Raw genomic sequence first — 72,089 nt, forward strand, 5'->3', positions numbered from 1 at the left:
TGTTCTTGCGTGTTGGAAACAATCAGCTTCCATTGTTAACCAGTAGTAACCGGCTCTTAGTATCTTTCTTGCCATTGAATGTCCATTCGCATGAGTCCCAAAGGTTCCTTCATGGACCTCCTTGATGATTTCTTTAGCCTCATTCTTATCCACACACCTTAGTAACACCGAATCATAGTTTTGCTTGTATAGGACGTTACCGTTTAAGAAGAACTTAGATGCCAACCTTCTTAGTGTCTTTTTGTCAATTGTGGAGGCATTTTCTGGATACTCTTGTTTTTCCAGGTATTCCTTAATATCATGGTACCAGGGTTTGTCATCAGCTTGTTTCTCGATTGTGAGACAATAAGCAGGCTCATCAAAGTGTCTAACCGTTATTCGTGGCTCGTGGTTTGGCCATGTCACTTTGAACATAGAGGAAAGTGTTGCTAATGCGTCAGCCATTTGATTTTCTTCCCTTGGGATATGAGTAAAAGTGATTGTCTCAAACTCAGCCATTAACTCCAGTATAAGGTCACGATATGGGATTAGCTTTGAATCTCGAGTATCCCATTCTTTGTTGACTTGGTGGATTACCAGTGCTGAATCCTCGTACACCTCAAGCAGTTTAATCCTTAAATCGATTGCCGCTTCTAACCCCAGTATGCATGCTTCATATTCTGCGATATTGTTGGTGCAGTCAAAGCATAATCTTGCAGTGAAGGGTAAGTGTCGATTGTCAGGAGACGTCAGGACTGCCCCTATACCATGTCCATATGCATTTGAGGCCCCATCGAACATAAGGGTCCACACCAATCCTGGTTCGGGTCCTTCATCGGGCCCAGGTATTTCATAGTCTCTTACCAGCATAATGTCCTCATCAGGGAAGTCGAATTTCATAGACTGATACTCTTCAATGGGCTGATGAGCTAGATGTTCTGCCAGTACACTCCCTTTTATTGCTTTTTGGGTGACGTATTGAATGTCGTATTCTGACAGCAGCATTTGCCATCTAGCGATTCTTCCTGTAAGAGCCTGTTTTTCGAACACGTATTTCAGAGGATCCATCCTCGATATTAACCATGTGGAATGGTTCAGCATATATTGCCTTAGACGTTTGGAGGCCCATGCTAGGGCGCAACATGTCTTTTCCAAAGGTGAATATCGGGATTCGCAATCGGTGAATTTCTTGCTAAGATAATAAATAGCGTGTTCTTTCCTGCCAGTTTCGTCCTGTTGCCCCAGTACACATCCCATAGACCTTTCGAGGACGGTGAGATACATGATCAGAGGTCTTCCTGATACGGGAGGCACTAGTATTGGTGGCTTTTGTAAATAACACTTTATGGTTTCGAAAGCTACTTGGCAATCTTCGTTCCATTTGATTGGTTGATCTTTTCTTAGTAGTTTGAATATGGGCTCACACGTAGCGGTTAAGTGTGAGATGAACCTTGAGATATAGTTCAAACGCCCTAAGAAACCACGAACCTCTTTTTCTGTCCTCGGAACGGGCATTTCTTGTATGGATTTTACTTTGTCGGGATCCACCTCTATGCCTCGTTGGCTCACTATGAATCCCAACAACTTTCCCGATCTCACGCCAAACGTACACTTGTTCGGGTTCAACCTTAGCTTAAACTTTTTCAAGCGTTCGAACAACTTTTGCAAATGTGTGAGGTGTTCCTCTTCAGTACAGGACTTGGCGATCATGTCATCCACATATACTTCGACTTCCTTATCTATCATATTGTGGAACAGTGTGACCATAGCTCGTTGATACGTTGCCCCAGCGTTTCGCAATCCAAAGGGCATCACCTTGTAACAGAAGGTACCCCAGGATGTCATGAAGGTGGTTTTCTCCATGTCTTCGGGAGCCATTTTAATCTGATTATACCCCGAGAATTCGTCCATGAATGAAAACACTGAAGCTTGCGCGGTGTTGTCCACTAGTATGTCTATGTGTGGCAGTGGAAAGTCGTCCTTTGGACTTGCCTTATTCATATCTCTGTAATCAACACACATGCGCACCTTTTCGTCCTTCTTAGGCACTGGCACTATATTGGCGATCCATGGTGGGTATTCAACTACGGCGAGGAAACCTGCGTCAAACTGCTTGAGTACCTCTTCTCGGATTTTATTATCCATGTCGGGTCGAACTCTTCTGCGTTTTTGTCTGACCGGTGTACAACCCTCTTTGAGTGGTAGCCTATGCACGACGATGTCTGTATCCAGCCCAGGCATGTCACGGTATGACCAAGCGAATATTTCCACATAGTCATTGAGGAGTTTGACCAGTGTCGTTTTCACATTCTCGTTCAGTGTTGCCCCAATCTTGATGATCTTGGGTTCCTTGTCTGTACCCAAATTTATGATTTCAATGGCCTCTTGAGGAGGGAGCATGCTTTTGGATTCTTTGTCCATTAGCCTTGACAATTCTTCTGGAAGTTCATCGTCTTCCTCATCCTCTTCCTCAGACTGATTAGCGAGAGCCTCGAGTTTGTATAGAGTTTCAGCAGTATTATTATCGGTAGTGTTAGAAGGTGATCTGCACAAGTTTATGTTTTTTGTTTTTAGTATGCAATTATGATTGTGTTTTTGTTTTATGCAAGAATGTTATTTGTAATTTCGAGAAAGTGAATGCAAGAACGAGATAGAGTTTTTCAATACCAAATGCAAACGACAATTTTTATTAATAAACTCAATTTTGAAAGTAAATGGGGCCCTTACAAACCAACTCTATGCTTCGGGCGAGGCATGAGCGACATTGTTTTTCTTATCAATTGAAAGGGAAATAAAACACACGACAAAACAAATTACTTTGAAACATAAACTATCTCCGGTATCTCCAGGCTTGTCCAGTTTTGAAGTTGTTCTCCTGGTCTGATCATCCTGATGAAGTTGGACGTACCCTCCATGCTGGATATCATGGATACATGCTCATATCCACCTATGACAAAAGTTTGTGCAATCGGAGGGAATCGTTGTTCTTCCTTTGCAGCCTTCTTTGTTGGCTGGTATCCTAACCCCAGACGATCTCTTTTCTCTTGCACTTCTGGAACCTTGCCCCAGCCTTCCATCCTCGTGTCTTGCAGGTCTCTCCAGGATGTCACCGCCCTTCGCATTTTCTCAATTGGTAGCGTGACAGCAGTGGCAATCTCTAGCGCTTGGAATGAAGTTTCTGATGCTTTTTCTCCAGCCTCAATGTATCGGTATGAGTCTAGATTGCTGACAAATATGTCCTCCTCCCCATTGACGGTTACTATAGAGTTCCCATCTACAAATTTCATCTTTTGATGCAGAGTGGAGGTAACTGCCCCAGCAGCATGGATCCAAGGATGTCCCAATAAGCAGGTATACGCAGGTTCAATCTCCATTACTTGGAAATTGATGCAGAATGTATGGGGGCCTATTACCACAGGAAGGTCCACCTCTCCGAACACCGGGCTTTGCGATCCATCGAAGGCCTTGACCACCAGACGGCTTGGTCTTATTACCAGTCCTTCCAAATCTATCTTGTCTAAGGTGGCCTTTGGCATCACATTTAATGAAGACCCTGTGTCGATTAGTACTCTAGACATATGAGCTTTTCCACATTGCATGGAGATATGCAAGGCTTTGTTATGCTCCTTCCCTTGTGAGGGCAACTCGTGTTCACTGAAACTTAAGCATGCCCCAGTAGTAAGATTAGCCACCATTCCATCAAATTGATTTACAGTGATGTCTTTAGTCACATGGGCAGCGCTCAAGATCTTCATCAAGGTGTCTCGGTGTTTTTCTGAATGTATCAGCAGCGAGAGGAGTGATATCCTGGACGGAGTTTGGTGTAACTGGTCCACCACCTTATAATCACTTTTCTTGATCAATGCCAAGAACTCTTCAGCATCTTTGTTAGTGGCCTCTTTGTCTTTGGATGTGCTCTTTTCAGTAGGGACCATAGTAGTTTGATCACTTGCTTATGCCAGGTTCTCGTTTGGTTTTGCAGTATTGAATATGCGGCCACTACGAGTCATGCCCCCAGGCCCAACGATGTTTGTCACGTCGGTATTAGACTCATATTCCCAAGGGACTGCTTTCATTTTGTCTATAGGGTATGGGTCTCTGACCGGGATAATCCTAGTGTGCACCTGTGTAGGTATCAGCAATGGTGATTTGGCGCAGGGAATGATTAATGTCTTCCTTGCCCCTTGCCTAGGTATTATCAATGGTTCATTCCTCTCCAGCATGGCCACATATTCCTCTTCAGAATATTCCTTAAACCGAACTACTCCTTGATCGACCAGTCTTTGCAGGGTTGTCTTAAAGGCTTCGTTATGTTCGAGGATAAACCCCTTTGCAAGTAGATACCTCTTAAGGGCATCTATGGGGGAGTTCCGTTGTTGAACAAACTCTTACTCAGTGACCACCTCTATCGCATTGACTGTGCCATCATGGCGAGGCATAGGGTTTGTCTTTACGTTAGGTTTGTCAAAAGCAATAGCCCCTGATTCTATTAGGTCTTGAACCTTGTGCCTAAATGCCCAACACTTTTCCAATGTATGTCCGGGAGAGTTGTCGTGAAATTCACACCTTTCATTAGCCCTGAAATTAGGGGCAGCTTTTCCGGGAGGTGGAGGTGCCATAGGCCTGAGTTCTACCAGTTGCTCGTTCAACAAGTACTTTAGTATTTCGCTTTTGGAAGTGGGTAGGGGATCAAATTTCCTCGGAGGACCTTGGAATCTGCTTTGTTGAGGTGGGTAGGACATAGGAGGTCTAGGCTCTTGATGCACTACCGCGTTGGTCTCCCCTTCCTTCTTTTTAGCGAAGGTTGAGGTGGGCCTCTTTGAGTGATAAGAGTTAGATGATGCTCCTTGTATTTTCCCGCTCTTAATTCCGTCTTCTATCCTTTCACCAATGACCACTAAATCTGAAAACCCTGAGGACACACTCCCTACCATTTTATCGTAGTATGGCCCTTGTAATGTAGCCATAAACATTTTTACGAGTTCTTTCTCCAACAGGGGAGGTTGGACTCGGGAAGCCATTTCCCTCCACCTCTGTGCATACTCCTTGAACGATTCTTCTTTCTTTTGTGACAAATTTTGGAGTTGTATCCGATCGGGTGCCATGTCCAAATTGTATTTATATTGCTTTAGGAACGTATTAGCGAGGTCGGTCCAACTTCGGATATGAGACTTCTCTAATTGCATATACCAGTCAACCGATGCTCCACTCAAGCTATCTTGGAAAAAATGCATCATCAGCTTTTGATCATGAGCATAAGCAGCCATTTTTCGCACATACATGCGCAAGTGACTCCTCGGACAAGAGAGTCCCTTGTATTTTTCGAAGTCGGGGACTTTGAATTTGTGTGGAATTGTCAGGTCCGGGACTAAACTCATCTCAAAAGTGTCTACGTCGAAAGCATCATATCCTTCTACAACTTTCAGTCTCTCTTCTAATGCCCTGATTTGTCCACTCTCCTTAGAATTCTCCCCAGAATCAGCAGAGGTCAGCTTTGGTTGAGGGACTTGATCTGTGTCATTAGTGTCCCCATACTGTAGATCCAAGTAGTCCTCATCCCTAAGCGGATTGTTGATAGGAATGCGAACTGTGCGAGACGTCCCTTCTTTCTGAGCAGTAGGAATAAACCCTTCTTGAGAGGCCTCTCCCTCTTCATGAGTCGTAGTGACCCTTTTGGATGCGTGAGCATTCGTTTTGTGAGGGTCATGTCCTCGAACATATCCTAACAATGGGTTTTTATCATTGGGCATCTCTTCATACTGTTCCTGAACCTCCTTAGCTTTGTCTTGTCTATCCTTGAGGTCTTTCATAAAACTCAGCATTTGGGCCATTCCTCCCTTGAGGTCCTCAACGGTGCCTTTCAGTTGGGTCATTTCTTCGCGAAGGGCGGCTTGGTTCTGCTCTAGTTGTTCCATTGCTTTCTTCTTCTGAGCTCTGGTCTGGATGAGTGATCGGGTTGCAATGGCGTGACTGGAGATGAAGACAGTTTTCCTTTTAATGTTTTGAAAAGAAATGCAATGCTACGCGTGCTATGAATGATATGCAAATGCTATGCTCATGTCTTATCCACATTGTTATTATAATATATTTATATATTTATATATTAACATATATGTCTATATATATATATATATATATATATATATATTTTTGTTTTTTTTTTTAGTAGGAACCCCTTTTTTTTGAATAATCCTTTTTTGGTGAAAAATTGCAAAGAAATTGAATAATGCGGAAATAAACACACTTTATTAATTTAAAATTACTTTAAAGAAAGTACAAATTAAAATTGTTCAACTTTGCGGAAAGAAATAAACATCAATAGAAATAAGACTTTTAAATTTAAAGTAAAAACTAATAAATATCTAAGAACGCCTATGAATGTCCTCCTTGAATTTGTCCACCATGTCTCTACAAAGCTCCATGAATTCTTTGACTTCTTTAGGAAGGATAATAAGAGATGATTCCTCCTTTGCCAATCTCTTTGGAATGTCTAGGATTAAATCATTGCACAAATAGACCAACTTGTCATAATTGTCACGACATTTCTCATAGTCTTTAAGCATCTTAGGAACCATACTCACGTGCTCATAAGCTGTAGAAACAATTGTGTATTGTCTCTCCCAATAATCCCTTTCATCCCTTGCAGCATCGCACAACTCTTTTTGCCTTAGTAGTAATTGCCTAAGCAAAGCCAAGGCCTGAAGTGCTCTATGACGCTCATCGGTGCGCTGTAAAAGTGCTTCTTCCGCGGCCAATCTTCTTGTGCGTTCTTCTTGTCCAGAATTGCGGGCTTCTTGAAGATCAAATTTTAAATCCCTTATTTCCACCTCTTGATCTTTAGTTCTATCTGTTAATTCAAAGACCACAACTTCTAGATTTTTCTCGGATTCCGCTTTGTCATGGGAAGCCTTTTCATAACGCCTTCTCCACCTTGCAATTTCTATATCCGCTTGTGCCAACCTCTCATTATGTGCTTCTAGATTAAAATTAGCACTTAGAACTCCTTCGGTTGCTCGCTTTCTTTTATTCCTTTGTCTATCATTCTCTTCCTTAGCAGCTTGAAGCTCTTGGTTCTTTTCCTTAAGATCGAAGCGTAGTTGGCTTTTTTCGTTGGAAAGTCGATGTATGTCAAGCTCTAATTTTTCCTTTTCCTTACGGGATGCCTCTAGGGCAGCCTTGATTCCTTCTATCTCTTCGATGGATAGAGAAATAGGATTAGGAGAATCGGGCTTGTACGTGGGATCCACAACAAAAGGTAGCAAAATCTTTCCAACTCTCTCTTGAACCCATCTAGTGTAAGATTCTTTAGCAACAATATTCTTCGGTTCATAGTTCTTTGTTTGAACATGCTTCCAAGCTTGAATTACTTTCTTTAATGTTCTTGGTTCTCCTTTCCCATTATCATGCAAAATTAATCCTTCCACTTGTTGATCGGAAGGCTCACAATCCATAGAATGACCCAATTGGCGCAATGCAAGCACGGGATTATAATTAATACAACCCAAAGTTCCCATTAAAGGCACATTATTAAATTCTCCACATTTATAAATAATTCTTTCAGAATTTAATTTCCTTGCAAACCAGAAGATAGAATCTGCATTGAGAGCTCTTAGCTTTTGAGACCATTCATGCCTAGTCAAATCTTTGATTAAATAGCTAGCCTTGTAAAGGTGAGAAGTCAACCAAGAGTATAGTAAATGAAGACAACAGGATATCGCTCCCCTTTTCTTTTCATACCGATCATGGATAGTATAGTAAATATTAGCAAGAATAGTAGGAGTTGGATCCTCATTTGAATTTCTGAAGGAGGTGAAGACATGAATAGCAGCATCATCAACATATTCTGCCTTATTAGGTAGTAGAACAATACCAAAAATTAAAAGAGCCAAAAAATGTCCGCAAATGTCTCATTGTTTCTTTTGAGCATAAGACATAGCTTGAGCTTCCAAATAAGTTCTTTTAATTCCTTGTATTCCTCCATCGGTTTTGTGATTAGCTTCTAAATCCGCAACGGGCACTTCCAAAGCTTTGGCTAAATCAGACATTTCAGCCCTTTTTCCAGCACCTGTATAAAATACTTTTTTAATTCTTGAAAACCCAAGCACAACATCCATCTCCTCCAAAGTAGGAGTCAACTGAAAATCCTGAAAAGTGAAACATCTGAGCGGCGGATCATAAAACTGGATCAAAGCGGTGATTGCTTCTTCTTGAACCTTAACCTTGAGCAAGTCCAAAATATCTCCATAACGGCCTTCAAACCTGTTCAAAGCAGTTGATGACATCTTATCCCTTATATTTCTCAATTTCTTGATGTCAGGCACTGAGACGGTGAGGTGGACAATAGGCTTCTTAGCATTCATTTTTCCTGAATTTTCACCAAAAAGAATTATTATTATTTTTATTCTTCTTTTTTCCTCTTTTTTTTTCACATGTGGATAAGACATGATAAAAATATGCATATGATGTATGATGCATGCAAATAATTATACAAAAAAACACAATATTATAATTATAATAATAAGCATATATTCAACATAAAATCACATAGGCCCTAAGTTCATAGGTTCGACGTAACGGCTCGGGAGCCTACCCTTCCCATGGGAAAGTTCTAGAAGGTCTCATGGGATCATTCGTAGCCGCCGAGACTTTTTGTCTCTTTGGATTTTAGAACAACTCATTGGTCCATGAGGTTCGAATTTTAGGGGTTGGTTCCCAGAGAGATCAGCTAACTACCCAGTCCACCCCTCAACAAGGTCGAGCCTCGTATCAGAACTTTCCGAATATTTAACCCACCCTGAGTGGAATTATAATAAGACTCGTAGGCGATGTAATTCCCCTCTGGTTATTATTATAATCCCCACGCTTAGGCTTAACAGCAGTAAAATATACCCAATAATGCAAATTATATAACAATTAACATTTAATGCAGATATGGCAAATAAATATTTAATAAAAAACAATAAATAAATAATTAAAAAAAACATTATTAAAAAGATAAACCTTCCCCCAAACCCTAAACGTGGCAAGTTTGCCAAACCCTAAAATGCGCCACAAACCCTAAACCCCTAAACCACAAACCTAAACCCTCTCAAGCCTTAGGAGCATAATAATTCACCATATGTGTTTCCCCAGCAGAGTCGCCAGCTGTAGCAACCTGCCCTAAAAATTAAAGGTTTTAGAGTCGCCACCTATTCTGAAGGGCGAATAGGAAACCCTACGCAGTAATGTGAGATTCAGGGTAAGTTATTATAATCAGGTTGAGGGAAGGTGTTAGGCACCCTCAACCCTTTCCTAAAGGCTAACATTTAAGGATAAAGGTTTATGGCAAAAATAAGGTTTATAGCCAATGAAATGAAAAAAGGCAAAAATTAAGGTTTAAGACTGAATTGAGATTTTTAGGGGGGAGACTCGCCTTGTTACCAAATGCCTACGTACCTCCTTATGGAGGATCAGAGTCCACGTAGTTCGGGGACCGGGTTGTACGCCTTAGGATTGAATTTGTGATTTGAAATTGTTTTAAAGGGTTTTTGAATGGCCTATTCGCAGTTTTGAAATTGATTTGAATGGGAAAATGTTTTTTAGGTTTGGCGTACAACCCTGATATGGCACCGTTAGATGCGGTGACTAATAGGTTTGGTCAGTATAGCTAACGGATTGAGAGTATTGCTGATTGCTCAGATCGGTAGATTGATCATCACGGGCAGCAAATTAAATGTATTTTTTATTTGTGTATTTTTATCTCTCGTCTAAAGCGACTGATAGCTTCGGTCGGGTCGAGGAGAGAATTAATAAGAATTAATTAAATTTACGAATTAATTAGAACAGTTTTATTTCTCGTCTAATACGACTAATAGATTTAGTCGGTTTGAGGAGAAATTAAGCTAAGTTGTTTAAAAATAATTAAACAATTTTCAAAAGTTTATTTAATTAGTTAATTAATATTAACCAAAATCAGGAGAATTAATTAATGAATTATTAGAATAAAATTAACAAATTTTAATTAATCACTTACCAATAAACTATTAAACAAATCCAAAGTTTTTTTTAATTGAATTTTATTTTTTTGTTTATTACCAGGGGGGTGCGCTTTCTCTTTAGGATAGGAAATAGGGTGTGTTAATAGCAAAAGGGCTGAGCCCATTAGGTTTGGTCCGCTAGATCCGGTGCTACGAGGGTGCAGGGGGTATGGTATGGATTACTAGATCACGGTCGCTGGTGCAGATCCAACGATCTGCATGTCTTTTCTCAAAGCGAGGGTGTATGATAATGAATGCACCGGATCAAAGTCCTGGTGCCAACAAGTGGCTATCGAGAAGCCACGTGCAGTTCATCTAACGGTGGGAGGGAAGAGTTTGACTATCAAAGAGCCAATTTTCTTCCATTTTCCAGATTCTTCTCTCTCTCTTCCTCGCTCTCTCTCTCATTGTTCATCAACCTAAACCCAGAACACAAACATACATCCAAATACTAACCATAGACACATGAATCTTTACCTAAAATCGAACCCAGACACGATGAAGTTCATCTGGGTATGATGAACTTCATCCCCGACCCTAAGCCACACTTCAATTTTCCAGAAAAAATCAAACACGATCGAACATACATACACAGAATCAAAGGGAAAATCCTAAGCTAAGCCGAGTTTTGTTACCTTATTTTCTTGAGTTTCTGGATCGTGTAAGCTCCACTCCTCTAATCTCCTTCTCTCCGTGTGTGATTTGCAGGTACCAAGTTGAAGAACAAGCGGCGGCGCTCAAGGGTTTTCTGCAAAAAATTTCCGATCCCACTTCTAATTTCTTCTTCTCTCTTTTATAGTCTAGGTCTTAGATTTATTTTAGGGAAGATTAGATGTGATTCTTGTTCGCGTTTTGATTCTGAGATTAAATTGTAATAATAACTTATTCAATGAAATCTTTGATTTGATTTTGTATCATTGATTCAGATTTGTATTTGATTCCTTTTCTCTCTGCGTTATTTCGTGTTATGGTTATATTTAGATTACGTTTTTTATTCGCTTTGGGCTTGGGCGGAGATTGAATTAGGGTTAGTTTGCTTGGAGCGGCGGCGCGGAGGAGGCGGAGGCTAGGGTTACGTTTGGGAGAGAAGGTGAATAGGAACCGGGTCGGTTTGACCCGATTCACCATCCCTGGCCCATGTGCGAAAACGAGCCGGCCCAACTCTCTTTGTTCTCTTTTTCGGCCCAGCATTAACAGTCCAACAACCAAAACTTAATGATCTTGCTTAAATTATTTAATTATTCAACTAACCACTTAATAGCTAATAATCTTAATTAATCTATTAATTATTTTAATTAACCATTTAATGACTTATGACAATTGCAAATGATTATTAAGTTTAATATTATCAATTAATAATAACATCTAAAATAATACTAGTATTATCTTAAACACTAATAATAATTAATTTAATTAAACCGATAATAAAATACTAATAATCTCAAAACTAGTAAAAAAATGGTTAGATAAAAATGGTTAAATGAAGATAAGCAAATGGGCCTATTGGGCCCTTTTTCTTAAAACACACCCCTCTCTTTTCTTTTCCTAAGAAGCGAAAGGAAAGACCAAGTGACAATTGAATTTAAAAAGATTTTGCTATTTACACCCTTATTATTTTAAACCAATCTATACAGGAGTTTTATAGGAGAGCGAGTTTGATAATAGGTATATCAGACCCTATGGCTCCTAATTTTTAACATCCTTAATAAATCGAAATGGGAATCACATCGGGTAAATTTTGGGGTATGACAACTATTAATAATTACCAATATATAAAGGACTTTACAAATTTAAATTTCAAATTCTTCTATATAATTATTTATAAGAGAGCATGAACTTCTTCCTCAAACTTCTCTATTTTTTTATTTTATATTGTTCCTTAGTTCTTATCGCAACACAAGTTGCTGGTAAATCATTATTTTATTATTTTGTATTTATTATTTAATTTATAGTCTGTACATATTCTTTTAATATGTTTTTATATTATTATCTTATCATTACTTTTCATTACAGGAGTTAAAACTGCATGTAGAACTGATGCTGATTGTGACAGATTGGAATCTAATGGTGAAATTATTGTATGCATGTACGGCTATTGTTCAATTAAAGGGAGTAAAACGTGGATCGGTTATTAACCTTATAAATATGTAAGAATGAGTTACGGTGTCAGAACAAAATAATATATCTTATATATTTAATATCTAATAAACTTTTTATATTTTTTTATTTCCTAAACTTTGCATTTATGATTTTTAACTCTAAAATGATGGTAAGACAATAAAAAATAATATTTAAATTGTCTTATTATCTCATTTAGAATTATTATAAATGTAAATGTTTGTTATAGGATTCAATCCTTGAAGGTAACTTTAATTTTAATTTATATTTATGTATTGATGTAAATAAGTTTTTGATATTTATAAATCAAGAACATTAAATAAAAATTTATTTATTTTACAAATATATTTCCAACCATATTTTTATATTTACTGGGTTGAAAAATAATTTTAACATTGTTGCACTCAAAGTTGATATTATGGCTAGGTAGCATTCCATGAGTCAAGATATTAATTTCAAGTTGAATTATATCTCTCTTAGTTGGATTTATAGGAAGTACCACTAAACTTGTGTGGTAAACTTAAGTAACTTGAAGAAAATATGACAAAAATTTCAAAGTTTTTTCCTATGAGTTTTTAAATTGGTATCTTTCTATTCTTGCTAGATTATGTTTTTTTTATATAATTGAAATGAATTTTTAATTGTTTAACTATTTATTAATTTTATAAAAATATACATTATGTTTAATAAATCTATTTCAAATAGCAATTTTTTCTTAAACTCTCAAGTTGAACAATCTTAGCTACACATATCATTTTTAAACTCCTCAACTTATGTTCCTCTTACCTTTTAATATTCAGACACAAATTTAAGGCACAGTTTAACTATAGCTAAAACAGCACATATTTTTTCTCATATTTTGCCACGGTTCAGATTCTATCTTAGCTACACTCGTACTACTGTGAATCAAATTTTAAACTATTTAAAAAAAGTTTATTAACCACAACCTGACCGTGGCTAAATAGTTTTTATTTTTAAACCAACCAATAAATCCGATTTTATAGTAGTAAATTTTGATGATTTCAAAATAATAATCAAAATTTAAGAAATGTATTGCAATTAATTGATAACTTCAAATGCCAGACATAATAGTTAAATTATTTAGCAACTACGATAATTCTTATAATACCAAAAAGTGAATCATACATCAATGTCATAGCATAAAAACAAATATCATTTCTCCACTTCTTAACACTAAAAAACAAGTATTATACTTTCACTTATTACCACCAAAAAATAATCTAGTATTTGCGAAGGAGTACAACATTTAATAAATACTACAAAAACTAATCTGTAGATGCATTGCTATTGAAATAGATAGCTCATCGCTAGATTTACGCTTTATGAAATTTTGAAGAATTTCTAATTGATGCTGTATTTGTGTAAGTTGTTCAATGATTTGTGTAATTTGTTTTTTGATTTATGTAAGTTGTTCTTTCATCCATTCATCTCCAATTAAATATTCATATAATTTATTGTGAGATATTGGATCGAACTCTAGTATGGTCGAAGAGTAGCTTCTTGGTTCTACAGGATTAAGCATGAAATTGAAGGTTGTTCACATGCTTGTGTTGAAGATGCTAGGGTGGTTAGCATTTTAAATTAGGTTTACTGTTTAAACCCTAATTTGTTAAGTTAGCTTGTTTATTAAGTTGACTTGTGTAATGGGCCTTGTGGAAAAAGCCCATTAGTTAGTATGTGAGGTTTTATTATAAATAACATACTAGTCTCTCATCATTGCAACACAGCAAATCCTAATTTAGGATGAGAGAGTTTATTTGTTATTCTTGTAAACTTGTAATCTTGTTTTCTAAGAGAAAGTAAAAAAATAGCAGTTATTACCAATTCTTGTGTTGTTCTTCCTTGTTCTTTATTCATCCCTTGTCTTTTATACTTTGTCCTTGGTATTGAATTCACAATAAATTTGTGCGATGAGCGTGGAGAAGATGCCTTCAACAAAGTATGATATTGAAAATTTCACTAAAGTGAGTGATTTCGGCCTGTGGCGCTTGAAGATGAAAGTCCTACTAGTTCAACATGGTTGCTTGGAAGCGTTGAAGGGAGAGGCAGCCATGAATGCTGAATTAACGGCAGCGGAGAAGACGACTATGATCGAGAAAGCACACAACGCAAGTTTGTTAGGCCTTGGTGAAAAGGTTCTCCGACAGGTATCAAAGGAGACGACAACATCAAGATTATGGGTGAAACTAGAAAGTTTGTACATGGCCAAATCGCTGGTAAATCGACTCTACCTGAAGTAAGCTTTGTATTCATTCAAGATGATTGAAGACAAAATGTTGGCTAAGCAGTTGGATATGTTCAAAAAGCTGATTCTTGATCTTCAAAATATTGATGTGAAGATCGATGATGAAGATCAAGCGCTGTTACTATTGTGCGCTTTTCCTCGAACACATGCTCACTTCAAAGAAACTCTCTTGTATGGAAGGGAGTCTCTGACCTTTGAAGAAGTTCAAACAACCCTCTATTCTAAGGACTTGAACGAACGAAAGGATCATAAACCTTTGACTGTTTGTGAAGGTTTGGCTGTTAAAAGAAAATTCTTGCGAAAGGAGGGTAAGTTTGACAAGAAGAAGGGAAAAAGCCAATCAAAGTCTTACAGTGGCGAAGCATCTGGCATTCGATGCTATCATTGTAAGAAGTAGGGTCACACAAGAAAAGTGTGCCCTGAACGATTGAAAGATCATGGAGGTAAAGATAATGGCAATGCAATCATTGTTCAAGATGATTTCAAATCATCTGACATCCTTGTGGTTTCGAGCAGTGACTCTAGAAAGGAGTGGATTATGGATTCAGGTTGCATTTGGAACATGACTCCAAACAAAGACTTGTTCGAGGAATTATGTGATCAAGATGGTGGATCAGTACTGTTGGGAAACAACAAAGCATGCAAGATTGCAAGTGTTGGAGCTGTGAGATTCAAGCTCCATGATGAGTCAATAAGGTTGTTGACTGAAGTCAAGTATGTTCCTGATTTAAAGAGAAATATGCTTTTTCTTGGTGAATTCGACAAGAAAGGATATGTTTTCCAAGGAGAGAAAAGTATTCTAAGAGTCATGAAGGGGTCGAAGGAAGTCTTGAGAGGCGTGAAGAAACAAGGCTTGTATACCCTTGAGGCTAGAGTTGTAAGTAGTTCGACAAATGTGGCATCCACGAAACCATTGTCGAAGATAGAAACCTGGCACATGAGATTGGGCCATGTCAGTGAAAGGGGTCTGGTCGAATTAGGGAAACAAAATCTGCTTGGTGGAGACAAAGTCGAAAAGCTAGAGTTTTGTGAACACTGTGTACTTGGAAAATCTTGCAGAGTGAAGTTCAACAAAGGCAAACAAAGAATACATCGATCCCTTGATTACATCCATGCTGATATTTTGGGGCCTGCAAGGTGTCCATCACATTCAGGAGCAAGATATTTTCTATCCATAATTGATGATTATTCCAGGAAGTTATGGGTATTCATCCAGAAGACTAAGGATGAAAATTTTGAGAATTTCAAAAATTGGAATACTTTGGTCAAAAATCAGACTGGCAGGAAGGTCAAGAGGTTGAGAACTGATAATGGCCTTGAATTTTGCAATGAGGCGTTCAACAGTTTGTGTGCTGCCTCTGGTATTGCAAGGCATAGAACTACTGCAGGTACTCCATATCAAAATAGTTTGGCTGAAAGGTTTAATCGAACTATTTTGGAGAGAGTCAGATGCATGTTGACCAGTGCTGGATTAAAGAAGGTGTTTTGGGCTGAGGCTGTTTCGACAGCAACATATCTGATAAATAGATGTCCTTCGACAGCGTTAGATATGAAGACACCTAAAGAAGTTTGGTCGGGACATCCACCAGATCTCGACAAACTAGGAGTATTTGGCTGCGTAGCCTATGCTCACATTAGGAAAGACAAGATCGAACCTAGAGCTCTTAAATGCATGTTCATGGGATATCCTGAAGGAGTCAAAGCTTATAGGTTATGGTGCCTAGAGCCGGGTCACAGGAGGTGTATCACCAGTCGAGATGTAGTTTTCAATGAAGTTGAGATGGCTTTCAAGAAAATTGGTGATGATGATGGTCGAAGTGCAGAAGAGCTGGAACATGTAGAGATTCCTGTTGAGGTGGAGCAAGTTGATGCTGAATTGCATATTCCAGATTAAGCAGAAGATGCCGAGGAAGTTGAGGAAACTGTCGATGACTACCTATTTTCGAGAGATAGGTCAAGAAGAGTCATCAAGCCACCTCAGAGACTTGGATATGTAGATCTTATAGCTTATGCCTTAATCTCTACAAGTGAGGTTCTAGACGAAGAACCTAGAGATTATAAGGAAGTTATGAGGAGTCGGAATCAGACTGAATGGCTGAAGCCCATGAATGATGAGATGAAATTTCTTCATGATAATCAGACTTGGGAACTGATCAAGAAACCTGTTGGGGTAAGGTTAGTCAGCTGTAAATGGATTGTCAAAGTTAAGGACGGAATTGAAGGAGTGACGTTGAAAAGATACAAGGCAAGGTTAGTTGCAAGGAGTTTCACTCAGAAACAAGGTGTCGACTTCAATGATGTGTTTTCTCCTGTTGTGAAGCATAGGTCCATTCAAATGTTGCTTGCCATGGTGGCACAATTTGACCTAGAACTGGAACAGATGGATGTGAAGACTGCGTTCTTGTATGGTGATCTAGATGAAACGATCCTGATGAGGCAACTTGAAGGGTATGTCGAAAAGGGGAAGGAAGATAATGTGTGCAAGCTAAAGAGATCCTTATATGGGCTGAAACAATCTCCTCGAAAGTGGAATAGGAGATTCGACAAGTTCATGGCACGCATGAGTTTGATTATAAGTCAGCTCAACCACTGTGTTTACTTTAGATTTCGACCTGATAATTCATTTGTTATTTTGTTGCTTTGTGTGGATGATATTCTTATAGCAAGCAACAACGTCGAAGATGTAAAGAGGGTGAAGGCTGAACTCAATAAGGAGTTCAATATGAAGGATCTGGGAGCTGCTTCCAGGATTCTTGGAATTGACATTCTAAGAGATATAAAGAAGTCGAAGTTATGTTTATCTCAAGAGGCATATCTACGAAAGATTCTCGAAAAATTTGGTATGTTGAATTCGAAGTCAGTTGTGACTCCGACAAACCCTTAATTCAAGCTGAGTATTGATCAGTGTCCTAGTACTGATGTCGAAAGAGCCTGTATGAACAGCATCCCATATGCTAATATAGTTGGTCCTTTGATGTATGCTATGGTTTGTACTAGACCCAACATAGCATATGCAATAAGTCTTGTAAGAAGGTACATGGCGAATCCTGGAAAGGCTCACTAGCAAGCATTGAAGTGGATCTTAAGGTACATAAATGGGTCTCTGAACAGAGTCCTAATTTATGGTGGAGCCTTGGGTGAAGATAGTAAAGCAGTAATCGAGGGATATGTCGACTCTGATTATGCAAGTTGTATGGATTCTAGAAAGTCAATATCTAGATATGTTTTCACCATGTTTGGCACAACAATTAGTTGAAAAGAAACATTTCAGAAGGTTGTTGCTCTATCAACCACTGAAGCGGAGTATATTGCCCTAACTGAAGCTGTGAAAGAAGCATTTTGGCTGGAAGGTTTTTCTAAGGAGTTGAAACTTTAAGGTAAAGGTATCACTGTTAAATGTGATAGTCAAAGTGCAATACACCTATCGAAGAACTCAGCCTATCATGAGCGAACTAAGCACATTGATGTGAGGCTGCATTTCATCATAGGAGTAATCGAGCATGGAGAAGTCCAAGTGCTGAAGGTATTGACTGAGGACAATGTTGCTGATATGATAAAAAAGAAATTACCAAGTTGCAAGTTTTTCCACTGTATGCAGTTGATAAAGCTGCATGAAGAAAGCTAGTTTGTTTCCTTGACGTTGTAGAGTTAGGTCCAAGGTGGAGATTTGTGAGATATTGGATCGAACTCTAGTATGGTCGAAGGTTAGCTTCTTAGTTCTACAGGATTAAGCATGAAGTCAAGGGTTGCTCACATGATTGTGTCGAAGATTCTATAGTTGTTAGCATGTTAAATTAGGTTTAGTGTTTAAACCCTAATTTGTTAAGTTAGCTTGTTTATTAACTTGGATTGTGTAATAGGCCTTGTGGTAAAAGCCCATTAGTTAGTATTGAAGGATAGAAAAACACTTAGAAAGGGGGGGTTTGAATAAGTGTAGTTTAAAAACTTGGACGATAAAAATAAATTGCACAGTTATTTTTATCCTGGTTTGTTGTTAACTAAACTACTCCAGTCCACCCCCACGGAGTGATTTACCTCACCTGAGGATTTAATCCACTAATCGCACGGATTACAATGGTTTTCCACTTAGTCCGCAACTAAGTCTTCCAGAGTATTCTGATCACAACTTGATCACTCCAGGAACAACTGCTTAGATACCCTCTAAGACTTTCTAGAGTTTCCTGATCAACACGATCACTCTAGTTACAACTGCTTAGGTAACCTCTAAGACTTCCTAGAGTATTCTGATCAACACGATCATTCTAGTTCCTTACAACTTAATGTAATCTATTAAGAGTATTACAAATGCTTCTGAAAAGCTATAATCACTACTGTGATATTTCTCTTAACGTTTAAGCTTAATCTCACTAATATATTACACCAGCAATGTAGTGAGCTTTGATGAAGATGAAGATTCTGAGCTTTGATTTGAGAAGCGTTTCAGCAAGTCTTTCAGAATAATTTTGTTCAACGTTGTTAACCTTGCTTCTCATTAGAACTTCATACTTATAGGCGTTTGAGAAGATGACCGTTGGATGCATTTAATGCTTTGCGTGTTCCATACAGCATTGCATTTAATGTTTCACGCTTTTGTCAACTACCTCGAGCCTTGTTCACGCTGTGTCTACTGACGTTGCCTTCAATAGCTTTCAACGTTCCTTTTGTCAGTCAGCGTAGCCTGCCACTTGTACTTTCTTCTGATCTGATGTTTGAATATTATATTTGAATATCATCGGAGTCAAACAGCTTGGTGCATAGCATCTTCTTGTCTTCTGACCTTGAAGAGCTTCTGAGCGTGATACCATGAGAACTTCAGTGCTTCTGCTTCTGATCTCAAGTTCTTCTGATGCTTCCATAGACCCATGTTCTGATTCTGCCTTGACCATCTTCTGATGTCTTGCCAGACCATGTTCTGATGTTGCATGCCGAACCTTCTGAGACAAAGCTTCTGAGCGCTGATTTGTGCATACTCTATATATATTTCCTGAAAGGGAAATTGCAATGTATTAGAGTACCACATTATCTCACACAAAATTCATATCCTTGTTATCATCAAAACTAAGAATATTGATCAGAACAAATCTTGTTCTAACAAGTATGTTAGGTTTTATTATAAATAACATACTAGTCTTCGATCATTGCAACACAGCAAATCCTGATTTAGGGTGAGGGAGGTTATTTGTTATTCTTGTAAACTTGTCATCTTGTTTTCTAAAAGAAAGTAAAAGAATAACAGTTATAACCAGTTCTTGTGTTCTTCTTCTTCCTTGTTCTTTATTCATCCCTTGTTTTATACTTTGTTCTTGGCATTGAATTCAAAACATATATGTATCCAGGCATAAAAGAATCCTAAAATGAGAAAATGTGCAAAGGGGGAGAAGACATCACCGATCAAAGATGACAGCGAGATTCAACAATTGAGATAGAAGATGCAATCACGCAAAGGTATCAGCGGCAAGTATGGCGACGACGGAGACAATCTTATCTGTTAGAAGAATTGAGAAGAAACTTTTTGCTTTTTACAAGAGAGATTTCATATACATTAAAATCATTGTACATAGAAGCAGACCATTACCAAATATATAAACCATTGAAATCAAATACTGTAAAAACTTTATATAAAAGTATACATATTTTTAAAGTGAAATTTCTAAAACATGAATATTACTCTTTTCTCATTTCATGTAAACAAATTCATATTGTCATGAACTCAGAGTATAAAAAACATGAACTATAATACTATACAACAACTACTATACTAGCTAACTAATAAATACCATGAACTCAAAGTATACAAAACACGAACTAATTAAGCCAAAGGTTATTTACCATTTCCAAGTAACAAACATAAACTAAACATGCAAATAAACAAGAATTCAAAGTATGAAAAAGTACTTAGAGATTAAAATTGGTAGCTAAGATCAATAATAGAAATCAAAATAAAGTGTTTGATGTAGATATCAAGACTTGTAGATAGATGAAATTGACTCCTCAATTTCTCTGAAAAATTTATAATAAATTGAAGGTTGAGAAACTCAATAAATGAGGGTTTGAATTGATTTTCACTTTTGTTCCCATTTGCGAAATTTGAAAACACAATGTTAACAAGTAAATAAAAATAAATTGACACAATTATTTTTATCCTGGTTCACTGCTAATGAAGCTACTCCATTCCACCTACCCGGTGAGTTGTCTTAGACAAAGACTTAATCCATTAATCATCAACATGATTACAACCCTTAAGCAACCTGCTTAGTCCTCTGAAGCATTCAAGTTATTCACTCTAGGCGCTTGAGGAAATATCACCTTTAGAAAAAAGATTTTTTTCATGTGTACAATATATGCTTTTGTACAAGTTGTTTATACAAATTAAAGTACATAAACACCTAAGTGTTTTTAGCAAGATTTGAACAACATCTCCTTGCTTTCTAAAACAAAACTAATATTCTGATTAGTCTTCTTGAGATTTGCATCATACCAGCTCCGGTTTTGAATTTCATAAAAGCTTTCTTATGTGAGCACTACGACTTCTTATCATTCAGATTTTAGATTCTTCCTTGAGCTCATTTATTAAGCTTTAATGCTTCTTCCAGTTTGACCAGTAATTTCAACTAAGCTACTATGCTTCACTTATAGATGTTTCACTTGACTAGCTTCACTTGGCTTTAGCATGTTGCATCGTTGTACACACACATAGAAATTTCGACCTTAACTTCTTCTTCTTTGAGCCAAAAATTTTCTTCAAACTGTATTTGGATTAGTTAATTTAGTTTCAGTTTGCATGAGCATTTCATCAACACTTTGGCCTTGCCTAGTAGCACCCGGCTAATGGCATACTCACCAACAACTCCTCAAGCTTTTAAATCTTCAATTTATATAGCTTGAGAGATAGATCTGTTGAAGGGAAATCTTGGAAACATCAAATAATTCGATTAATCATTTAATTAATTATTTTTGAATTAGTAGATGAATTATGAAGTGAATGTGAAACATCAGACTTTAAATAATCTTATTGGGATTTAATTATTTAATTATCGGTGGTGAAATAATGAAGTAATTATTTAACTGGACTTGTATTGAGTTGGTTGAAGTAAGAGTGTGAGGTGTGAATACTAGGCCCAATGATATAATAGTATTATTTGGTTAAGTGGAATTATAAGAAAAATAAGAAGTATCAGTAAGGGTTTTCTTTTGGAAGTTCTAGTAGAGAAAAAAGAAACAAGGGTTTTGGAAGAGGAACGTGGAGGTTTTTGTGAAGAGGGAAAAATTGCAGAAGAGAAGCAAGTATTGGAATCTACAGCGAACTCGGATACGACCAGAAATTGTAGAGCGGTCTCCAATCCAAGGTAAGGGTGTGGTTCAAACTCTATAATCGGGATTATGATGAATGATATGTGGGACTTTTGGTGTTGAAATTTCTATTGTGTTTGATGTTGTTGTTGCCTGTGTTAATGTTGATTGTTGTGATATTTGTCTGAAATCGATAAGGAAAATTGATTCTGTTCTATCAAATTAAATGTTGTTACAAAAGAAAATTGTACGTGTCGAAGTAATATAAATTGCAGGTTATGAAATAATGATTGATATATAAATGGATCGATGAAATTATGGTTGAAACTAGATTCCGGGAAGAAGAAGAAAAAAAGGAGAGAATTCTGGGAAGAAGAAATAACAGTGTGGCGGGGGCCACCAAGCTAAGGGGTGGGAGCCCCTGGTACAAGAAAAGGGGGATGGGCGCCCCATGTTCTAATCCACTTCCATGATTTTTTGTTTCCTTAATTACCTTCAGTTTAATTAAAATAATAGGTACCAGAATATGATTAGCCGGTAGCATACTTGAGTATGAATTAGCGATTAAAACTTGAGTTTTGTTTCGGTAGTAATAATAATTATCAGACTGAATTAAAATAGCAGAAGAATATATATATATATATATATATATATATATATATATATATATATATATATATATATATATATATATATATATATATATATATATATATCTTAGCTGGTAGTCTAATGTGGAATTTTGATAGAAAAACAAATTGTTTAGAAGCAGAATTATTGTGACATTAGGATAATGATAAATACCAGATTTTGGTAGCATAAGCAATTGTTAATGACAGGGAATTAGTAGCAGTAATAAAGAAGTGATGAAAACAAAACCACATAGGATATTATTAACTTTCTCCGATAAACGAATAAACCGGTTTGGGATGAAAATTGTTCGAATAATCACAGAACGCGTGTAGGTCATTTTGGTTGAATTTTATGTGTGAATATTTGTCAAATTATGTGAAATTGCAGGTGATGTGAGTTGGATGAATTGCCCCCGTTTAATGGCAAGATAGTTTTATAGGCTTTATAGCCAGCGTTATTTGTCGTTGTATCATTTGTGATGATTTGTAATTGTTGTTGATTTGTTGTTGTTCTTGATTCGTTGTCGTTAATTTGTTGTTGTGATGTGTTGATACAAATTTGTAGGCCTATGGCTAGTGACCATGTGATGCTATTATTCTGTTAATATTGAGAAGTGTAGGAATTATTGTGACGATTGATTACCTCTATTTATTGGTAATGAAGGTGATATAGGCGTATGCCTCATGACGAGTTTGTTGTGATTGTGTATGTGATGTTGCATTCATTGAGTCCGATACATTTGGATTTTAGTGACGGCATGGATTGACAAACAGTGACGAAGGCTTATGCCTGTTTGATGCCTCTATAAATTGGCAATTAGCAATGGGGGCTAAAGCCCTGGGTACCAGATGCACGTGCATTGTTAGTGTCGCATTTCAGATGACTTCCAAGAAATTGAAACCTTCCAGAAGTACTTTTCCTTTCAATTCTATCTCCAGCATAGTCAGCATCACAGAATCCTACTAAGTTGTAATCTTTGGATCTTCTCATCCTTACCCAGTACACAAGTTGGATGCATAGGAGTTTTGGCTTCTTTGCTTTCAGAAAGATTTAACTTCTTCAGAAGTTCTTTCACATACTTCGTTTGATGAACATAGGTTCCATCGGAAGTTTGGTTGATTTGAATCCCAAGGAAATACTTGAGTTCTCCCATCATGCTCATTTCAAATTCAGCCTGCATAGACTCAGCAAACTCCTTTCCAAGTGTAGCATTAGATGTTCCAAAGATAATATCATCAACATATATTTGACAAATTAAAATATCCTTTTTAAATGTTTTACAAAAGAGAGTAGTGTCCACTTTTCCTCTAGTGAAACCATTTTCCAGAAGGAAAGAACTCAAACGTTCATACCAAGCTCTGGGAGCTTGCTTCAATCCGTATAATGATTTCTTTAATTTAAAAACATGATTTGGAGACTTAGAGTCTTCAAAACCAGGAGGTTGGTGAACATAAACTTCTTCATCTATATAACCATTTAAGAAGGCACTCTTGACATCCATCTGATAAAGAGTGATGTTGTGTTGAGTGGCAAAAGAAATTAATAGACGAATAGATTCTAACCTGGCCACTGGTGCAAAGGTTTATGTATAATCAATCCCTTCTTGCTGACTATAACCCTGAGCAACCAGTCTGGATTTGTTTCTTACAACTTCACCTTTCTCACTTAGCTTGTTTCTGAAAACCCACTTAGTACCGATGATGTTAAATCCTTTTGGTCTAGGAACCAAGTCCCATACATCATTCCTTGTAAACTGATTTAGTTCTTCTTGCATGGCAATTATCCAGTCTGGATCTTCTAGAGCTTGATCAACAGAAGTTGGCTCGATCAAAGAAACAAGACCTAATTGACATTCTGCATTGTTCTTAAGGAATGCCCTTGTTCTGATGGGATCATCTTTCTTTCCAAGGATCACATCTTCTGAATGAGCTGAGGCAAGTCTAGGTGATCTTCTGATAGTTGGTTCTTCAGAAATCCTAAGATTCTCTAAAGATGCAGCAACTTGATCTTCTGATCCATTGCTTCTGAGACTGCCAGCTTCTGCAGCATTGCTTCTTGGTTCTACTGCTTCTGATATATCAATATCAAAATCTGCAAAATTCTCAAACTGCTTTGGTTTTTCAAGACCAAGCTTATCATCAAACCTGATATTGATTGATTCTTCTACAACCAATGTTTCAGTATTGTATACTCTGTAGCCTTTTGAGCGTTCAGAATATCCAAGAAGGAAACACTTTTGTGCTTTAGAATCAAACTTACCAAGATGATCTTTAGTATTCAGAATAAAACATACACATCCAAAAGGATGAAAATATGAAATGTTGGGCTTTCTGTTCTTCCACAATTCATAAGGAGTCTTATTTAGAATAGGTCTGATAGAGATTCTATTCTGAATATAGCATGCAGTGTTAATTGCTTCTGCCCAGAAATGCTTAGCCATATTGGTTTCATTTATCATGGTTCTGGCCATTTCTTGTAGAGTCCTATTCTTTCGCTCTACAACTCCATTCTAGGGCAAGAGAAATCATGGGCAATACCATTTTCTTTGAAGAATTCCTCAAAGAATCAGTTCTCAAATTCGCCACCATGATCACTTCTGACCTTTATGATTTTACACTCTTTCTCAGATTGAATCTGAGTGCAGAATTCAAAGAATACTGAATGTGACTCATCTTTGTGTTTCAAGAACTTTACCCATGTCCAGCGGCTATAATCATCAACGATGACTAATCCATATTTCTTCCCTCTAATAGATGCTGTTTTGACTGGGCCAAACAGATCAATGTGCAAGAGTTCTAACGGCCTTAAGGAAGAAACAACATTCTTAGACTTGAATGCAAGTCTGGAGAACTTGCCCTTCTGACATGCTTCACAAAGAGCATCTGATTTGTATTTCAGATTTGGGAGTCCTCTGACCAGATTTAGTTTGTTAATCTGAGAAATCTTTCTCAAACTAGCATGTCCTAATCTTCTGTGCCAGACCCATTGCTCTTCAGAAACAGACATAAGACAAGTCACCTTCTGATTCTTAAGATCTTGAAGATCTGTCTTATAAACGTTGTTCTTTCTCTTGCCTGTAAATAGGATTGAGCCATCCTTCTGACTTACAGCCTTGCAAGACTTTTGATTGAAGATTATATCATAACCATTGTCACTTAATTGACTTATGGACAATAAGCTATGCTTTAATCCTTCAACAAGAAGTACATTAGTTATGGAAGGAGAGTTACCAAGACTTATGGTTCCAGAGCCAATGATTTTGCCCTTCTGATCTCCTCCAAACTTGACTTCTCCACCTGGTTTAAGCACCAGGTCTTGGAATGTAGACCTTCTTCCCGTCATGTGTCGCGAGCACCCAGAGTCCAGGTACCATGACATTTTGCTTTCTGTCCTCTTTGCCGCCAAGGATATCTGCAACAGAAATTATCTTCTCCTTAGGTACCCACATTTTCTTGGGTCCTTTCTTGTTAGTTCTCCTCAAGTTCTGATTGAACTTGGGTTTGGCAAAATATTTAACAGGAGGAACAGTATGATACTTCTTATTCTGAGTTCCATGATATTTCTTAGATTGTGTCACATGCTTCTTGGTGTGTGTTAAGTGAAAACTTTGTGCATGTGATGTGAGCCTAATATCATGAGAGTGGCCAAATTTGAATTGGTTATACAAAGGCTTGTATGATATTTTCATATTCGCCACAGATTCAAGCTTGTATGGAATTTCACCCTCATAACCAATGTCTACTCTATTGTTTCCAGACACAGCATATATCATAGAAGCTAGCTGACTTCTGCCAATACTTCTATATAGAAATTTTCTGAAGCTCAAGTCATATTCTTTCCGAATATGATTCATGCTAGGAATGGCTTTTTCTGTTTCAGAAGGAGATCCACTATTTTTGGATAGATTTAAAACTTTTTCCTTCAGTTCAGAATTTTCCAATTCCAGCTTCTCAGTTTCAAATTCAAATTGCTTCTTCAGCTTTTTGTATTTGATACTAAGATGAGCTTTGAGTTCCAGAAGTTCTGCTAAACTGGAAACTAACTCTTTTCTAGATAGTTCAGAAAATACCTCTTCAGAATCTGATTCTGATGTAGATTCTGATCCATCATCTTCTGTCGCCATCAGTGCAAAGTTTGCCTGCTCATCTTCCGAGTCTGATTCATCTTCTGACTCATCCCAGGTTGCCATAAGACTTTTCTTCTTATGAAACTTCTTCTTGGGATTTTCCTTCTGAAGTTTTGGACATTCATTCTTGTACTGTCCAGGCTCATTGCATTCATAGCACATGACCTTCTTCTTGTCAAATCTTCTGTCATCAGAAGATTCTCCACGTTCAAATCTCTTTGAACTTCTGAAGCCTCTGAACTTCCTTTGCTTGCTCTTCCAGACTTGGTTTACCCTTCTGGAGATCATGGACAGTTCATCTTCTTCTTCAGATTCTGATTCTTCAGGATCTTCTTCTCTAGCCTGAAAAGCGTTAGTGCATTTTTTGATATTTGATTTTAATGCAATAGACTTACCTTTCTTCTGAGGCTCATTTGCATCAAGTTCAATCTCATGACTCCTCAGGGCACTGATCAGCTCTTCCAAAGAAACTTCATTCAGATTCTTCGCAATCTTGAATGCAGTCACCATTGGACCCCATCTTCTGGGTAAGCTTCTGATAATCTTCTTTACATGGTCAGCCTTGGTGTAGCCTTTATCCAGAACTCTCAATCCAGCAGTCAGAGTTTGAAATCTTGAAAACATCTTTTCAATGTCTTCATCATCCTCCATCTTGAAGGCTTCATACTTCTGGATTAGAGCAAGAGCTTTGGTCTCCTTGACTTGAGCATTTCCTTCATGAGTCATTTTCAGAGACTCATATATATCATAGGTAGTTTCCCTGTTAGATATCTTCTCATACTCAGCATGAGAGATAGCATTCAGCAAAACAGTCCTACATTTATGATGATTCTTGAAAAGCTTCTTTTGATCATCATCCATTTCTTGCCTTGTAAGCTTTACGCCACTAGCATTTACTGGATGTTTGTAACCATCTATCAGAAGATCCCATAGATCAGCATCCAGACCAAGAAAGTAACTTTCCAGTTTATCTTTCCAGTATTCAAAGTTTCACCATCAAATACTGGTGGTCTAGTAAACCATTGTTACCGTTGTATTGCTCAGCAGAGCCAGATGTAGATGCAGGTGGATTTGTTGGAATTTCACCAGCCATCTTTTACTGAAGCGTTTTTCTCTTCCTGAATCTTTTCTAAACCCGGTTAAGTGCTTGCACCTTAGAACCGGCGCTCTGATACCAATTGAAGGATAGAAAAACACTTAGAAAGGGGGGGTTTGAATAAGTGTAGTTTAAAAACTTGGACGATAAAAATAAATTGCACAGTTATTTTTATCCTGGTTTGTTGTTAACTAAACTACTCCAGTCCACCCCCACGGAGTGATTTACCTCACATGAGGATTTAATCCACTAATCGCACGGATTACAATGGTTTTCCACTTAGTCCGCAACTAAGTCTTCCAGAGTATTCTGATCACAACTTGATCACTCCAGGAACAACTGCTTAGATACCCTCTAAGACTTTCTAGAGTTTCCTGATCAACACGATCACTCTAGTTACAACTGCTTAGATAACCTCTAAGTCTTCCTAGAGTATTCTGATCAACACGATCATTCTAGTTCCTTACAACTTAATGTAATCTATTAAGAGTATTACAAATGCTTCTGAAAAGCTATAATCACTACTGTGATATTTCTCTTAACGTTTAAGCTTAATCTCACTAATATATTACACCAGCAATGTGGTGAGCTTTGATGAAGATGAAGATTCTGAGCTTTGATTTGAGAAGCGTTTCAGCAAGTCTTTCAGAATAATTTTGTTCAACGTTGTTAACCTTGCTTCTCATCAGAATTTCATACTTATAGGCGTTTGAGAAGATGACCGTTGGATGCATTTAATGCTTTGCGTGTTCCGTACAGCATTGCATTTAATGTTTCACGCTTTTGTCAACTACCTCGAGCCTTGTTCACGATGTGTCTACTGACGTTGCCTTCAATAGCTTTCAACGTTCCTTTTGTCAGTCAGCGTAGCCTGCCACTTGTACTTTCTTCTGATCTGATGTTTGAATATTATATTTGAATATCATCAGAGTCAAACAGCTTGGTGCATAACATCTTCTTGTCTTCTGACCTTGAAGAGCTTCTGAGCGTGATACCATGAGAACTTCAGTGCTTCTGCTTCTGATCTCAAGTTCTTCTGATGCTTCCATAGACCCATGTTCTGATTCTGCCTTGACCATCTTCTGATGTCTTGCCAGACCATGTTCTGATGTTGCATGCCGAACCTTCTGAGACAAAGCTTCTGAGCGCTGATTTGTGCATACTCTATATATATTTCCTGAAAGGGAAATTGCAATGTATTAGAGTACCACATTATCTCACACAAAATTCATATCCTTGTTATCATCAAAACTAAGAATATTGATCAGAACAAATCTTGTTCTAACAAGTATGTTAGGTTTTATTATAAATAACATACTAGTCTTCGATCATTGCAACACAGCAAATCCTGATTTAGGGTGAGGGAGGTTATTTGTTATTCTTGTAAACTTGTCATCTTGTTTTCTAAAAGAAAGTAAAAGAATAACAGTTATAACCAATTCTTGTGTTCTTCTTCTTCCTTGTTCTTTATTCATCCCTTGTTTTATACTTTGTTCTTGGCATTGAATTCAAAACATATATGTATCCAGGCATAAAAGAATCCTAAAATGAGAAAATGTGCAAAGGGGGAGAAGACATCACCGATCAAAGATGACAGCGAGATTCAACAATTGAGATAGAAGATGCAATCACGCAAAGGTATCAGCGGCAAGTATGGCGACGACGGAGACAATCTTATCTGTTAGAAGAATTGAGAAGAAACTTTTTGCTTTTTACAAGAGAGATTTCATATACATTAAAATCATTGTACATAGAAGCAGACCATTACCAAATATATAAACCATTGAAATCAAATACTGTAAAAACTTTATATAAAAGTATACATATTTTTAAAGTGAAATTTCTAAAACATGAATATTACTCTTTTCTCATTTCATGTAAACAAATTCATATTGTCATGAACTCAGAGTATAAAAAACATGAACTAAAATACTATACAACAACTACTATACTAGCTAACTAATAAATACCATGAACTCAAAGTATACAAAACACGAACTAATTAAGCCAAAGGTTATTTACCATTTCCAAGTAACAAACATAAACTAAACATGCAAATAAACAAGAATTCAAAGTATGAAAAAGTGCTTAGAGATTAAAATTGGTAGCTAAGATCAATAATAGAAATCAAAATAAAGTGTTTGATGTAGATATCAAGACTTGTAGATAGATGAAATTGACTCCTCAATTTCTCTGAAAAATTTATAATAAATTGAAGGTTGAGAAACTCAATAAATGAGGGTTTGAATTGATTTTCACTTTTGTTCCCATTTGCGAAATTTGAAAACACAATGTTAACAAGTAAATAAAAATAAATTGACACAATTATTTTTATCCTGGTTCACTGCTAATGAAGCTACTCCATTCCACCTACCCGGTGAGTTGTCTTAGACAAAGACTTAATCCATTAATCATCAACATGATTACAACCCTTAAGCAACCTGCTTAGTCCTCTGAAGCATCCAAGTTATTCACTCTAGCCGCTTGAGGAAATATCACCTTTAGAAAAAAGATTTTTTTCATGTGTACAATATATGCTTTTGTACAAGTTGTTTATACAAATTAAAGTACATAAACACCTAAGTGTTTTTAGCAAGATTTGAACAACATCTCCTTGCTTTCTAATACAAAACTAATATTCTGATTAGTCTTCTTGAGATTTGCATCATACCAGCTCCGGTTTTGAATTTCATAAAAGCTTTCTTATGTGAGCACTACGACTTCTTATCATTCAGATTTTAGATTCTTCCCTGAGCTCATTTATTAAGCTTTAATGCTTCTTCCAGTTTGACCAGTAATTTCAACTAAGCTACTATGCTTCACTTATAGATGTTTCACTTGACTAGCTTCACTTGGCTTTAGCATGTTGCATCGTTGTACACACACATAGAAATTTCGACCTTAACTTATTCTTCTTTGAGCCAAAAATTTTCTTCAAACTGTATTTGGATTAGTTAATTTAGTTTCAGTTTGCATGAGCATTTCATCAACACTTTGGCCTTGCCTAGTAGCACCCGGCTAATGGCATACTCACCAACAACTCCTCAAGCTTTTAAATCTTCCATTTATATAGCTTGAGAGATAGATCTGTTGAAGGGAAATCTTGGAAACATCAAATAATTCGATTAATCATTTAATTAATTATTTTTGAATTAGTAGATGAATTATGAAGTGAATGTGAAACATCAGACTTTAAATAATCTTATTGGGATTTAATTATTTAATTATCGGTGGTGAAATAATGAAGTAATTATTTAACTGGACTTGTATTGAGTTGGTTGAAGTAAGAGTGTGAGGTGTGAATACTAGGCCCAATGATATAATAGTATTATTTGGTTAAGTGGAATTATAAGAAAAATAAGAAGTATCAGTAAGGGTTTTCTTTTGGAAGTTCTAGTAGAGGAAAAAGAAACAAGGGTTTTGGAAGAGGAACGTGGAGGTTTTTGTGAAGAGGGAAAAATTGCAGAAGAGAATCAAGTATTGGAATCTACAGCGAACTCGGATACGACCGGAAATTGTAGAGCGGTCTCCAATCCAAGGTAAGGGTGTGCTTCAAACTCTATAATCGGGATTATGATGAATGATATGTGGGACTTTTGGTGTTGAAATTTCTATTGTGTTTGATGTTGTTGTTGCCTGTGTTAATGTTGATTGTTGTGATATTTGTCTGAAATCGATAAGGAAAATTGATTCTGTTCTATCAAATTAAATGTTGTTACAAAAGAAAATTGTATGTGTCGAAGTAATATAAATTGCAGGTTATGAAATAATGATTGATATATAAATGGATCGATGAAATTATGGTTGAAACTAGATTCCGGGAAGAAGAAGAAAAAAAGGAGAGAATTCTGGGAAGAAGAAATAACAGTGTGGCGGGGGCCACCAAGCTAAGGGGTGGGAGCCCCTGGTACAAGAAAAGGGGGATGGGCGCCCCTGGTACAAGAAAAAAGGGAATGGGCGCCCCATGTTCTAATCCACTTCCATGATTTTTTGTTTCCTTAATTACCTTCAGTTTAATTAAAATAATAGGTACCAGAATATGATTAGCCGGTAGCATACTTGAGTATGAATTAGCGATTAAAACTTGAGTTTTGTTTCGGTAGTAATAATAATGATCAGACTGAATTAAAATAGCAGAAGAATATATATATATATATATATATATATATATATATATATATATATATATATATATATATATATATATATATATATATATATATATATATATATATATATATATCTTAGCTGGTAGTCTAATGTGGAATTTTGACAGAAAAACAAATTGTTTAGAAGCAGAATTATTGTGACATTAGGATAATGATAAATACCAGATTTTGGTAGCATAAGCAATTGTTAATGACAGGGAATTAGTAGCAGTAATAAAGAAGTGATGAAAACAAAACCACATAGGATATTATTAACTTTCTCCGATAAACGAATAAACCGGTTTGGGATGAAAATTGTTCGAATAATCACAGAACGCGTGTAGGTCATTTTGGTTGAATTTTATGTGTGAATATTTGTCAAATTATGTGAAATTGAAGGTGATGTGAGTTGGATGAATTGCCCCCGTTTAATGGCAAGATAGTTTTATAGGCTTTATAGCCAGCGTTATTTGTCGTTGTATCATTTGTGATGATTTGTAATTGTTGTTGATTTGTTGTTGTTCTTGATTCGTTGTCGTTAATTTGTTGTTGTGATGTGTTGATACAAATTTGTAGGCCTATGGCTAGTGACCATGTGATGCTATTATTCTGTTAATATTGAGAAGTGTAGGAATTATTGTGACGATTGATTACCTCTATTTATTGGTAATGAAGGTGATATAGGCGTATGCCTCATGACGAGTTTGTTGTGATTGTGTATGTGATGTTGCATTCATTGAGTCCGATACATTTGGATTTTAGTGACGGCATGGATTGACAAACAGTGATGAAGGCTTATGCCTGTTTGATGCCTCTATAAATTGGCAATTAGCAATGGGGGCTAAAGCCCTGGGTACCAGATGCACGTGCATTGTTAGTGTCGCATTTTATATTGCATGAGTGTGAATTGAATTATGAATTTAGGTGAAGTGCCATGACTTGAAATATGAATTTATGTGAAGTGTCGTGACTTGAATTATGAATTTATGCGAAGTATTGTGACTTGTATTGTGAATTGTGATGTTGGTGCTGTGAAGTGGTGATTTTAATTAATCAAATTCTAATATATATATTGTTTATCATACACCTGTTTATGTAGTTCAAAATCTTACCCCTTTTGTTTGAATGTTACCCCATATGTTGGTAACGCACAGGTTAAGAAGATTAGTGCGCTTTCAGAATGGATTGGAAGATGTTAATCTTCTGCTATTTACTTCGAGTCGGGTCATGCTCTGATATGTAACACTCGGGATGGGATGAACGATAATTGCTTAGTTGTTGCATTCGTTTTGCATTGCTGAGTTTTAAGTTGAATTTTAAGAAGTACCATGATGTTTTCAAGTTGTTTTAGTTGAACAAGATGTTATGTTATTTAAAATTGAATGTTGTGATTCCGCTGCTGTTACCCTAGGATTTCGACTTACCGATAAATGGGCAACTGGGGCTCAAAATTGGTAATTGGGCCTCAATTTGGTAAAAAGGGCCTAAATTGGTAATTGGGCCTCGATCAAAGATCTACATTGCCATTTGGGTTGAAGCGGTTCGACTAAGTAATGCTTAGTAGTCGAAGCTGTTCGACTAGGAAGATTATCAGAGGCTTCAGCGTTCGACCAAAAGTATGCGAAGACTTAAGAATTTTGCTGCAGAAACTGAAGTGGAAGTCGAGAGGTATTAGAAGTTAAGAGGCAGTTTCAAGCAGTTTTCTGGCAGTTCTCACAGGACGCATGGAGGTCTCACAATTGAAGATCTTGCATGTCGAAGACACGTGTTGACTGATAACCAGTCGACCGTTAGTAGTAGTTATTTTATTTTTACTATTTAAGCAAGTTCCATAGGAATAGTTAGGGGTCCGCATTTTCTACATAAACACAAGTAAACTCAAATCTCTGCGCAATAATGAGTAACGAGTGCAACTTTGGAATGTACGTATGCGTACCAGTTTAATTAATGCAATCATTTTACATTACATTTCATCTTTCTGTGCACATTTACTGCCTTTTTATTGCTTTGATTTACTTTAAAGCCTTTAATTTCAGTGTTTACTTTTACTTTAAAGTCACTATTTGCATTTAATACAAACCAGATACACATAATATAACAAAATAAAGCAATTAGTCCTGGAGTAATCTAGTTGACTCCGCAAAAGTAACCTTTAAAAAGGAAACTAGCGCTTGTCGACGGTCGAACATATTGCTAGGTTCCAGACAGAGGCTGGAGAAATAGCAAACAATGAAAATCTAAAGATGAAGTATTTTCCAAGTTCTTTAACAAAAAATGCATTTACTTGGTTCACGACTTTATCTCCCCAATCTCTGTTCTCATGGAACCAATTGGAACGATTGTTTCATGAACAATTTTATATGGGACAGTCGAAAATTAGTTTGAAAGAATTGGCTGGATTTAGGCGAAAGGGTACAGAACCAGTCGATGACTATCTAAACCGTTTTAGGTTACTGAAAGCTAGATGTTTTACACAAATTCCTGAACATGAGTTAGTCGAAATGGCTGCAGGTGGGTTAGATTATTCCATAAGGAAGAAATTAGACACCCAACATTTGAGAGATATGGCACAACTGGCAGATAGAGTACGCCAGGTCGAAAGGCTAAAAGCTGAAAAAGCCAGAGCTAGTAAATATCATAAGAAAGAAAAAATAGCTTATGTTACTACAAGTAAGTTCGACTCTAATAGCGACAGTGAATAGGAAGAGGGAGAGGTCAACGTGGCTGAATTAAAGCCAGGGCCACCATATATCTGTAAATTGCTCAAGCCCTCAAAAGATAAAAATCTGATTGAAAGTAAAAATGAAAATTTTTCTAGTAAAACGTATTCATTTGATATAACAAAATGTGATGAAATATTTGATTTGTTGGTTTCTGACGGACAAGTCTTAGTACCCCCAGGACTTAAAAATCCTCCTCTTGAACAAAGAAAAAAAGAGGATTTTGTAAATTTCATAATTTCTTGGGTCATAAAACTTCTCAATGTGTCCTTTTCAGGGAGTTGGTGCAAAAAGCTTTGAAAGAAGGAAGGTTATAGTTTGGAGAAAAGCCAAAGTCATCAATGCAAGTCGATACTGATCCTTTGCAAGTCGAAGAGGCTCACTATACTGAGCTTGCTGATGTGATGATGGTCAAGACTACTGATGGTTTCGTTAGAAAGCAAAACGGCGCTACTGATGGCAAAGTTTTGAACATGGTTTATCTTGAACCAAAAGAAAGTCTTTTGAAATTCCTTGAGAGATGCCACAATAACAACTCTCAAGTTGGATTATGCCCAAGGTGTGATGCTGTTTTCAATGTCGATGTTGTAAACAAAGTGAGGTTCGACCCTCGTCGAGGCAAGAATCGTCAATTCATGTATACAGGAGAAAACAGTGGTCGAAGGGCTGGAGAATACAGGAAGTTGTTTGAAAAACCAAGGACTTTCCGTCCCAAAATGGATGTTCCTGAAGACAAATGGGTGAAACCCATTAACTTCAGAGGTAAACGCCTAAAATGGCAGATTCAAGGCGATGGAACCAATGCTGAAGGTTCTTGGACAGATAGTGGATCTAAAAGAAAGGATTACATATCTCCAAACTACAAAGGAAAGAACCCCATGACTCGAACGCAGTGGAGGCGTTACCAAAGAAGCCACAAGAATGGACAAGAAGGTTCGAAAATGGTACAGGCAGGATTTTCTCACTATCAGTCAAAACCTTTTCACATGAAGTTGACTGAGGAGCAGGCTAAAATAGAAAATGAAAGATTAGCTGTTGGGATGATCCTAGGAAAGAAACTGATTAAAGAATTGGTTGACGATGATGCTCCGGTCCTCAATACAGAAAAAGAGCCTGAGTATTCTCCACTGTCGGACGAAGAGGTCGATGACAACTTTGACATAGAGACAGATGAGTTGCTAATCGATTGTGGAATTGTCTCTGTACTTCCAGCGGAGTTCGACAGAGTATCTGAGGTATCTGAGAACGAAGATGATTTTCTTCCTGACGAGAATGTGGAAGAAACACCTGTCTGTTACTATGTAATGGGAAAAGGAGTGGTAGAAGAGCAAAAGGTTGTGTTTGAGAGGCCAGGTCGAGGAATGATGTATCATTTGAAACCTTTGTTCATAAGGGCGAAAGTGGATGGCATTCCAATAAACAAAGTGTTTGTCGATGGTGGGGCTGCTGTAAACTTAATGCCCCATTCCTCACTCCAGAAAGTAGGAAAGTCTGATAAAGACTTAAGACCCCATAATATGGTATTGTCGAATTATGAGGGCAAGACAAGTGGAATACTTGGAGTAATTCAAGTAAAACTAGCTGTTGGTTCGTCTGTCAGGTCAACCGTCTTCATGGTGATTGCATCTCAGGCGAATTTTAAACTACTGTTGGGTCGAGAATGGATCAATGATTTTGGGGCAGTTCCTTCCACCTTACATCAGCGTGTGGCCATTTGGAGACCATATGGTATAGTGGAGAATATTGAAGCTGACCAAAGTTATTACAAAACTGAAAGTGGTCGCAGACACTTCGACCAGCATTTGGCAAATGTAGCTCCTTGCTACAAAGCAGAAGATGTATATCCTTCTGATGAAAGTGTGTCTAAGTATCTGAACTTAGACCCAAATTATGGTTTTATTTGGAATAAAGAAGATCCTAATGAACCATTGAACCATGAAAGTCCTCCAGAACAGAGGACAACGGTCAAAGACGATGACCACTGAGTCAAAATACCTGGCTCGAATAACGGCTTATTTGGCCGAAAACAAAGAAAGAGCGGCTTTAGAAGCTGAATTAGAGAAATACATGGCTATTGAGGCCATGATGATGGTAAAAAATGAAAACAATCAAGAAGTCGATCACCAAGTCGAACGACTCGACGGGATATACGATGACGAACCTTTAGGTTTCGAAATGGATCCATCGGGATCGATAAAAAGGATGCAAGCTCAAGACCCTCTTGAGGAAATTGATTTAGGTGATGGAATCATTAAAAGGCCTACTTATGTAAGTACAAGGCTTACAAGTGACCTAAAGACTAAGTTGATTCGACTTTTGAAAGAATACAAATATTGTTTTGCATGGGATTACAATGAAATGTCTGGTTTAAGTCGACATGTGGTGGAGCATCGACTACCATTAAACCCAGGGAAGAAACCTATCAAGCAGCTTCCTAGGAGATTTGCGCCAGAGGTTATGGAAAAAATCAAAATAGAAATTGAAAGATTGCTGAAAAGCAAGTTTATTCGAACTGCGAGGTATGTCGAATGGTTAGCTAATATAGTGCCTGTCATAAAGAAGAATGGTAGCCTTCGTGTATGCATAGATTTCAGAGATTTAAATAAGGCTACTCCTAAAGATGAATATCCCATGCCGGTTGCTGAAATGTTAGTCGACTCTGCAGCCGGATTTGAATACCTCAGTTTATTGGATGGATATTCAGGTTATAACCAAATTTTTATAGCTGACGAAGATGTACCTAAGACGACGTTTCGATTCCCAGGTGCTTTAGGAACTTATGAATGGGTAGTAATGCCTTTTGGTTTAAAAAATGCTGGAGCTACATACCAACGAGCCATGAATTCCATGTTTCATGATTTTATTGACAAGTTTATGCAGGTTTATATTGAAGATATTGTAATAAAATCTAACTCTGAAAATGGTTACTTAGACCATCTTCGACAATCTTTTGAACGAATGAGGAAATATGGACTCAAAATGAACCCTTTAAAATGTGCTTTTGGTGTACATGCAGGGGATTTCCTGGGCTTCGTGGTTCACAAGAAAGGCATTGAGATAAACCAAAATAAGACGAAAGCAATCTTGGAGCTAAAGGCGCCAGAAACAAAGAAACAACTCCAGTCATTGTTGGGGAAAATTAATTTCTTGAGAAGATTTATCTCAAATCTAAGTGGCAAAACGAAGATCTTTTCACCACTTGTGAAGCTCAAGAACCAAGATCAATTCAAATGGGAGCAAGAACATCAACAGGCATTCGACCAAATAAAAGCTTATTTAACTAAGCCTCCTATTTTGTTACCCCCCAATAGGACAAAAAGTATGAAATTTTACATAGCTGCATCAGGCTCGACAATTGGGAGTATGTTGGCCCAAGAAGATGATAATGGCGTCAAAAGAGCTATATATTATCTAAGTCGAACCCTAGTAGATGCTGAAACTAGGTATAATGATATTGAAAAATTATGCTTATGCTTGTATTTTTCATGTAACAAACTTAAGCAATATATAAAGCCTGTTGATGTGTATGTGTCCTCTCATTTTGATATTATTAAACATATGTTGTCTAAACCAATTTTGCATAGTGGAATTGGTAAGTGGGCCTTAGCGCTAACTGAGTTTTCCTTGACATATGTTCCTTTAAAAGCTATGAAAGGACAAGTTGTGGCTGATTTTATAGTCGACCATGGGTTAGTCGAATTGTCTGTAAATCAAGTCGAACGAACTAACTGGAAACTTTTTTTTGATGGTTCTAGTCACAAAAATGGTTCAGGCATTGGAGTCTTGATTATTTCTCCCAAAGGACTTCCAACAAAGTTCCATTACAAAATGAAAGAAGTATGCTCTAACAATGAGGTCGAATATGAAGCCTTGATAACTGGTTTGAAGGCCTTAATAGATTTAGGGGCAAAACGAGTTGAGATTCGAGGCAACTCTGAGCTAGTGATTCGACAAATCAAAAAAAAGTATAAATGCATCAAAGAAAATCTAATAATGTATTATGCAATTGTGATACGCTTATTAGAAATATTCGAACATGTTGAGATCTTGCATGTACCAAGATCTAACAATTACATTGCCAATGAATTGGCACAAATTGCTTCTGGGTATAGAGTGTCTAAAGACAAGTTAGAAGATATGGTCGAGATCAAGAACAAAGAAACCCATGAAGTATTAGACAAATTAGGTCAATTGTTGACGTCAAAATTCGAGGGGGTAGATGATAATGTTGAAAGTAGAGATTTATATGCCTTGGAAATTTTTGCCATCGACAATATGACTGATGCTGATTGGAGAAACCCATTGGTCCAATACCTAAATAATCCAGTCGGAGGGACTGATCGAAAGATTAAATACAGAGCTCTAAACTATGTGATATTAGGAAATGATTTATACAAGAAAACAGCTGAGGGTGTATTGTTGAAATGCTTAAGTGAAGCTGAAGCGTATTTGGCTGTGTCAGAGGTTCATTATGGTGTTTGTGGAGCTCATCAATCAGGCCATAAGATGAAATGGTTGTTGTTTAGACAAGGTTTATATTGGCCAACAATGCTAAAAGACTGTATTGAATATGCAAGAGGATGCCAAGAGTGCCAGAAATTTTCAGGCATTCAACATGTTCCAGCCAGTGAATTGCATGCCATTGTCAAACCTTGGCCTTTTAGAGGATAGGATTTGAATTTAATAGGAGAAATCAAACCTGCATCTTCTAAGCAAATAATATTCATTTTAGTAGGAATAGATTATTTTACTAAATGGATAGAGGCAATCCCACTAGTTAATGCTGATCAAGAAGCAGTGATTAATTTCATACAAAAACACATTATCTACAGATATGGGATTCCAGAAACTATTACTACTGATCAAGGATCAATTTTTGTTGGTCGAAAAATGCAAGCTTTTGCAGCAGAGACAGGATTTAAATTGCTAACATCCACTCCATATTACGCCCAAGAAAATGGTCAGGTCGAAGCTGCTAATAAAGTTATTATAAATTTAATAAAGAAGCATGTGGGAAAAAAGCCAAGAAATTGGCATCAAACGCTCGACCAAATCCTTTGGGCTTGTCCAACGTCACCAAAGGAAGCAATAAAAACTACCCCATTTCGTTTGACATTTGGGCATGATGTTGTATTGCCTGCAGAAATTCACCTACAGTCAACAAGAATTCAACGACAAAACAGTCTTTTGTCTGACGAATACTAGAATATGATGTTAGATGAGTTAGTAGAATTAGATGAAGAAAGGCTAATAGCGCTGGATAGGTTAATAAGACAAAAGGAAAAAGTAGCGAAGGCCTACAACAAGAAAGTCAAAGAGAAGACATTCATGGTAGGTAATTATGTATGGAAAGTTATTTTACCCATGGATCAAAGGAATAAGTTATTGGGTAAATGGTCCCCAAGTTGGGAAGGACCGTTTAAAATTTTGCAAGTGTTTTCAAACAATGCATATGAAATTGAAGAACTAAATTCAGATGGTCGAATCTTGAGGATAAATGGTAAATATTTGAAAAAATATAAACCCATACTTCAAGAAATTCACATAAGAGAATAAAAAACTAAGAGGTTATATGAAAATGGCTAAAAACTTGGCCAGTCATTACAAAAAGTTCCTTCATAAAATGCGCAGTCATTACAAAAAAAAAAATATCTAAAGCCACTAAAATATCCAATATTAGTTAACTCTTCGGTCGATGTCTTCCAAGGATAATAGAGGCAGACTTTCGGCTTCGAACATATCCATACGTCCGGCCTTGCGCATTCTCCTCACCACACCTTGCCTGAGAAATAGGTAGGATAAAAATATTCCATAAGGAAGACAAGTCACCATTCCTTGACGAGAGGCCGTCAAAGAGACAACTTCCACGAGCTGCTTAAAAATCAATAGAGGAAAGTTGATTTTCTTCCCCTGAAGGGCACAGGAAATGAATTCCAAGTCTTCCACCATGATGCTATTTTCATCATGGTTGCGTGGACGAAAGTTGCCCACCAAAAGTTGGTGCCAAATTTTGATTACTTTGGCACAAAAGGGGTCATTATCCATGAGATCCTTTAACATATTAGAAGTGTTCATGCCGAAAATGTTGTCACCAAAAGTTTCACCGGTATTGCTGCATTTCAACAAATCAGAGATTGCTGAAGGAGTGATGATGACATGAGCCCCTCGAATGTTGGAGGTTATAGTAGTTCTCCCTTCTGGATCTATGCGCAAAGATGCAAATCTCCAAAATTCAATCAGCATGCAGGGATAGATGTTACCATCTAAAATTTCAGGATAAAATTCAAGTCCTTGGCTAGCATAAAGAGCACGAACATTGATGTGGTTCGCATCAAACTCTTCTTCAGAAAGCTTAAATTCGTTCTTGATGCAGGATCTTATGTTGGCGTTTGTTAAAGGTTGTGCCATGGTTTGAAAAAGATTGAAGGATGAAAATGTTTAAGATGTTGTGCGTAGGGAAATGTAAAAAGGAAATGGAAGGAATGAGGCTATTTATAGAGAATGTGTAGTTACTTCAGCAAGACAAATGGGGGAAAGGAAGTTAGAAAATCAAAAGTCGTATTAAATGTCTTGGAAACTGACACAAGCAAGCTGGGAGCAGTTATAGCCCACTAACCTAGCTTTTAGGTAATAATTAGTGCCTGGGAAAATAAAATGTAATCATGGCGTAATGGGAACTAACAAACGTCGAAACCCAAGGAACAACTGAAACGCCATCTTTTCTCTTTCCTAAAGTCAGTCGAAAAAAGTCGCTTGGGGGGCAATTTGTTACCCTAGGATTTCGACTTACCGATAAATGGGCAACTGGGGCTCAAAATTGGTAATTGGGCCTCAATTTGGTAAAAAGGGCCTAAATTGGTAATTGGGCCTCGATCAAAGAACTACATTGCCATTTGGGTCGAAGCGGTTCGACTAAGTAATGCTTAGTAGTCGAAGCTGTTCGACTAGGAAGATTATCAGAGGCTTCAGCGTTCGACCAAAAGTATGCGAAGACTTAAGAATTTTGCTGTAGAAACTGAAGTGGAAGTCGAGAGGTATTATAAGTTAAGAGGCAGTTTCAAGCAGTTTTCTGGCAGTTCTCACAGGACGCGTGGAGGTCTCACAATTGAAGATCTTGCATGTCGAAGACACGTGTTGACTGATAACCAGTCGACCGTTAGTAGTAGTTATTTTATTTTTACTATTTAAGCAAGTTCCATAGGAATAGTTAGGGGTCCGCATTTTCTACATAAACACAAGTAAACTCAAATCTATGCGCAATAATGAGTAACGAGTGCAACTTTGGAATGTACGTATGCGTACCAGTTTAATTAATGCAATCATTTTACATTACATTTCATCTTTCTGTGCACATTTACTACCTTTTTATTGCTTTGATTTACTTTAAAGCCTTTAATTTCAGTGTTTACTTTTACTTTAAAGTCACTATTTGCATTTAATACAAACCAGATACACATAATATAACAAAATAAAGCAATTAGTCCTGGAGTATTCTAGTTGACTCCGCAAAAGTAACCTTTAAAAAGGAAACTAGCGCTTGTTTACCATTTTTCTGGGTAAACAGCTGCATAATTAATATAAAGTTTTCTGGTTTCAAAGATTAAAGTATGATGTTATCTGTTCATCCAAATTTGATGTGTTATGTATCTATTGAAATAAAATAAGCATGTTATTTTATGATGTATGATTTAATGTGAAACGTGACTTCCCGTTTGTTTGTTAAAATTTTAGAACTCTGATTTTGATTATAATTACCGAGTAGAAATGGGGTGTTACATAAGTGGTATCAGAGCAGGCCAGTCCGTTCGGCCAAGTTGTCGAGTCTGTAGAGTTGTGTGACAATTGAATACTGTCAGCATGTTGTTCTTTAGTATGCGACGTGTGTGTGGAACACTACCGATACTTGTTTACTTTTCTAATCACTTGTATGCAGGAGTTAGTTTGAGATAAGGGGGGAGAAGATTTGCTTCTTAGATATGTTCCAATTGTAAAATGATGGCTCAGTGTACTGTTGATGGAGAGAGTGCAAGTATCATTAAAGTTTCAGTGTTTCCCGAATATGAATGTGACATAGATTCAAGGTTTCATTGTTAATCAAGTTGGAGTACCCTGACAAAGAACGATCAAGCATTGTTGATGGTTACTTCTCGAAGAATGAGGAGTAATGTAGTGGCTGTTGATATACGAGTAGGGTGCAAATCCCTGATGTTTTGGAAGTGACAAGTGGATAAGAAGGATAATTTTTGAAGTTGGAATTTAGAGCAATGTTAGAACGACGAAAGTTATTGTAGATTTTGTCATGAGATCCAGATGAGTGATTGTTAAAAGTTGATGATGTTGCCAGATGGTTATGGATCGCAAGTCATAGTTTGGAATTCAAAGAGCTAAGTATGGATTTAAAGTGTTGATGATTATACATGGAAATTTTGTTTTCGATGATGTTGTAATGTGTGTTACGGTATGACATCGGTGTTCGCAATTTCGGAAAACTTTGCAAATTCATATCTTGTGTTCTGAGTATGAGATTGATGTTCCGTTTGAACCTACAAAGAGTTAAGAATATATTCTACCCTATGAGAGTGGTTTCAAACGCGATAGATACATTTCTATGTGAAAGGAAGTTGTGGGAGTTGTAAACTTCAGAGTAAATTATTGGATTATGACGCTGTTAATGAATTCGAGTGCAACTTCTAAAAGGATGCTATTATGTGGTAACGACAGTTTATGCTTCATTATGGTTGTCAGCTATCTATTGACAAATTAAGGAACTTATCACCCTCAATCTCTTGTTGCTATCTTAATAGTATGTAAAGTGATGGATATTAGACCGTGAGGATAACCGCTTACCATATTGTGTGAAAATATGAAGAAGTGCCTGTGAAAAAGTAAAATGTATCAGATAGTGACTTAAGTTAGATAATCAGAGTTGCGCAGTTGAAGCGTGATGTGGCACAGTTGCGGTACGTGCAGGACTCGGTAGAAGTGAAAGATTGTAATATCATGATCCACGGGAATGATATTTCTTGATTTATATATTTTATTTGGTGGGTTGTGATTTAAGGATGTTGTGTCAGGACACTATGGTTTCTAGTAGGTATTTTCTAATGTTATAAGAATTGTATTGCGGAGTGTTGGTTGATGGTGAACCATGTGTATGTTTGTTGAGTTATGCGGTTGAGTTGAAGTTATAACAATTTTTTACCGTTGCTGAGATGTTGTTGTTGATTACCGTATGTTATAAGGAATGATACTCTATAATAGGATAAAGTCAAGTATGTTAGCTATGTTGATGTCAGCATAAGAGTGATACGACGAGGTGAAAGAGTTGTTGGTATTTTATTGATGAGTGACATATGTATATGGGGATGAAAATAGTGTAGGTGTTTTGGTGTTGGAAATGTTGTTAAGGTGATGATGTGATGTCGTATATCCAAGTATGAGTGCGTTATGGTTGTTGCCACCTTAAAATTTGATATGTCAAGATATCGTTGAAGTGGTAGATGCGATAGTAACCTATGTCGTGAAGATGTTGGATGACTATTATGCGTGTAGTGATCTAAGTGGTATTGAGCTGTTGTTATGTCGAGAAAGTAATGGTCAACATGTTGCCAAACGCGACTTGAGGATCGAGCATTTAGATGCGAAGTTAACGTTAAGCGTTGTAATATCGAGAGGATTTTCGAGGACAAAAATATTCTAAGTGGGGAAGAGTTGTAATGCCCCGAATAATTCGATTAATTATTTAATTAATTATTTTTGAATTAGTAGATGAATTATAAAGTGAATATGAAACATCAGACTTTAAATAATCAGTGTGTGAGATTGAAAAACATCTTATCAAGAAGGATTTCGAAGTATCTTAAGCAGACCATGATCTGATTCAAACATGGTAGGGTTATGCTCAACAAAATTCCAGGAGTGGCAGTTCTATTTGTTGAGATTGTGGCAACCTCTCTGTGTGTGCTTCTAGTATTAAGAGGTCATATGTTGATCGTTTATGAAAAAGATAAGTTCTTAGGCAAGCGTCTGTTAAAGAAAAGGAGATGAAACTTGTGGAGAATACTAGTAGTACAAATGTCAAACACAATGTTATGACATTCTACTTCTGGTGTAAGTATTTAGTGTAAGGAACAAATTTGCTATAGTGAGTGTGTTCAGCAGGATTGTTTAACAGAGGGTGCAGCTCTTGAAGATTTATAAAGATGAGTCTTATATTTTCCATTCATCATTTCAAGCTTATTCCATTGGGGAACTATAGCAACCTTCCCTAAAAATTAAGATTTAGAGCCGCCACCTATTCTACCAGGGCGAATAGGAAACCCTACGCAGTTAAGAGATTCAGGGTAAGTTATTATATTCGGGTCAAGGGAAGGTGTTAGGCACCCTTAACCCTTTCCTAAGGTTCTGAGTTTAAGGCAAGGGTTTATGACTAAATGTTAAGGTTTAATAGCTAAAGAAATGAAAAGGGACAAAATGAGATTTGAACGAATTGAGGTTTTGGGGAAGGGGACTCGCTTTGTTGCCAAGTGCCTACGTACCTCCTTATGGAGGATCAGAGTCTACGTAGTTCGTGGCAGGGTTGTACGCCTCAGAATTAGTATGAGGTGGTTTGAAGGTATTTTGAATTACCTTATCGCAGTTTTTGAAATTCGCAGCTTGCAAGGTATTTTGAATTACCTTATCGTAGTTTTGAAAATCCGTAGTTTTGTGAAAGAGATGTGTTTTAAATGTAGCGTACAACCCTGATTTTAAATATGCACTATTAATCGTAATGATCAATAAGTTTGATCACCATAATTAACGGATTAGTAAAGGATTGCTAACAATTCTAATCGATAGGTTCGATTATCACTATTAGCAAATTGAATGTATTTTAGAATTAAATTATTAATTTATCGTTACTTCTCATAATCAATAGATTTGATTAAAATAGTAACGAATTGATAGAAAGAAAAATGCTAATCATCGTAACCAATAGAATGGTTAAAACCTTTTAGCAAAATAAATGTACTTTTATTATTTTATTTCTCACCAACACGACTATTAGATATAATCAGATCGAAGAGAAAATTAAGAAATCAATTAAATAAGAATTAATATTAATATATAAATTAATTTTGTTTTTTGGATTAGATTATTTGAATTATATACAAGCTAAGTGAAAGACTAATTTTTTGTATTTTTATATTTTTAACCAAAATAAATAATCCAGCTAAGAGATATCCTAATTTAGATCTAAGTAGAATTATCCTAAAAGATTTGATTAAAAACATTTTAACTAAGATCTAATTAATACAAAGAAATAGTAATTAAAATAAAATAATTGAAAACAATTAGAAAGAAAATCACGTACCTGAAGCGCCCCATTTTTCAGTAATCTTCAGTAACATGAAAATCAATCTCTCTTATTTTATTGATTTCTTTGAGTGATTTGGTAAAACCAGTGTGGAATGATGGTTGCTTTCTGCATCTGCTTATGACAAGTTTATGGCTTTTGGTTATACTTGAGGCAAGATTCAGATTAAGAAACAAAAAAAAGGCTTAGTGATGATGACTTTAGAATGGTTTTTGACAAATCACAAAAGGTAGTAGTACTTCTATTTAAATAGGTTTTTATGGAATGGAATTGGATTCTATGAAAGAGGGGTTAGATTTTGGTATTATATAAAAGGAGTTTGACAATGATAAAAACAGTTAGTTTGTATGTACACAAAACTTATTGAAAAAACAAAAAAAGAAGTGAGGTTTGAAGAAAAGTGTATAAGGGTGTGCTGTTAGGGTCCGTTTGGTTGGAAGTAGATGGAGGGGAGGGGAGGGGAGGGGATATTTATAAAAATATGTGTTTGGTTCATTTTTTATAAGGGGAGGGGAGGGGAGGGGAGGGGAGGGGAGGGGAGCAAAATCCCTCCTAGACTCACTTTTTGCTCCCCTCCAAATTGGAGGGATTTGGAGGGGAGGGAAGATTCAATAATTAGAATTTTATGATTTTCCCTATTTTAACCTCAATTATTTTTTTAATTCCAAAATCGTCCTTATTGAATTATTAAAGACTAGATTATTTCTCTGTATTATTTCACGTTTATTTTTTTCTATTGTGCGATTGTTATTTGTGCGTTGTTGCTCTCAGGTGAATTTTTTTATTTTTTATTTTGTTGAATTTCCTTTTTGATATTAGGTTTTTTATTATAATAATAACATACTTATACTTATATCTGTACTTATTTATAATATATGATAGTAATAACATTTTTTTATTATACTATTAATAATAATAATAATATACAAAATATGCAAATATAATATATTTATGTTATAAACAAAAATTTTAACTCTAATATTATTTGTTCAATTTTTTTAATATTCTAACATTATTTTAATTATTTTTAATTATAAAAATTGTTTTATTGGGTTAGATGAATCATATGATCAGATAATGATTTGATTTGCGTTGAAGATATATAGTTCTGTGTGTTGTTGTTTACGGCTATATTATAGTTTATGAATGAATAAGTTTTTATTTGGTGAAATTTACTCAATACTATTGTTATTTAGAATTATTTTTACTAAGTACAAATAATAATATTTATAAGGATAAAAAGGTAAATTGATTTTAAAATCCCTCCCCTCTCCTTGTGAACCAAACATACTTTTGTTAAAAATCCCTCCCCTCCCCTTCCCTCCCCTTCTTTGAACCAAACATATATTTAGTTAAATTTTCTCCCCTCCCTTCCCCTTCATTCCCCTCCCCTCGATTAAATTCCCTCCCCTCCCCTCCCCTCCGTTGAACCAAACGGACCCTTAGAGGCTAGACAAAGAGTCAACATTTTGAAGAAGTTTGTACCTGGAGGTAGTTTTGGAGGAATAAGGATTATAAATTGTTAGTGGAAAAAATTGGCCTCCCCTAATTGTTAGAAAAAATCTATATTTATAATGAAAAATCTATAAAAAAAGCCCAAATTCTATTATTTTAAAAAATAATAATAGTAATCCTAAAAATAATATTAATAATTCTAGTAATAATGTTACTCCTAATAATAATATAATTTTTAATAACTAATAATTAATAAAAGTAGTTAGTAATAATATTTTAATAATAACTAATACTAATAGTTAACAATAATGAAATTAATAATAATAATTATAATAATACTACTATCAACGCCAATAATAATCCTAATATATAACCAATAATCCCCCAATAAAATTAAATCCAATCTATAATTTAACAATACTTAGAAAATGAATTATGTAGATAAAAATGTAAGCATTGCTCAAAGACCCGGAAAATGAAATAGATGGGCCAAATGACTAGGCCCAAATACCCTATAGTTTCAACCCCCCTTTAATTCCGGATACTTTATAAGAGAGTGGGTTTAACAATAGGAATGTTAAATCCCGTGGCTCCTAATTTGGTATTTCCTTAAAGAAATGATCAGGCAAATTTTGGGGTATGACAGGAAGCTCAGACTATCTCAGATAGGGGCAGTAACTTCTTTTGTCAAGAAAAGTTTCTTGGTTAAAAATACTTTTACATCATGAAGAAAATGTGATACTTTTGTCAGTTATTTGTGAATGGTTCAAGCTAACCATGTGCAACTGTGAACCACTATTCCTTCTCTACACTAATGAGGTAGTTATGTGTCTAACAGTCTCAAAGTGTCCAGAACAACAGAAGTCTTCGTCTATGACTAGTGAGTAAGTAGGGAGTCTGTTAATTGGTCCAAATGATGCTCTGTCTTAATCTTTTACAGAATCTTGGGCTATGTGCTTGAAGGAAAGAAAAGTGACAATGTCTGACATAATGTCATGACATGTTTAAAGACATTGAATCTTCAAAGTCAGACAAGGAAATCTGAATTGAAGTTTATCTACTTCAACGATCGGTGTAAAGTACAATCAATGACTATGCATGCACTGGTAATTCAAGATAACTCCTATCAGAAAAACAGTCAAAAACTGCTTTGGAAAGAGTGATAGCTTTTGGAACTGTTTCCTAATTAACCGTTTGACCATTGAACAAGACCAAAGACCATCGTTATTTCCTATAATCTCCATTTGCTATATAATAGCATCTCCATGAATTACAGAAATCAAACTCTCTCAAAATGTTGTTCGTGTGTGTTCTTGTGAGTCGAGTCTAGGTTTGGTATTGTGATAGGTTGCTATACCAAAACCACCTCAGAAAAAGAAAAACACGGGCTGGGGATGTTGATGGTCTCTACCATGGATTTTTCTGCAATAACAACAAAGATGTTCCACTATATACAACCTTCAGTATAGGAATCATTTTCCTTGTGATTTGTGATATGAGTTATGAATACAAATTGTGATTTGTGTTCTGAATTGCAAGGAATAACGGCAAGAATCCAGTCTTGGTTCCCTCGAGAACTCGAGCTAGGAGTGGATTTCTTGACACAGACAACAAGTATCTCCCAGGATTAACCGTTAGATTCAATTGCAATGTATGACATAGTGTCGATCTTTGTCATATTATGGTTAAACAGGGGGAGAGACACTGATGCTGATTTTGCTACTGAAAGAAAACATGGCCAAGTCCTTGTTGTCTAGAAAGTTGAAGTTGTTGCTGATTGTTACAAGAATAGTTTTAGCCAAAATAAACCAAAGGGGGAGATTGTTGATGCTTTGTCTATTCTGTATTATTGTCTAATGTTTGGCTAAAACATATAATAGCAGCAAATGGTCAAAATGTGAATCTTACAAGTTTAAAACGAACAAAACAGGTTAAACAAGATGTTAGATGGAATGTCATGACATCAACTCATGACATTGCGCCTGCAGAACTAGAAGGAAGATTCAGTTTGTACTTAACAGATACAAAATATTCTATGTGAATATTATGTAATCCTATGTGGCGCATATTTAAAGGTCAAAAGAATAATTAAAGAATCAGATCAGAAGATTGAAGATTGAAGATTCAGGAAGAATCAGATCAGAAGATTGAAGATTCAACAGTTTCTAATTTAGGAAACTAATGATTAAAAGACCTTATTTGTAGCAGAATATTTCTGCATATTTGTAACAGCAAGGAGTGCTGCGATTTGTAAGCCCAAATCCAATTGGGATCAGGTTATAAATAGGAAACTTTGTAACCTAGTTTTAGATAGAAAACCTTGTTTTAAACGATGTAGTCATTAGGGTTTCTATAGGTAGACCACCCAGGTTGTGGGATGGCTGCCATGTCCTTCTCGAAACCTGTAGGTAAGAGTTAAGTATTGTAAACTTGATTGAAGCTGTGAAGCAAGATCAATTATGTGTTCATTGTTAATTGTGTAAATAGCTGTTGCAGGGTTGTAACAGTTAGGTATCACTAGGGAGTGAGCAGAGGTTCTCTTGTCTTGGATGGAGTTGTGAGATAAAGGTTGCATTGGATAGTGACTAGGTAACCCAGAGGTTGCTTATCTGTAAACCAGAGGTTGTTTACATAAAATAGTACTACTGATAGTGAAATCTTCTTCCTAGCTTGGTAGCCCCTAAAGTAGGTAGTTACACCGAACTGGGTAAAAAATTAACTGTGTTATTTATCTTCTGCATTATTTGTTCAGTTATTAATGTTATAACTTTGCTTATAACATCAGGTTCAGAAGTGTTAGCTGTTCCTAAACAGAACCATGTAAAAATTATAATCTGGTTATGTCTACTGACATGTGTGATCCCATATCTCATTGACTCTTATCTAGGAGTAATTAAATAATGGGGGATCCTTCTATTCTACTTGTGCTACATTGATAACAGATCATATGTCTTGACATCGAGATTGACATCTGAGTCTGTCATACCAAAATTTTCAGTTATCCTGGGCAAGAAAGATGATCCTATCAGAACTAGAGCATACTTAAAAAATAATGAAAACTCATTATTTGGATTAGTATCAATGATAGAGCCAACCTCAGTAGATGAAGCACTCCAAGACACAGATTGGATCATTGCTATGCAAGAGGAGCTAAATCAATTCACCAGGAATGATTTATGGGATCTAGTTGCAAGACCTGAAGGATTCAACATCATCATAACAAAGTGGATGTTTAGAAACAAAATGAATGAGCAAGTACAAGTCATCAGAAACAACGCACAACTGGTTGCTTAAGGGTATAGTCAGCAAGAAGGCATTGACTATAATGAAACCTTTGCTCAAGTTGCCAGGTTAGAGTCAATTAGATTATTAATTGCTTACGCTTCTCAATTTAACATAACTCTTTATCAAATGGATGTTAAAAGTGCATTTTTAAATGGTTACATCGAAGAAGAAGTGTATGTTCATCAACCCCCGGGTTTTGAAGATTCTATTTATCTTGAACATGTTTTCAAATTAAAGAAATCTTTATATTGTTTAAAACAAGCTCCTAGAGCTTGGTATGAACGACTTAGCTCATTTCTTCTAGAGAAAGGTTTCACAAGAGGGAAAGTTGATACAATACTCTTTCAAAAATCATTCAAAAATGATATCTTAATCTGTCAAATTTATGTGGATGATATTATCTTTGGAACTTATAATATCTCTCTTAGAAAATAATTTGTTAAGTCTATGCAGGAAGAATTTGAAATGACCATGATGGGTGAACTAAAATTCTTTTTGGGAATTCAAATAAACCAAACTTCTGAAGGCACCTATATTCATCAAGAAAAAAATGTCAAAGAACTTCTTAAGAAATTCAAATTATCAGAAAGTAAAGAAGCAAAAACCCCAATGCACCCTACTTGTATTTTAGGCAAGGATGAGGTAAGTAAAAAGGTAGATTAGAAACTCTACAGAGGTATGATTGGATCATTACTCTACCTAACTGCATCTAGGCCTGATATTCTGTTTAGTGTATGTTTATGTGCAAGATTCCAATCAGATCCTAGAGAATCACACTTGACTGCTGTCAAGAGATTCTAAGGTATCTAAAAGGTAGTACTAATGTTGGATTATGTTACAGAAAATCCAAAGAATTTAACTTAGTAGGTTATTTTGATTTTGATTTTGCTGGAGATAGAATTGAACGTAAAAGTACATCTGGAAGCTGTCAGTTTCTAGGAAATAACTTGATCTCCTGGTATAGCAAAAAGCAAGCCACCATTTCACTATCAACTACAGAAGCAAAATATGTTGCTGCTGCAGGATGTAGCACTCAAATGCTTTGGATGAAGAGTCAGTTAGAAGATTATCACATCTATGAGCGTAAGATTCCCATTTTCTGTGATAACACTTCTGCAATATGCCTTTCCAAAAATCCTATTCTTCACTCTAAAGCTAAACACATAGAAATTAAACATCATTTTATCAGAGACTATATTCAGAAAGGGATATTAAGCTTAAACTTTACTGATACAGACCATCAATGGGCTGATATTTTCACAAAACCTCTTTCTGAAGATAGATTCAAGATCATTCTAAAGAACATTAGTATGGTTTTGTGTCCTAAATGAAATAATGATTAAATTTTGAAGTGCAAGATGAACTATCTACAAAGTGATCATCTAGAAATATCTGGCCCCCTGGATCAGAAGTCTGTTTTCTAAGATGAATCAGAAGTTCGGCATATAAAACTGTAAATACATGTAAACCTGAGATTATTGAGCACATGTTCAAAAATCTGAAAGGGCGTGCGTGTAATGCAAAATGAGTAATAAGTCTTGGTAAGTGTTGCATTAATTCTCTATGTTATCCCTAACATGTTTTCAATCATAACACTACTATTTCCTTGGTCAGTGCAATATTTCTCTCCTTCTCTTCATTCCATAATGCATGCGAGTTTATACATTGATTATCTAGTCCAAACGCTTTCTCTTCTCATCAACCTCTATAAAAAGCCTTCCTTTTCTAACATCCATTCATTCAATTATTATCAGTTTTCTGTTCTCTGATAAATACTTCCTTCCAGCATGTCTCCCCAAATATCCCTCACTGTCATCAAAGAACAAAACTTATGGCTAGCTAAAATAGAAAACTATTACATAAACCTCTACCGTAAGCAAGGATGGGAATCCTACATTTCTATCCTAAACGGTTCTGTCCTTCCAAACCTTGTCAAGAACTTCCGGGTCAATGCATCTGTTAGTGAAGACAATATCAGTATCACCTCCTCCATTTATGGAGCTCTCTTCACTATTTATGAAGCATCGATTGCTGAAGTTATTGGTTGTCCAATCAGGCATGATGTTGCATGTCTCTCAGTTTTCGACTATGTGAATGCATTCGTCATTCCAAACGATTTGAGAAGACTCGTTCGTCGTATTAAAAACAATCCCTACTACCTCTCCTCATCCAAACAAGTCTGGTTCAGGCTGATTCTTTCAAATCTCATTCCTAGAGGAAGGTTCCATAAACTCCTGTGTGCCAGAGACAAGTTCTTGATCAATCGCCTGGAATCGGGAAAACCGATAAATCTTGCTGCAATTATCTTTGGACACATTAGAGAATCTCTAATAGCCTTCAAATGTGAACAAGAATTCTTCATTCCCTATGGAAGAGTTCTGTCAGCATGTTTTGAATCTGCAGGAATCGTGAACACTCTCCGTACGTTATCATCAAAAAGGGGGAGATTTTTAGAACATAGTTTGGTTCTAATTATATTTTAGTGTTTTGATGATAACAAGCAAACAAAATTTGTATAAAGCAAACATGGTACTCTAATCATATGTGTCATACCCCAAAATTTGCCCTCTCATTTTTAAAGACAAAAATCTTCAAGTGCGAAAATATTTGAAGAGGATATCCTAAGTTTCCCGACAAATTCAAAATTATTCTCAAATAATGAAAATTGAGAAAATTATGGCTGGTGAAAGTTGGGAAATTTTGAGTCGGTGAATAAAGTCCAAATTGAGAAATTTCATTATGGGGCCACAGTTTTAATCCAATCACCCCTTAAATTATTTTATTTCAATTGTTTTGATTTATCCATTTAAATAATTCAAAATAAGGAAAATAAAATAAATTAAGCTCTTAGTGAGGTCCAAACCCATTTTCCTTTTAACCTAATATTTTCTTATAAATAACTAACAACCCTTATTTTTAACCATTCACCAGCCATTCACTTCTACCAAATTCTTCATTCTCATACACTAACAATCAACAAGTCTCATAATTTTACACCCATCCACAAAAAAAAAACTTTACCATTGTTTCTGACAGTTACGAATAATCTTCCATCACTCAAATCCGGTTGCAGCAGAGTGATAAATTTTCTAGCTGTCATACCCTAATTTTGACCCCCCCTGAGATGTCACACCTCCAAACATCTCATCAAACTCAAGACAGGTACTCAGAGCAGTCACTTGTTTATCTGGTACTCAATCGAGGGTGCTCAAAGACAAAGGAGTTCAGGCAAAGGATCAATCAATGAGAGAATAACCTCTAAAACAATCACAAGACTCAAATGATTTATTCATTCACCTATGATTGATTAGACACCAGTCATCAAGAGTCAGGTTTGCTCAGATCACCAGACTAGGGTTTTGAGCCCATCAAGGACTGAAATCAGGGACCACATTTGGGAAACCCTAAAAAGCTTCAGGGAATCACTCAAAGGATTCATTCATCTTCAAATGATCCATATAACAATATCCATTGAGCATTGTACCTCAATTCAAGACCTACAATCATCAAATTCATCTGGTCGACAATTAGGGTTTTTGACCTAATTCACTAGGACAGTTGACTATTAATCATGACATGTATCCACAACTCAAAACATGACTCAAGAACTTATATTACCTCAATATAATCCACTCATATCACTCATTTGAGGAGGAGAACTTGATTCATTACCAAAGTCCAAGATTTCACTTCTTCTAGAAAAAGTCAACTGTATAAGATCACCTTTGACTTATAGGGTTTTGGATCAAAACATGACTTTTAAGGATCAATATTATTAATATATGATTATTGAAGTCATTTGACCAAGAGAAATCAAGAAAATCAATCAAGAATCAAAAAGTCAAAGATTGACTTTTCATACTTAGAAATTTTCTAAGTGTTTAAAGGTCTTTTTTTCAAAACTTTGGAAGGCAATATCTCAAAATTTCAAGTACAAATTGAAAAAATTCCAACATCGCAGTTGTAGATTTTGATCCAATGAACAACTTTGTCACATATGATTTTTTGGCTAGAAATCAACCATTGAAGAGATATGGAGCTTCAAAGTTGCTGCCTCCATGAAACTAGCAAAAAACCCTAGTTTTCTTCAAACATTAGGCCCATTTTTCACAAATTTCCCACTTGATTTTTGTAACATCCCGACTTTATTAATATTTGTATTAATTATATTAGTAATTATAATATTTGGTATTTTTAATAATTATTTATTTATTTAGTTATTATGTGATATAATAATTATTTGAAATATTTAATTGTATGTGTGTTTGTGTTATTTGGGTTAATTATGTTGTATGAGAGATATAGTTAATTGAGCCTTAGTAGTAGAAACATAATAGATGGATTATTTGTTAAGCCCATTAAGAGAAAAGAGATAGTAAGTGGAGAAAATTAGGGTTTTAGAGTTGGAGTCTCATAACTTATTTTTGGGGAGAAAGGAAAATTAGAAAAGGGAAGAGAAAGAAGTGAGGAACACTAGAGAGATGAAGAAAATTATGGAGGAAGCCTTAATTTTCGCAGCAAGTTTCAGCATAGAGTCACCTTGGCAAATCGGGCATATCTCTCAATCCAACCGTTGGATCGTTATGGTACTTGGACACGACGTTCCTGACTCATAGAGGTAAGTTCTGACCGGAGCGATTTTGATTTTGAGGGTTTTAAGTTTGTCTGATAAGCTAATTATCGAACTGGTGTTTAGGTGTGTCTCTAGTTGCTGTTAGAAAGGATTTCTTTTGGAAAAAAGCTTAGAGCTATGGTGAAAGAGTCCATATTTACCAAGGTAAGGGTGGGGTTCGAATTATATAACCAGGAATATGATGGTTGTATGTGGGATTAAGGTGTATGAATTTTTCCATGGATTATTTGGTGTGATTCTGTCGTGTTGATTCGATGAAATTAGTTGTTGTTGTGTTGATAATTATTGTTGTTTTATGCGAAGTTGAAGGATGTTTCAGTGACGATATATACCTCTATTTATTGGTATAGCGACGAAATAGGCTTATGCCTTTGTGACGATGATGTTGTTTGTTGTGTGTGTTTGTTGCATTCATATACATATGCATTTTTGGCGACGGTCTGGATTGGCAAATTAGTGACGAAGGCTTATGCCTTGATGCCTCGGTTTAACTGGTAATTGGCGATGGGGGCTGAAGCCCTGGGTACCACATACATGTGCATAGTTGTGTCTCATTTTGATTCTTTGTGAAGTTAATGTTGATATGAGTTGTTGTTGATATAAGTTGTGTTGGTTTGAGTTGCGAAATAATTATTGTAATTATTGTGATAATCGTTGTTGCTGATGTTTGTTATAATTGTTATAAATTGTTGCTAATTGTTATTATAAATGTTGTTTGAAAGTGGTGGTGATTGTATGATCTGATCTAACATATTAATTATCATACTTTTGTTTATATTTTGGATATCTCACCCCTTCTGGATGATGTTTCCCTACAATGGGAAATTGACAGGTACTCAAGATAGCGGTGGAAGTTTGAAGTGATTTTATAAAGTCTTTAGTTATTGTTATTCGAATTGGTGTCTTGCTCTGATACGTAGCACTCGGGGGAATAAAGCGATTGTTTTATTTAATATTTTGTTTGCTGGATTTTTAAGTGAATTATGTTTTAAATTGTAACTTAAAGTTACCGTGCAATGATGCTACAACTTGATTTGAATAGTTATGAAGTTTGTTGATTCCGCTGCGAGTTAATTATTGAATTTAAACAAAGTGATTTTTAGCAATGATTTGATTATCGTTTTAAATTCTTGTGTTGTGTATCTATGATGAAGGCAAATAAGCCATAACTGTTTTTGAAATGACGAATATGTGATACCTTAAATGAACTTGTTTGGAATTTATACTCTGATTTTCCGTATAATTTATCGGGTAGATTTGGGGTGTTACATTAGTGGTATCAGAGCAGGTCGGTTCATCCGGCCAGAGTCGTTTTATTGTTGTTTATCCCTTAGTACGCGACAAGTGTGTACAACACAGTCGGTACTTTTTGATTGCTTGTTGCAGGAGTTGGTTTGGAACTAAGTGGGGGAGAAGTTGTGCTCCTTGGTTATGATTCGATTGTAAGTTGTTGGTGCTTCGGTAGCAAAGGACACCTAAATATGGAAATAAGAATTGTGTATGTGTTTGGTGTGGAATAGATTGCTGAGGATGATGAAATGAGATTGTATAACCAGATGTAAGCAAGTCGTAGTTATTGCTACGTTGTAAGATGTTTCAAGATATTGCTAAAATGGTTGGCAAGTTAGTAAGGATTATTTTGCAATCGTATTAGAAGATTGATGGTATAAGTACTAGATTTAAATCGTGACCGGGTTGTCGTTTGATCGAAGGATTCGATGTGAAGGATGTGTTAAGTATGGTGATGTCGTATAGATTTTCGAGGTTGAAAATATTCTAAGTGGGGAAGAGTTGTAACATCCCGACTTTATTAATATTTGTATTAATTATATTAGTAATTATAATATTTGGTATTTTTAATAATTATTTATTTATTTAGTTATTATGTGATATAATAATTATTTGAAATATTTAATTGTATGTGTGTTTGTGTTATTTGGGTTAATTATGTTGTATGAGAGATATAGTTAATTGAGCCTTAGTAGTAGAAACATAATAGATGGATTATTTGTTAAGCCCATTAAGAGAAAAGAGATAGTAAGTGGAGAAAATTAGGGTTTTAGAGTTGGAGTCTCGTAACTTATTTTTGGGGAGAAAGGAAAAATAGAAAAGAGAAGAGAAAGAAGTGAGGAACACTTGAGAGATGAAGAAAATTATGGAGGAAGCCTTAATTTTCGCAGCAAGTTTCAGCATAGAGTCACCTTGGCAAATCGGGCATATCTCTCAATCCAACCGTTGGATCGTTATGGTACTTGGACACGAAGTTCCTGACTCATAGATGTAAGTACTGACCGGAGCGATTTTGATTTTGAGGGTTTTAAGTTTGTCTGATAAGTTGATTACCGAACTGGTGTTTAGGTGTGTCTCTAGTTGCTGTTAGAAAGGATTTCTTTTGGAAAAAAGTTTAGAGCTATGGTGAAAGAGTCCATATTTACCAAGGTAAGGGTGGGGTTCGAATTATATAACCAGGAATATGATGGTTGTATGTGGGATTAAGGTGTATGAATTTTTCCATGGATTATTTGGTGTGATTCTGTCGTGTTGATTCGATGAAATTAGTTGTTGTTGTGGTGATAATTATTGTTGTTTTATGCGAAGTTGAAGGATGTTTCAGTGACGATGTATACCTCTATTTATTGGTATAGCGACGAAATAGGCTTATGCCTTTGTGACGATGATGTTGTTTGTTGTGTGTGTTTGTTGCATTCATATACATATGCATTTTTGGTGACGGTCTGGATTGGCAAATTAGTGACGAAGGCTTATGCCTTGATGCCTCGGTTTAACTGGTAATTGGCGATGGGGGCTGAAGCCCTGGGTACCACATACATGTTCATAGTTGTGTCTCATTTTGATTCGTTGTGAAGTTAATGTTGATATGAGTTGTTGTTGATATAAGTTGTGTTGGTTTGAGTTGCGAAATAATTATTGTAATTATTGTGATAATCGTTGTTGCTGATGTTTGTTATAATTGTTATAAATTGTTGCTAATTGTTATTATAAATGTTGTTTGAAAGTGGCGGTGATTGTATGATCTGATCTAACATATTAATTATCATACTTTTGTTTATATTTTTGGATATCTCACCCCTTCTGGATGATGTTTCCCTACAATGGGAAATTGACAGGTACTCAAGATAGCGGTGGAAGTTTGAAGTGATTTTATAAAGTCTTTAGTTACTGTTATTCGAGTTGGTGTCTTACTCTGATACGTAGCACTCTGGGGGATAAAGAGATTGTTTTATTTAATATTTTGTTTGCTGGATTTTTAAGTGAATTATGTTTTAAATTGTAACTTAAAGTTACCGTGCAATGATGCTACAACTTGATTTGAATAGTTATGAAGTTTGTTGATTCCGCTGCGAGTTAATTATTGAATTTAAATAAAGTGATTTTTAGCAATGATTTGATTATCGTTTTAAATTCTTGTGTTGTGTATCTATGATGAAGGCAAATAAGCCGTAACTGTTTTTGAAATGACGAATATGTGATACCTCAAATGAACTTGTTTGGAATTTATACTCTGATTTTCCGTATAATTTATCGGGTAGATTTGGGGTGTTACAATTTTGAAGAAACTCCAAACTAATGAACTGAAGTACATGTTAAGGGCTTTCCAAATTATGCTCAACCTTCTCCAAATTCATTTTGATCTAGGAGTTATGATGGTTCAAAGTTGGGCTCATGGAGTGAAATTATAGGTCATGCCTAAGTTTGAAACTTGCAATTTTATGCAAATGCCTACACTATTTGGTACCTCTAAACTTCATAAACATTATGAGGGATAAGAGAGGATCAAATTCATCATTGCAAAGAGATTGAAGAATATTCAAAAATTCAATGCCATGTGATTAAGTAATCATTACAAAATGGAATATTAGTGAATCATCAAGGAATCTTCTCCTAAGCCAATTGGAAGCCATTCTGCATCAGAATTATCCCCTATGATCAGAAGAGATCAATGGATGGGGAGCTAGCTCGAAAACAACATCATTGCATCTTGGAGATTCCTTGAATTTCTTCATGGCCAAGAAACCAAAACTCCCTCATTAAGCAAGCTTACTATCTCCAATTGCTCTGAACCTTTTACCTATAAATAGAAGAGCATACCTCAGTAATTAGACACCAAAGCAACAGAAATATTGCTTTCTCTCTTCTTCCTCCATACTTAGGTTTTTCAAAGGCTCTTTGGCAAGAAGACTCTGATTCTTCAAACCAGAGCTCTTCCTTTGAAAGTAAGTATTCAAACACCTCAAGGGAGGTATTTAGAAGTGATCCAAACACCTGGAACACTTCTGTAGGTGGAGAATCATCATCTTCACCTCTCACTTGGAGCTACATCAGTTGGGATCAAGCAAGAAGTTCTGGGGAGTTTCAACCCAAGCCAAGTATCTCAACACCTTCTTAGGGGATCACTGAAGCTATCTGGATCACTGCAACAACTCTGTAGCACACTTTGATCAGAGCTCAATCTCCACTTTTTAGGTAAGTTTCATGAACTTCAAACTCCATAATTCATGCATGATAAATTAAAAATGAAGTTACCAGTTGGTTTCTGCACCTTTGAGGATCATTAACCCTCAATCGATTGCATCATATCATGCATATAGAGTATTTCATGTTAATTTTCAATTTTAGGGTTCTTAGTGTTCATGCGTGTGAATTTTGAATTACACTGAAAATAAATGAAATCAAAGGATACCATCATGATCCTTGTTCAAAAACGAGCAAAATCCATGTTTACATCTTTGAGTTTGGTTGAGAAACGGGTGAGATAGCAAATTCAAAAGTTATGGAAGCTTGAGGTTGAAGATGAAGATGGTGGCGCCATTTTTCAAATTTCCCAGTAACGAGTTTATTTTATTTTGAATGGTAGGCGTGTTATCTACGAATTCATCGTAGTGTCCCATTGGTTACAGCGCGCATCCAAACTCTTGCCTTGCCTTAGGTCTGGGGTTCGATCCCCCCTAAGACCTTTTGTTCATTTTATTTCTTTCAAATCATTTTAATGCTTTGCTTTCACATATGATCACTTGGGCACCCTTGCTAATCAGTCCACGCGCGTGGCTCAGTTGGTAATTGTTTTGTTTGATAACCAAGAGGGCGTGAGTTCAACCCTTGGCAAAACCAAACCATATTTTTTTACCACTATTTTCTTCCATTTTATTTACAACTTCACATAATTATTTCATCTATCAAATTAAATCATTTTCACTTGATTTTTCACACACTTCTCATTTAATATACATATTTTAAGAATATCTAAAAAAATCACAAAAAATATATTATTTTGATATATTTTAATTAGGTTTAAAGTCACGTATTTTAAGTATGTCTGAATACTTTAAAAAATATAATTTTCATTTGATTTTCAAAAACCTAATCTCTTGTAAATATTTTTGTGATAAAACCCTAATCATTTAGGTCTTAATTAGGTATAGACTTTGTCTTTACCCTAATTAAGTTAACTGTTTGTCAATTTTCAACAAAAAAAATCTGTATTTACAAAATCTTCTCTCTGTTTTCAAAACATTCTTTTGGTATTTGAAGGGCATTATTCCCGGTGAAACTCTTCAGATACCTATGTGACTTAGTGTCCATCTTCACTTCTTCTGTATTAAAAAAAACATTAAACTGTTTACAATAAACATTCAACTGTTTATCAATAAACAACCAAGCTGACGGTAAGGCTTTGTATATACATATTCAAAGGCCTCCACTCCATCCAGGTTAGGCTTTACAAGCTTTCAATTTACAGTTTTAATTTAAATTACTGTCAAATATAAACTGTATGTATATTTTGTTTAGAACTACGTCTGAGTACAACCTTAGGACAGATAAACTATATATATATATATTATAGGACTATGACCTAGGATTGAGAATGTCTTCCCGGTGAAGGCTCTTTCCTAATTAGAGATCTTTAGTTCAAACCTCAAGATGAATTATTCCGGTGAAACATCTTGAAAAAAGCCTTAGAACCAAAATAAGATACATCCATCCAAGAGGAATTATTCCCGGTGAAAACTCTTACCCATTTTCTTAGAGCCAAATTAAGTTCAAAACCACATAGCTTTCTCTTGTGCTATAACAAGGACCCTCGATGACCCTTGATTAGCCTCCTCTTGGGCTTTGTACAAGGACCCACAAGCTTCTTAAAAGCATTCCCAGCTTCCTCTTGAGCTTGTATACAAGGACCCATCGGATTTCTTATAAACATAGGAACAAATCTTTAGTCACCTTTTAGCTTTCCCTAGTGAGTTTATTCTACTCTTCAAACCAGACTTTAAACAAGCTAAGAATGTCTCAATCTCAGTATTGAGTTCACCTTTTAGAATGAGAGACATGGACAATCTCTGTCACCTTTATCTTCAATAATTTTCCCACTTAGCAGAGTCTAGGTTCCATAGCTGTCTATCCTTAGTCAGTGTCAGCCTTAATCTTGGGCTTTAAACAAGAAGTCTCAAATAGTTAATCACTCTTCCATCATTCAAAATTCCCTGGAGAGGGTTAGCCTCCAAAATCATCTTCTATAAAGTCTAATTCCCTGGAAAGGGTTAGCCTCCAAAATCATCCTCTTTAAAGTCTAAACCCCTGGAAAGGGTTAGCCTCCACATCATTCCTTCATTTTAACAAAATTCCCTGGAAAGGGTTAGCTTCCAAAAATTAAGCTTTCTAATGATAAACTCTCCAGCAGAGTAAACCCCTGGAAAGGGTCAGCCTCCAAAATCAATCCTTCAAATCCAAATTCCCTGGAAAGGGTTAGCTTCCAAAAATTCAACTTTTAAAAGATAATCTCACCAGTTGAGACCCACCTAGGTCAGTCTCAGTTAATAAAAACCAATTCCCCAGCAGAGTCTACTTTAGGTCAACCACTCAAACAAATTCCTCAGTAGAGGTCAATCTTCAAACCTGGGTCTTTCATTCATCAATCCCTGCTCAACAAAAGCACAATTCCCAGGAGGGTCAACCTTTAATCTCTAAATAATAGAATAATCCTCAATAGAGTCAAAAATCTCCTCTAAGTCAAAAGATCCCACACTGGTAGATCTTTCACCATTAAAAAGTCAGCCTCAACCTTGGGCTTTGTACAAGGCACATACTCCCCTTAGAGTCAAAACCCTACTCATAGGTATTCCCCTATCCATAGTCAGCCACAACCTTGGACTTTGTACAAGGCAGATAATGGAGTCTCCCCAGTGAGTCCTTCACTATCAAGTAGCCACAACCTTGGGCTTTGTACAAGGCAGATAAACAACATTTCATGTGTCAAAAGATTCCTAACCTTCAGGATATTTTCCCCATAGAGTCATCCATACTCAGTTTCCTCAATATTCAGCCACAACCTTGGGCTTCATACAAGGCACAAAATAGAGTCTTCCTTAGCTAAGAGTCAGCCACAAACTTGGGCTTCGTACAAGGCACAAAATAGAGTCTCCCTATGTAGAGTCAGCCATAATTTTGGGCTTTGTACAAAACACCAAATAAAATCAATAAAACAAAATAAACACTCTCCAACTAGAGTCAGCCTCAGTTCTGGGCTTCATACATAACACAAATCATTCAAAAGTTAATTTCCAGTAGAGTCATCTCCCATAGTCAATAAAATTAATTAAAAAGCCTCAAGCTTGGGCCTCATACAAGCCAGCTAAAAAATTAAATCTTTCAAACAGTAGATAGACATAACTTATCTCTATAGGGAGATATTTCTCCTATCTCACCATAAACAATCATTTCAAACAAACAATCATTTCAAACATTCTCCCATTTAGGACTCGTGAAAGGCATGCTCTAGCACACACCCAGACTTGTACAACTTTCCCTAATTTGGTCAAGAATCTTTCATTCAAGATACACGTGACTGGCATACTTGTACACAACCAAGTAAGGTCCCTCTCCTAATGAAACAAACTCAGCTTTTCTGTCACTTTTAATGTTTGTGGTGGAATATTAGAAATGCCTCTCTATAAAGACGACTTCATGTATCTTTACGGTAAACAGAGATTTAATTAAAAGCTTCAACCTTAAGCTTCAAGAAAGGAACCAAAAATAATTAATTTCCCTAATTAGTTCCCCGAACTACAAAAAGCTCTAACTTCCATTAGGGAAATGTAGGCATGAGGTTCACAAGGAATCTCAGCGAGCTAATCAAAAACCAAAAATAGTCAGTCTGTCTTTTAATTCAAATCAATTTCATTCTCTCTCCTAACACAAAGGAGAAACTTTCCCAATCAATCAGCAACAAACACAAACACATAGACACAGAGAAGGTTCTCGTAGAGTACTATGGATATATAGGGTGCTTAAAACCTTCCCTATGTATAACCGAACTCCCGGACTCCAGAATTTCTAGTCTAGGTGAATCCCCACACTTAGCAAACTCCTAGGGTTTATTTGAGATCTTTTTCCCCTTTCCTCCTCGCAGGATAATTAAAAAGTTCGTGTGCTATCGTAGGAAGAACTGAAATAAAATTCATCCCGCCACAGGCGCATTCTCCTTCCAAATTTCGCGTGAAGGGTCTAGTGTGCCGTCCTCCCATGTGAAACGGGGAGGTAAAATAAACAACACCACACCAGCCTATCAGCCGAATTCTGAAACTACTGTTTCGATTTGCTCCAAATTTTTTCCATAAGTTCAGAAAAAATCGAGGAACAATACTCCTTTAGAATAGAATTCTAAAGAAATTCGATGCTCAAAATCGCAAATTCCCTATTTTGTTTGATTTAATTTCTATTTTCATTTTTTCGAAAAAAATCTCAAAAAATTTGTAGCTTCGTTATATTATTTTATTTGATTTATAATCATGTTTTTATATTTTTTTGATTTTATTTTGATCACTTTTCTATTTTTCCATTTGTTTTCTAAACTGTAACATTGCAGTAGTTTATGAACAGGTTTCCTATGGATTGACCAAGTGGAAGGAGCTTTATCTCTTGACCTCAAGGGTACCCCAAGTGTTTTTTTTGGCCAAAAGCTTTTTGGCTTTTGGCCAAATCAAGGTTATTCGTATTTGGCCAAAAATCTTTTGGTATTTGGCCAAATCAGGTTATTTGTAATTTTGTCAATAATTTAATTTGTTAAACTCCAATTATTTTCTTGTGTTATTATTATTACTATTATTATTATTATTGTTATTATTATTTTTATTATTAACATTATTACTATCCTTTTTTGCAGGTACTTCCTTTGGCCATTAACCTTGTTTTGGCCCAACACATTGTTGGCCACTTTCCCATGATGCACCCTTAAGGATTGCCACATCAAATCTTAGCCTTTTCCTTTGGTTCTATTTTCTTCCTTTTCTTCTTTTCCTTTAATTAACCCTCTTTTATTATTAATATTTAATTAAAAACAAAAACCTTAAATTTTCTCGCTTAGGTAGATGTTGTCCATTTTCATGAAATAGGGTTAGGATTGAATTTTTAGGCTAATAATTAATTTTAGGCTAATTAATTTAATTTTAGTATTTATTAACCTTTTTTTATAATTTTAATTAATTTAGCCAAATTAAATTTTCTCCTTAGTTAGATGTTGTCCATTTTCATGAATTAGGGTTAGGATTTTATTTTTAGGCTAATAATTATTTTTTAGCTGATTAATTTAATTTTAGGATTTATTAACTTTTTTTATAATTTTAATTAATTTAGCCAAATTAGGTTTTTAACCTTAGGTAGTTGTGGCCCATTAACATTCGTTTAGGTTTTTAACCCTGTAGGTTTATTTTACCCATTAGGCTAACCTTCAAGATTTAGGGTTTATCACCATAAAAACCTCTAAACCTTATTTTCTTTCAACTCGATCTTCTCTTTTCATCTCTTATTCTAGTGTATGTTGCATGCCTTTAATTTATTTTATTTATCTATTTTTTCCATTTAAATTCTAGAAAATGTGTATAGGCTTGCCAAGGTTATTTGTAATAGCTTAGGGTTTCTATTATTTTGCCTCTATTCCTCTGCAGGTTTATTGTAATAGTTTGGGATTTTCTTTTATTGCCTTTATTTTTCTGCCCTACAGGTGTTTATTGTAATAGCGTAGGATCTTTAATTTATGCCTTATATTTCTGCGTAGTAATCCTAGGGAGTGCAAGTCTGTTTAAAATGAATTAGACCACTTGTTTACAAGATAAAATATCTGAACTCAATCACATGATTGTGCCACACACACACACCTTTAGGGTAACCCTTCTTATGCTGCTTGTTGCCTTTTAATTACGATTCTAAAATAGTCAAGCCTCTCGATTTCGAGGATACCTAAAGCAAATGCTGCCTTAATTCATTGAAATCATCATAAGACTTTGTCCCTCGATGCTGCCTCGGAAATAAGATGATTGTCCCATTGCTAAGGTATCCTCGCCTGTTGCCTAAATGACTATTCTATCCTTCCCTAAAGACTACCTACCCTGTATATGGTAGGGACAGTTTTATGGCGAACGATACTTCCTCGATGACCCTTTACATCCAATGAAAGGACTTCCTACCCTCTTATGGTATGGATAGCCCTTTCAAACTGAAAAGCTTAAAAGACAGAAATCTTAAAATTAGGGTAGTTGCTAATAATTGCTTGCTCTGATTTAAATTCAAATCTTTTTTCACACTATCTTTTCAAATTCTTTCAAAAACAAGGCTACGCTTATTTACAAGCTAAAGTCCTTAAACAAATTCTTTTCTTATTCACACACTACACTTCAAATATTTTGAAAATAAAGTGAGCTAAACCATTAAGAACCCGTGGATAACCATGGATACAAAGAGTGCTTATACCTTCCCTTTGTATAACTTACCCCCCAAACTCAATCTCTTTTAAAAGGTCTTTCCTGTTCTTTTTGCCTTTCCAATTGGATAAAATAAAAGTCGGTGGCGAATCTTGCTATCCGCACATTTTTAAAAGTCAGCTCTCCCACCGTATTACAATATGTTTCTAATTTCAGAAGATGTACCAGTACCGAAAATCAGAACTTGAAGAATCAGAACATAAAGCTAGAAGAAACTTCTGATATCGCACGATGCAAACATATCTACAATAAAAGTTGAAGAACAAGACTGAACAGAAGATTATAAAATGATTCAAGCTAACACTGCTGGAAAAAAACTTCTAATAATACACGCTAAAGACATACTCACCACAGAAAATGAAGAACAAAAGCTGATCATAAGATTACACCGATTGATTCAAATTTAACCGTTAAAGACATAATCATTAGCAAAACGGCTGCAACACTCGAAAAGTGTAATTTCCAAGGTTGATTGAAGAAGCTATCCACATGCAAATTTCTTGGAGAAAGCAAAATCAAGGACAACACACAAACCATTTAATGCTGAATGAACTCAACAAAGCTTCGGACATAACAGTCAAAAATTCTGAAAGCTATATATAGTCATGATCGTTTGAAGAACATATAACAATAACGACACAACAACACAACAAGCAAAATAGAAAGAAACAAGAAAGATCACAAAAGAACGTTGTAACTCTGATAAAACATCAAGTGTGAAGAAAAACTCTCTGAAGCTAAATTCTCTAATTCATAGTCTGAGTTTATTGTTCTGTATCTAATCTTAGTGAAATATCACATTGGTGATTACAGCTTTCTAGAAGCAAACTATACACTATCAACAAAAGTTACGTGGTAACAAAGTTCTTGAGAAACCAGTGGGTCAGAAGTCTCAAGAAGTCTAGGACTAGTTGAGTCTTAGAAGATTGGTTAGTCACAAGCGATTGGCTTGTGCGGGAACGTTAGTCACCAGCAGTTTGGCTCGTGCATTGTATTATGAGTCACGACATTTGGTCGTGCAAGTGTAATCAGGTTCTGATTATAGTGGATTAAGACCTCGGTTGAGAGAGGCAAATCACCTTATTAAGGGTGGACTAGAGGTAGCCTTATTAAGAAGGTGAAACAGAATAAAAATAGCTATGTTCTGATTTTCTTTCCTTCACAAAACTTTAAAACCCACTTATTCAACCCACCGCCCCTTCTAAGTGTTTTCTCAGCCTTCAATATATATATATATATATATATATATATATATATATATATATATATATATATATATATATATATTAGCTTGTAATCTAATGTGGAACTTTGACAGAATTATTGTGACAGTAGGAAAATGATAAAAACAAGATTTTGGTAGCATAAGAAATTGTTAATGATAGGGAATTAGTAGAAGTAATAAGGACGTAATGAAAACAAAACCGCATAGGATATTAGTAACTTTTGCCGATTAACGAATTAACCAGTTTGGGATGAAAATTGTCCGAATAATCACGGAACATGTGTAGGTCGTTTTAGTTGAATTAGATTTGTGAATATTTGTCGAATTATGTGAAATTTCAAGTGTTGTGAGTTGGATGAATTGACATTGTTTATTGACAAGATAGTTTTATAGGCTTTATAGCCAGCGTTAATTGTCGTTGTATCATTTTTGATGATTTGTTGTTGTTGTTGATTTTTTGTTGTTGTTGATTCGTTGTTGTTGAGTTGTTGTCGTTAATTTGTTATTGTGATGTGTTGATACAACGTTGTAGGCCTATGGCCAGTGACGATGTGATGCTACTATTCTGTTAATATTGCGAAGTGCGGGAATTATTGTGACGATTAATTACCTCTATTTATTGGCAATGACGGTGATATAGGTGTGTATGCCTCGTGACGAGTTAGTTGTGATTGTGTATGTGATGTTGCATTCATCGAGTCAAATACATTTGCATTTTTGTGACGGCCTGGATTGGCAAACATTGACGAAGGCTTATGCCTGTTTGAGGTCTCTATTAATTAGCAATTGGCGATGGGGGCGGAAGCCCTGGGTACCACATGCATGTACATTATTAATGTCGCATTTTATATTGTATAAGTGTGACATGAATTATGAATTTATGTGAAGTGTTGTGACTTGAATTATGAATTTATGTGAAGTGACGTGACATGAATTATGAGTTTATGTGAAGTATTTTGACTTGTATTGTAAATTCTGATGTTGGTGCTGTCAAGTGGTGATTTTAATAACTCGAATTCTAATATGTATTATTTATCATACACCTATTTATGTAGTTCGATATCACACCCATTTTGTTTGAATGTTACCCCTATGCTGGTAACACGAAGGTTAAGAAGATTTGTGCGCTTTCGGAATGGATTGGAAGATGTTAATGTTCCGCTGTTTACTTTGAGTCGGGTCATGCTCTAATATGTAACACTCGGGAAGGGATGAAAGATAATTGTTTAGTTGTTGCATTTGTTTTGCATTGTTGAATTTTAAGAAGTACCATGATGTTTTCAAGTTGTTTTAGTTGATTAAGATGTTATGTTATTTAAAATTGAATGTCGTGATCCCGCTGCATAATTAATATAAAGTTGGCTGGTTTCAAAGATTAAAGTATGATATTAACGGTTCATCCGAATGTGATGTGTTATGTGTCAATTGTAATAAAATAAGTAGATTGTTTTATGATTTATGATTTAATGTGAAGCGTGACATCCCGTTTGTTTTTTAAAATTTTATAACTCTGATTTTGAATATAATTACTTGGTAAAAATGAGGTGTTACAGCTAGCGGCACACTTACCAACAACTCCTCAAGCTTTTCGATCTTCAATTTATAGAGCTTGAGAGAATAGATCTGTTTAAGGGCAATTAGAAAACATATTCCACCAACAAAATTCCAACGGTCACTTTTTTTTTAATAGGTAATTCAATAATAGGGAGTATAAGGGATACTCCACCCAATTACAAAAAGTCACCCTCTATAGCAATGGAGGGGATTGGTGTTCCAAACCGAAAAATTACAATCGGGCGAAATAGTAATATAAGAGGACTTCCAAAACCAGGACCTAGAGACAATAACCGTCACGACTTCATTGAAACTAAATTCTGAATTAGAGAAGACGATTTCGTTCCTTTCCAGCCATAAACTCCAACGGTTCTCTTCTTGTTAGATTATGTTTTTTTATAATTGAAATGAATTTTTTTAATTGTTTAACTATTCATTGTTTTATAAGAATATATAAATCACATAAATATTATTTTTATTGAGTCCATTTCACATAGAATTTTTTTTTCCTTGAACTAGATTTGAACAATCTTAGCTACACTTATCATTTTTAAACACCTCAACTTATGTTTCTCTTAACTTTTGATTCGATTTTATAATGTTGATGTCTCGTTGGATTTTAAAGATATAGAAAGCTATAAGGTCAGTGTAGCATTATAATTAACTGCTAAATAGTTATAAAGAAGTAAAATATATATATTTTTAATGTAATATGATTCTAAGACCTAACTCACTATTATATTTTATCATAATAGCGAAATGATATTTTAGAGAAAAATTATTAGTATGTGTTAAAGAATTATAATAACATTAAACTAAGTGAAAGGTCTCAATGTTTGGACACAAATTTATGGTAATGTTGTTGTAAAAAATAATAAAGTAAAACATTTATACCGTAACTTCCCTCAATCTTATTTTATTGGTATTGAAATAACATAAAAATTGTATTTTGTTGTAATTTAAATTATTGACGTATTTATAAATAAAATAAAAATAATACAAACACTACCAAAAGTTCGTGGATTAGCCAGTCAAAACTGTGGCAATTTAGAAATAAAACCATGGCGAATTACACTTAATTACGGTTGACAAAATAGTGGGAAAAATGGTGTTGCAATTTAAATCGTGGTAATAAATATTAGTTACGGTTGTACTGTGATAGAATAGTATATTAAAAATTTTAAATATATATTTAGGCACAGTTTAATTGTAGCTAAATTGCACATGTATATTTTTTCTCGTATTTTAAACTATTTAAATAAAATTTAGGGTGAAGTTTCATTAGTAAAAGAATTTACCGAACTACTCTGATAGGAATATATGAAGAGAAGTTTGAGACTCAGATTATGAAAGATCATAATATGATGACTCAAATTCTGAATGATAAGATTTTAATGTCTCACATCTAGGAAACCCAGCTTCTGGTGGAAACTTACACTTTGAAGACTATGTGCAAAAGAACTCAACCTCTGACCCGTACTCAATTTCTAAAAGCAGATCTATCTTGTCAAGTTTAGTCATAGTTTAAAAATACGAAAAAAATTGTTTGAAAAAAATATTAAAAGAGAGACTAACATGGCTCAATTAAATTTTGTAAAGGATTAAATAGAGATTTTTTTCTCAGAGACTGATTTCCTTTTTTGTACGAGACTAAAATGGGTCTTCATTGGTGGTCCAGTAACGGTTCAAAAGTAAAATAAATCGGTTTGAAAAAAATATTCGTAGAGGGACTAACATGGCTCGGTTAAATTTTGTAAGCGATTTAATAGGGACTATTTTTCACAGGAACTAATCTAACCTCTACAGTTTTTGTGAGGGACTAAAATGAGACTTCACTCTAAAATTTATTAACCACTGGCTAAATAATTTTTATTTTTAAACCACCAATTAATTTTATTCTATAATAGTAAATTTTGATGATTTCAAAACAATAATAAAAACTTAAGAAATATATTGCAATAAATTTATAATTTCAAATGTCAAACATAATTGTAAATTATTTAGCAATTACAATACTTCTTATAATACAAAAAGAATGTATCATACATCTATTTCATAACATAAAAAACAAGAGAATCAAAACAATAATTTATGAAATTTGAAGTGAAATTCATCGAGAGAAATCCTAATCAGACATGATCATCTTCAGAACCCTAGGGTTCCTAATTTCTAAGTGTTTATGTTTGGGTTCTGGGTTTTGGTTGAAGATCTTCAAAGATCTGGATTCAGTGATGAGTTTCACGTTTGAAGCTCAACCGAGAACTTGGGAGGACGGTGGTTTTATAGGTGGCTGGAGGAGGAGCCACCGGAGGAGGCGATTTCCGGCCGGTGGTTGGGTGGTGTTTGCTTATGAGGTTTGAGTGGATTGAGAGAAGAGAGTGGGAGCGAGAAAGTGAAGAGGGAGGGAGGAAAAGAAAAAATGAGCCAATGGCTGAGATCTCCCTTTAAGTAGACGGGGCTGTTTCCCCGGATGTGAGACGTGTGGCTTCTTGATGGCCGCGCGATGAGAAGACTTGGATGGATTCTCCTCACATCCATCCATCGTGTACCCAGTCAATGTCAAATCACAACCCTCCGTTCACCATACTTTAGATCCACGTTTCAGATTCTTATTCTGAGAGCCATTGGATCTGAAGAGAACGTATCAGATCTATTCCCCCACCGTAGTACCATGCACCCACTTGTACCTAGTCCAAACGGACCTTACAGTCTATTGGGCCAGGCCCCTTTACTACTAATACACCCTTTAATTACTTAATAACATAAAACACACCCCTTTCGTATTAATCAAATTTTCTTTTTTTATTTAACTGATAAATCTGGGAAATTTAACTAATAATACTTTTTTATTTTAAATAAAGATATAATAATTATTATTTTTTATTCTTTAAAATAAAATATTAAATAAATAAATAACATAACTAATAAATATTTAACATTTTCTAAAATACATTTTATTTGATTTAAATCTATAACAATCTATTAAAACTTCAACTTATGCTTTGGTTTACTAAAATAGATCTAATTATTAAAATAATTCAATAACTTAATTGTTAAAATTATTTAAATCTAACATTTAACTTTTTAACTTATTAAAATCTTTTCATAATTAAGTACAGACGGCTTTTATAGTTAATTTCTTTGAATGTATTTTGTTTACATTATACAAATTACAAATTGCTAGAAATACTTAAAAATGTTTTGTCTTACTAAATAACTTTTTCTTTATAAAATTATAAATATTATTATAAGAACACTTAAAAATATGTTTTTAAAACATTTAAACTACTTAAATACAAATCAAAATACAATTATTCTAATTAAACTATAATATTTTTTAATTTTTTTCTAAATACAAAAAAAAAAAACAAAAATAGGGATTATATGCCATATTAAAATTCATTTGTTAACTGCAAT

At 35.5% G+C, this 72,089-nt stretch overlaps 1 protein-coding gene across 1 annotated transcript; it reads right to left on the reverse strand.

Moving 5' to 3' along the window:
• Positions 1-22,402: 22,402 nt before the first annotated feature.
• Positions 22,403-46,069, reverse strand: LOC131645090 (uncharacterized). Its single transcript, XM_058915750.1, has 2 exons — positions 45,746-46,069; positions 22,403-29,202 (listed from the first exon to the last, which is right to left on the reverse strand). The coding sequence occupies exon 2, from the start codon at positions 27,287-27,289 to the stop codon at positions 25,604-25,606; it is 1,686 nt and encodes a 561-aa protein (XP_058771733.1). The 5' UTR covers positions 27,290-29,202; positions 45,746-46,069; the 3' UTR covers positions 22,403-25,603.
• Between the last annotated feature and the right edge of the window lie 26,020 nt (positions 46,070-72,089).

Source organism: Vicia villosa, linkage group LG1 (assembly GCF_029867415.1).
Source record: "Vicia villosa cultivar HV-30 ecotype Madison, WI linkage group LG1, Vvil1.0, whole genome shotgun sequence".
NCBI lineage: Eukaryota > Viridiplantae > Streptophyta > Magnoliopsida > Fabales > Fabaceae > Vicia > Vicia villosa.

Excerpts from the sequence above, each read along its gene's own strand:
- LOC131645090 (XM_058915750.1), bottom strand. The coding sequence starts at position 27,289 with ATGGATGATGATCAAAAGAAGCTTTTCAAGAATCATCATAAATGTAGG.